General features: G+C 42.4%; 3 protein-coding genes across 5 annotated transcripts; 2 read left to right on the plus strand and 1 right to left on the minus strand.

Moving 5' to 3' along the window:
- The first annotated feature begins 5,440 nt into the window (after nucleotides 1–5,440).
- On the plus strand, nucleotides 5,441–35,109 carry rc3h1a (ring finger and CCCH-type domains 1a). Of its 2 annotated transcripts, XM_021603435.2 has the most exons (18): nucleotides 5,442–5,740; nucleotides 11,019–11,460; nucleotides 19,207–19,327; nucleotides 20,842–21,078; nucleotides 21,257–21,432; nucleotides 21,639–21,839; nucleotides 21,950–22,082; nucleotides 22,398–22,516; nucleotides 22,867–22,979; nucleotides 23,192–23,458; nucleotides 23,529–23,713; nucleotides 23,871–24,271; nucleotides 24,795–24,956; nucleotides 25,091–25,231; nucleotides 25,593–25,800; nucleotides 25,890–26,161; nucleotides 26,488–26,579; nucleotides 27,673–35,109. In XM_021603435.2, the coding sequence occupies exons 2-18, from the start codon at nucleotides 11,230–11,232 to the stop codon at nucleotides 27,836–27,838; spliced, it is 3,225 nt and encodes a 1,074-aa protein (XP_021459110.2). In that variant the 5' UTR covers nucleotides 5,442–5,740; nucleotides 11,019–11,229; the 3' UTR covers nucleotides 27,839–35,109. The 2 variants fall into 2 exon arrangements, with proteins under 2 accessions (XP_036833810.1, XP_021459110.2); XM_036977915.1 differs by lacking the exon at nucleotides 26,488–26,579 and having other exon boundaries at nucleotides 5,441–5,740; nucleotides 27,673–27,808.
- Nucleotides 35,110–43,137: 8,028 nt separating this feature from the next.
- Nucleotides 43,138–48,676, plus strand: serpinc1 (serpin peptidase inhibitor, clade C (antithrombin), member 1). Of its 2 annotated transcripts, XM_021603437.2 has the most exons (8): nucleotides 43,138–43,280; nucleotides 44,221–44,273; nucleotides 44,862–45,231; nucleotides 46,569–46,784; nucleotides 47,276–47,413; nucleotides 47,557–47,775; nucleotides 47,942–48,181; nucleotides 48,399–48,676. In XM_021603437.2, exons 1-8 carry the CDS (start codon nucleotides 43,212–43,214, stop codon nucleotides 48,573–48,575), a joined length of 1,482 nt encoding a protein of 493 aa, XP_021459112.1. In that variant the 5' UTR covers nucleotides 43,138–43,211; the 3' UTR covers nucleotides 48,576–48,676. The 2 variants fall into 2 exon arrangements, with proteins under 2 accessions (XP_021459112.1, XP_021459113.1); XM_021603438.2 differs by lacking the exon at nucleotides 44,221–44,273 and having other exon boundaries at nucleotides 43,157–43,280.
- A 1,739-nt stretch (nucleotides 48,677–50,415) lies between these two features.
- Nucleotides 50,416–58,019, minus strand: LOC110522975 (zinc finger and BTB domain-containing protein 37). The gene is made up of 4 exons (XM_036977916.1): nucleotides 57,396–58,019; nucleotides 56,248–57,307; nucleotides 55,875–55,974; nucleotides 50,416–55,774 (listed from the first exon to the last, which is right to left on the minus strand). The coding sequence occupies exons 2-4, from the start codon at nucleotides 57,276–57,278 to the stop codon at nucleotides 55,259–55,261; spliced, it is 1,647 nt and encodes a 548-aa protein (XP_036833811.1). The 5' UTR covers nucleotides 57,279–57,307; nucleotides 57,396–58,019; the 3' UTR covers nucleotides 50,416–55,258.
- Between the last annotated feature and the right edge of the window lie 2,929 nt (nucleotides 58,020–60,948).

The following is a 60,948-nucleotide window of genomic DNA, read 5'->3' on the forward strand; positions in this document are numbered from 1 at the left end:
TTTTTACGCTTTCAAGGAATATCATTTTATGTCACATGCGACGAATACAACAGGTGTTGACCTTACAGTGAAATGCTTACTTACAAGCCCTTAACCAACAATGCAGTTTTAAGAAAATACCCCCAAAAAGTATGTGATGAAAGTACCGGGTGTACCGGTGAAGAGTCAATGTGCACAGTTTTAACTAAACTCTAAGTGCAATTGTCACAACTGTTTTATGGGACATCACAACAACCATCCCCTGCAATGATTGCCTGTGATGTCCTCACAAGCAGCATTCATGACATCTAACAGAGACATCTGATCTTGTGGACCATGCCATATACTTTCCACCTCCATGCTGAAAAAAACGATTCTTTCCGATTCAGGAATGGGGAGGATGGTGGAAGGAAGTCCATTGTTATCCTTTCAAGCGCAGCAAACCATTCCCCAACAATGTTGGTTCGGTGGAAGCTTACATTATCCCACACAGTTACATAATTTGGCAAATCTGATCTAACTAAACCTCTTTCGTGTTCTGGTGTTAGGTCTCTGTAAAGTGTATTTAGGAAGACCAGGAGAAATTGGGTGTTATAGGGCCCAATGTGTGGAATATGAATGCTCACAGCATTCTCAGAAATGGCAGCTTACCTGGACATCCTGGTAAAGCAGCCCCTTCACTCTGTCACTATTCCTTTCAAATGGCACCTTCACTCTGTCTACAGTGGAAATGCTGACAGAATTGATATTTGTGAAAATATTGTTGTCACTTATGATTGCACTTTGTATCTCTCTTAGCCTGATGGAATTGTTGGCTATGACCATGTTGCAAATGTCTTGATCTTGCTGATGGCTGAATACTGCTGCTCTGCCCCCAGCATGAGGTCGTTGTGCAGTCCTATATATGACATGTAGAATTCACAAATAGACCATGTTGCAGATAGTACATTGTATTCAAATTGTGCTGTATTACTGTATTACTCTATTACTGTATATTTCGCATACATATCTTCCGGGACATTGTCATTTTCAGACTTGCATTTACCTTTACAATAGTTGACGTATTGTTGTGAATGAAATGCTGTAACAAAATTAAAGGACGAGTACATGTTTACCTGTTTTCCCTGCGGACTGTTTGCACAATTGATGACGCTGTGGACCTGTTTACATTAGGCTGTACTCTCCAACCATCCCTCTTCCATCGTAAGACCGTGGTTTATGACACTGTGGACCTGTTTACATTAGGCTATACTCTCCGACCATCCCTCTTCCATCGTAAGACCGTGGTTTATGACACTGTGGACCTGTTTACATTAGGCTGTACTCTCCGACCATCCCTCTTCCATCCTAAGACCGTGGTTTACGACACTGTGGACCTGTTTACATTAGGCTGTACTCTCCGACCATCCCTCTTCCATCGTAAGACTGTGGTTTATGACATGGTCCACAATTGTGGCTCTGATTTCATCAGGGACTCTTATTCTTTGCCTTCTGCCTCTTCCTCTATTGTGTCTTCCCCTAATACCACCACCACGCATCCTTACACATCTTCTAATTTCTATTCCACAAGCATGTAGCTGCTGTTCAGGGTTGTGATGTTCCTCCATGTTGAAAAAATTGTAGTGACTGTGCTGTGGGCAAGCTCCGTATGTATGCTTCCAAACTTGATTGGTTGATTGGTAAGATTGTGATTCCTATTTCATTACTATGTCACCTGGCAGGTCATGATTACACACAGGTGGATTGTATTTATCATCATTAGTCATTTAGGTCAACATTGGATCATTCAGAGATCCTCACTGAACTTCTGGAGAGAGTTTGCTGCAACGAAAGTAAAGGGGCTGAATAATTTTGCACGCCCAATTTTTCAGTTTTTGATTTGTTACAAAAGTTTGAAATATCCAATAAATGTCGTTCCACTTCATGATTGTGTCCCACTTGTTGTTGATTCTTCACGAAAAAATACAGTTTTATATCTTTATGTTTGAAGCCTGAAATGTGGCAAAAGGTCGCAAAGTTCAAGGGGGCCGAATACTTTCGCAAGGCACTGTACATGTATGTCTGACTGATTTTGATAATTGAATGGATCATTTTGCATGTGACGGCTCACATGATGAAAGGAATGGTTATGCTCTTGTTATTTCAGTAGCTCCACAGACCAGTTATTCACAAATACGTGACCTCATGCACCGGGTGGATGCGGAGCCCCGAGAAGCCTCAAGTCTTGGGAGCTGTATTTAATTCAAGCTGCCAAAACTTAGCAGACAATTTCCCTAATCACTATTCACATTTATTTTTCTAATCATTTTGTAAATCTAGTCATTCATTCAACATAGAACTGGACCTACTGTCAAGCCGTATTGCCAATCACACCTCTTTCAGTAAAATTGAAAGGGAAGTGTTGTTGAGGATATCAGAATCACCTTTATTCACCAAGTACATTTACACATACTCAGAATTCTACTTCACGCAGTCTCCCATGAACAGTTGATGTTGAGATGTGTCTGTCACTTGAACTCTGTGAAGCATTTATTTGGGCTGCGATTTCTGAGGCTGGTAACTCTCATGAACTTGTCCTCTGCAGCAGTGGTAACTCTGGGTCTTCCTTTCCTGTGGCGATCCTCATGAGAGCAGGTTTCATCATGGTGCTTGATGGTTTTTGCGCCTGCACTTGAAGAAACGTTCAAAGTTCTTGAAATGTTCTGGATTGACTGACCTTCATGTCTTAAAGTAATGATGGACTGTCCTTTCTCTTTGCTTATTTGAGCTGTTCCTGACATAACATGGACTTGGTATTTTACCAAATAGGGCTATCTTCTGTATACTACCCCTACCATTTCACAACACAACAGATTGGCTCAAACGCATTAAAAAGGAAAGAAATTCCACAAATCAAATCAAATCAAATGTATTTATATAGCCCTTCGTACATCAGCTGATATCTCAAAGTGCTGTACAGAAACCCAGCCTAAAACCCCAAACAGCAAGCAATGCAGGTGTAGAAGCAAATTAACTTTTAACAAGGCACATCTGTTAATTGAAATGCATTCCAGGTGACTACCTCAAGAAGCTGGTTGAGAGAATGCCAAGAGTGTGCAAAGCTGTCATCAAGGCAAAGGGTGGCTACTTTGAAGAATCTCAAATATAAATTATATTTTGATTTGTTTAACACTTTTTTGTTTACTACATGATTCCATATGTGTTATTTCCTAGTTTTGATGTCTTCACTATTATTCTACAATGTAGAATGAGTAGGTGTGTCCAATCCTTTGACTGGTACTGTATATATATATACATAGTGCATTCGAAATGTTTCAGACCCCTTGACTTTTTCCACATTTTGTTACGTTACAGCCTTATTCTAAAATGAATTGAAAACACATTTTCCTCATCAAACTACACACAACACCCCATAATGACAAAGTGAGAAAAAAAACAGAAATACCTTATTTACAGAAGTATTCAGACCCTTTGCTATGAGAATTGAAATTGAGCTCAGGTGCATGATTGATCATCCTTGAGATGTTTCTACAACTTGATTGGAGTCCACCTGTGGTAAATTCAATTGATTGGACATGATTTGGAAAGGCACACACATGTCTACATCAGGTCCCACAGGATTGTGTCGAGGCACAGATCTGGGGAAGGGTAACAAAACATTTCTGCAGCATTGAAGGTACCCAAGAACACAGTGGCCTCCATTCTTACATTGAAGAAGTATGGAACCACCAAAACTCTTCCTAGAGCTGCCGTACATCCAAACTGAGCAATCGTGGGACTAGGGCCTAGGTCGGGGAGGTGACCAAGAACCCGATGGTCCCTCTCACAGAGCTCCAGACTTCCTCTGTGGAGATGGGAGAACCTTCCAGAAGGACAACCATCTCTGCAGCATTCCACCAATCAGGCCTTTATGGGTAGACTGGCCAGACGGAAGCCACCCATCAGTAAAAGGCACATGACAGCCCGCTTGGCATTAGCCAACAGGCACCTAAAGGACTCTCATACCATGAGTAACAAGATTCTCTGGTCTGATGAAACCAAGATTGAGCTCTTTGGCCTGAATGCCAAGCGTCACGTCTGGACGAAACCTGGCACCATCCCTACAGTGAGGCATGGTCAAATCAATGTTTTTCAGTGGCAGGGGCTGGGAGAGTTCACCTCCAAACAGGACAACGACCCTAAGCACACAGCCAAGACCACACAGAAGTGGCTTCGGGACAAGTCTCTGAATGTCCCTTGAGTGGCCCAGCCAGAGCCCGGACTTGAACCCGATCTAACATCTCTGGAGAAAATAGCTGTGCAGCGATGCTCCCCATCCAACCTGACAGAGATTGACAGGATCTGCAGAGAAGAATGGGAGAAACTCCCAAAAATATGGGTGTGCCAACACTGTAGCGTCATACCCAAGAAAGACTTGAGTCTGTAATGACTCGCAAAAAGGTGCTTCAAAAAAGTACTGAGAAAATCGTCTAAATACTCATGCAAATGTGTTAATTTGTTCTTGTTTTTTTGTTGTGAAAATAAATGAAAAAACTGTTTTTGCTTTGTCGTTATGGGGTATTGTGTGTAGATTGAGGGAAAATATTTTTTTCATCCATTGAAGAATAAGGTTAAAGTAACAATGTGTAAAAAGTCAAGGGGTCTGAATACGTTCCGAATGCACGGTGTATATTGAAAAAAAATATTTTGACTGGGCAAGTCAGTAATTTAGGAACAAATTCTTATTTACAACGACAGCCTACCCTTGCCAAACCATCCCTAACCCGGATTTTAAAGTATTCAATGTAGTCCACTAAGTTGGGGCTCCTATGGGTTGTAGCCTCAATGGTGCTGCCCATGCTGTCACAGATGCTATATGGCACAGATATAAAGATGAGTCCTCTATCTATCTTTATGGTCAACACTGCAATAGTCTTGAGGCAGTTGTTTGATGTCTTGAATGACATTCCTCCCAGTTGTCAAATCAGATAAAATTGTAATTGTCACGTGCCCGAAAACAACAGACCTTACAGTGAAACGCTTACTTATAAGCCCTTAACCAACAATGCAGTTTTAAGAAAAAAAGTGTTAAGAAAGTATTTACTAAAATAAAATAAATAAAAAATAGAAAAATAACTAGTAATTAAGGAGCAACAATAAAATAACAGTAGCTGTTGTGTGTGCTGCAGATGGTCAACATAAACAGGGTAGGCCTATGCACAAAGCAAGTTCTCTCCAATTGGTTAAACAGTAAAATCATTGTATTTGATACATTTTAATAACTTTGAGCATGTAACAGTGCAGTCTAACAGTCATATGACTATGCTTTGTGGAGGCTGGGATGGACTATACATGGCTCGTTCAATAACCAATCAGTGCACCTTCCAGCAAAATATTCTGTTCAACAAGTGATATGCTTTGTGGAGGCTGGGATGGACTATACATGGCTCTTTCAATAACCAATCAGTGCAACTTCCAGCAAAATATTCTGTACAACAAAAGTGATTTGCATGTGCAAATTTTTTTATTATGTAAATTACAGTAAAGCATATTTGCAACCTTTTCCTTTTAGAAATTGTGTTATAGTAACCTGCCTATGTGTTACAATTTTTTTTCTCAGGTCTTGCACCTTTCCTTACTGTTTTGGGTGCTGTCTGACACACACCCTACCTAAAAGATAGTAACTCGTTTGCTCGTTACTGCCAGGCTCCAGCTACACCGAGGAAATACAACAATATTATCATAGAAACAGCTGAAGATTGATGGCATTTTATTGGAAATTGTAAGTATATTCTGCCGGCGGGACTACATTAGCTATAAACAGCTAACGTTGGCTAGCTAAGATTTATGTTCGACATGTTTTATTTTTGCGGCAAATTTACGTCTAGCTATGCTAGCAGCTAAGCTAACGTTAGCTAATTAACCGGGCTAGCCGTCCAATCTAGCTGTCGAGCTAGATATTGTTCATGGTTTATTGAGGACCTTAGGTGCATGAAGTAGATTAAAAAAGATTCATTTGTATTTGTGATTACTAGCTAGCTACTTAACTGGTTGGCCGTGTCAATACGTTAACGTTAGCTTGCTCGTAACTTAGCTACGTTAGTTAGCTATCCTAGCTAACGTTTACATGTGTCCACTGAATTTGCATTACTACTTTACCCTTATAGCAAGTTCTCTGTAGCTAGTATTTCTGCTAAAGCTAACTAGATCGAAAGGGCTTGATAGACACAGCGTTATAACTAGTCAAATAGTTAGGTTATATGGGCTTTTGCCAAATGTTGCGATGGGTACCTTTTTTAGCTAGCTAGTAACGTTAACTAGCCTAATTTGAAGTAACTCAGTAGCTAGCTAGCTACTCTTGCATTGTTTCCATTGCACCGTAGTGATATATATTGCTTGCTATGTTTAAATGCTTTTAACTAATACATTTTCAGAGGCCTAACAACTTAAAAACATTTGATCTTACTGCTGTGAAAGTGGAAAACAGAGGAAGTGCCCATGCTATTCAAACTGAGTTCCCAGGTTGTAGTATTCATATATCCAACAGCATAACCAGAGTGAACAGTGAAACAAAACAAAAATGCAACTACTTGTTACTTATAGTGCTTTTTTACATATTCAGGAAAAATGGTGGCTTTGATGATAAAATTGTAAAAACGTATCACAGATACTGGTCTGGATTGAATTGATTTAGTGTAGGGTAATTAATAGGCCTGTGAGTAGTGGTTGTGTAAGACTATATGCAGTTCCTTATTGTTAGCAATTATGAGTCATGGTAAAAAAAAAATGGTTTGGTAGCTGTGAGTGTTTGCATCTGCATCCTCATCATGACTGTATGTCTGCAGTGGCCACAGTTTCCACTATGATTTAGGCCGAGGCCTTACTTGACTTTGTTTGGGACTGATAGAATACAGTCAGCCGGATAGCAAATCACAGAGTTCTACACCGGTAGCCTGTCTAGTTGAAATTGGCTATAAAGGGAACGTTATAAAGGGACCAGCAATTAGGATAGCTAGTGAACATTAATTTGTCAGTGTCACATCATGATTTATATGGCATTTGTAACATGCACAATTGCGTAAGTTAGATGTGAGTAAAAGGGTCTGGCCTAAATACTGTGTGAAATGTAACCACACAGTATGTAGGCCAGGCTATAACAGCCAGACGGTCAGGGGGAGTTGGGTGTAAATTTAGTCATGTAATTGTAACCTCACTTTGGTGAAGGAGTCATAGCTAAGACAGAGGCTGTATTTTATCTAGGCTAGAAGTCACTGCAGGATGTGTCGCATCAGTCTGCGATGAGGGTGAAAGATGAAAACGTAGACCTCAAATCTCTGATTTGAGTTCCACGTAATTCAAACTATTGTGCCTTGTCTTACAGTAACCATATTTCCAATGTCCAGTTATTATGTGAGTAAAGTCATACCAACAACAACAAAATCACACTCATGGTGATGGAATCAGGAAGTGCCGATGCAATTTTATAAATGTTGACAGACAATTTGTTCGTTCGACATGGTGGGATCTTTTTGTGTCGGTAAACTGAATTATGTGACAAATTGCGGTGGAAGCGATTTTCTGCGCAATTGTTGATAGAATAACCATGTTGAGGTAAATTTGCAGTCACGCAGTGCTATGTTGTGTGGCCCTCCCACTACGACTTGAAAAAGCATGTCCAGTTTATTAGGCTACAGATGCTACAAATAATAATGAACTTCACAGGGTGGTGAAAGTGCACGGTGATGAGCTTGATGCTCTTTTCCAATAAATATCCAGGGTGTTAATTTGTATGCTAGTAACATGATGATCAGTGCTTAGCTGCCAATTAACAAATACACATGATCTTTCTCTTTTCCAACTCACCATATAACCTAACCTATCCATTGTCCACTTTATCAGCAAACTGTTGTCTAGAGGGCATACGTGAAAACCAGATTGGACAAGTTTGCCATTTATTGCAACAGTTTGTGTGACAAAACCATCAATATAGTGAAAAATGCTATAGAAACGCATTGAATTTGTTTTTTTAATGTGTACTAACTTTACGTCATCACACACAGCCTTGTATCCGCAGCAAGTCAGCTTGGTGGAAACAAACTTATTGTGGGAAAACGTGCATATTAAAAAAACAAAGTGGACTTTTATAATATTTGCATGATAATCTGTTGCATATAGGATGGAAACCTAACTATTGATGTCAATGGAAGATTTGTGTGGAAGTTGACCTCGGAAGGGCGGCAGGTAGCCGAGCGGTTAAGAGCGTTGGGCCAGTAACCGAAAGGTCACTGTTTTGAATCCCTAAACCGGAAAGGTGGACAAATCTGCCGTTCTGCACTTGAGCATGGCAGTTGACCCCCAACAACAACTGCTCCCTGTGCGCCGAGGATGTCGATTTAAGCGAGCCCCCCCACACCTCTGATTCAGGTTGGGTTAAATGCAGAAGACACATTTTGGTTGATTGGATTCAGTTGTGCAACTGACTAGGTATCCCCTCTCCCTCAATTGCCCTATTTCAAGTAGTTGTAGTTTATGGACAAGGCTGCACTGCATTCACTTATCTATTTGGTCTTGTGTTGTTAGATCACATGCAGACATAGCCTACCTATTACACCATTTTGTTTTGTCCAGAAGTATTAAAGGAAATGACAGATGGCCTTCTGCTACTGCATTTTGAGTGGAACCAGAGCAGTCCCAGGCAGTGACTGCAATGTCTATCAGCCTTCCCAGAAACACATAGGAATATTTCTCTTCTTGGTGTAGATTAGTATATAGTTGAATTTATAAGAGGGTACTTTCCCACTGACTGAGGAAAAGCCCCTGTTGTTCCATTGTCACCTGTTACAGCCAATTCCAAGGCTTAACACACACACATAGCCTGGGACATTCAAATCAAATGTATTTATATAGCCCTTCGTACATCAGCTGATATCTCAAAGTGCTGTACAGAAACCCAGCCTAAAACCCCAAACAGCAAGCAATGCAGGTGTAGAAGCATGGTGGAAAGGAAAAACTCCTTAGAAAGGCCGAAACCTAGAGAGGAACCAGGCTATGTGGGGTGGCCAGTCTTCTGGCTGTGCCGGGTGGAGATTATAACAGAACATGGCCAAGATATTCAAATGTTCATAATTGACCAGCATGGTCAAATAATAATAATCACAGGCAGAACAGTTGAAACTGGAGCAGCAGCACGACCAGGTGGACTAGGGACAGCAAGGAGTCATCATGCCCGGTAGTCCTGAGGCATGGTCCTAGGGCTCAGGTCCTCCGAGAGAGAGAAAGAATTAGAGAGAGCATACTTAAATTCACACAGGACACCGGATAGGACAGGAGAAGTACTCCAGATATAACAAACTGACCCTAGCCCCCCAACACATAAACTACTGCTAGCATAAATACTGGAGGCTGAGACAGGAGGGGTCAGGAGACACTGTGGCCCCATCCGATGACACCTCCCGGACAGGAAGGTGATAACCCCACCCGCTTTGCCAAAGCACAGCCCCCACACCACTAGAGGGATATCTTCAACCACCAACTTACCATCCTGAGACAAGGCCCACAAAGATCTCCGCCACGGCACAACCCAAGGGGGGGCACCAACCCAGAGATTGCAACACTGTGAGGGTGTTTCCTGCTCCTATTTCTTGTGGTGTATGTTGCTACATTCGCCACAGCCCTACTCTGATTGGTAACTCACCCACTGAGTACACCCCTCTGGCTATTTTCATCCTGTGAAATCCTTGTTCAGGTCGAAGACATCGGTTGTGACTTTTTTGACACTGGCCACAAGACCAAATGATGCCTTAGTGACGGGCCGGTGGTGGCACGGGCATGTATGTGAACAAAATATATAATTTGAATGTTACACATGTCCATCTTGAATCAGATACAAGGATACGTGCAGATTTTAGGCAAATTCGAATTACTGTTTTGTTAGGTTTGTTTTTGCTTCCGGGAGCATAAATCAACTGAGAACCTCTTCCTCATTGTTTTCACATGTCAGGTGAGAAAGTGGCAACACTAGGCGCACTAGGCGTTTCTATCTCTGCAGACTAGCTAACCAGTACCAGCATCATGGTGTAGACTATCTTATACTCTGGAAATCCGCAACAAACTAAGAAGTGATTAGCCTCTCTGTCTGTCCACTCATGTTGCAACAGATGCATTTCCATCATATCATCCATACTTCTTGTGGTGAGTCTTTTTATTGTTGGTTGGGTTGTCTTGTTTCGGTGCGTTTGAGAGCACTGCTTGTACAAGAGAGGTTTACACAGCAGACTTTTGTATTGGCATCTATCTTGATATTCAAATCATTTCTAATGGAAAAGAGGAGTTGATACGCACTAATGGGTCACAGCAACATAGCAGCAGAAGTGTTTTTTTTGTCTACAGGCTCAGACATGCTTGTGAAGTGAATCATAGTTCGCCACGTGATTACATAAAGACAATGATTTATTGGAGTGAACCATTTGGTTGTTTCCTGATAGTCATGCTCACGTTGCATAAGGTTTGCCTAATATTAATCATGTGAAACTCCCTTTGGTATGTGATGAGACAGTCGAAATTATGTTTCTTTCCACTCGTTACGCATCAATAATGGAATAACATCTAGCCCAGGGTTTCACTTTTGCAGCTGAAATGTGGCTATTCACTTACGGTAACCTGTTCGTACACAGCAACAAGAAGCAGTCTCTCCCCATTGAAGCCCCAAACTTCCTGTTTTCAGATGAGCGCTTTTTATTGGACAGAGGAAGGGTCTTAAAATAGCCACTAAGTAACTCATCAGCCTGCTGGCATTTAGTGAACACGACTGCTGCTGGGGGATATCCCAACGCTCCCAGACCTCAGTGAAGACAACAGGGGAGTCTCATTGACGTCCTGCTGGTTTTGTCCTTTACTGAAAGGGCAGACAGGTGAATCTGCTGCACCCTTGCTGCTTTTAGCTGGCCATAGCATAGTTAGGTAGTTAAAGCAAATTTGGATGTTTTTTCTTCCCACGGGATTAATCTGTTTGCTCTTTGGGTTTGGTGTATGCAGTTGACTGTTCTCTTTTGTCTTTTCAGGTCATACCACGTACTGAATGTTCATGATGTCTGAACATTTAGAAGAAAATTGATGGTCAGAAGAGTTTTTGATTCCAGTGGAATTTGTCACATCTTTTGCGTCACTTTGTTTTCGAAAAGAAAACGCACTGAAGGATCTACCTTTTTATTTGAAAGGGAAGGCGTTTTGTCGAAGCCATTGTGCTTCCCCTAGTGACCTCTGTGGGTTACAATGCCTGTACAAGCGCCGCAATGGACGGAATTCCTGCTGTGTCCCATCTGCACCCAGCTGTTCGAGGAGAGCGTCCGCAAGCCCATCAGCCTGGGCTGTGGACACACCGTCTGCAAGATGTGCCTGAACAAGCTGCACCGCAAGGCCTGCCCCTTCGACCAGACGGCCATCGCTTCCGACATCGAGCTGCTGCCTGTCAACACTGCCCTACTGCAGCTGGTGGGAGGACAGGTGAGACATAATCTAGGCTGGGTATGTGCTACTTAGATGAGATGCTAGGCAGGTACAACTCGGGTACTAATCAGGTGAGACAGGCTAGGTAGGTGCTACTCGTGTGAGAGGCTAGGTAGGTACTACTCAGATGAGATGCTAGGCTAGGTACTCACTCAATGTCACGTTCACATTCATAAGATTATGAATATTGTTACTGTTGGGACAGGTCCAATGCAAATGTGCGGACAATTGCCCCCCTTATTCTCTCCCCTATTCTCCTAATGACAGTTTGTATCACTTGATGAGGTGAATGTAGGTTATGTTAATGTAGCGTGGGAACGGTACTCAATTGTTTATGCTCATACATGGACTGGTGATGACTGACAAACAAAATATCTGGTTTGGAAAATTGGTATTCTTTCATTTGTCTTGTTGTGTAGTAGCAGTTTACCCGATTCTGGATTGGGACAGATTTATTCTGCTAGTCAATGCAATTTTCCCATTACATTTAGAGACAAAATAACTTTCACTTGTCTTTATATTATTCTGGCTGTTGTACCTAAGTCTTAAAGGGTTCATATTTTGAGTCTTGTGGGAGAGCTACAGTGCATTCGGAAAGTATTCAGACCTTAGACTTTTTCCACATTTTGTTACATTACAGCCTTATTCTAAAATGTATTAAATTGTTTTTTCCCCTCATCAATCTACACACAATACCCCATAATGACAAAGCAAAAACAGGTTTTCAGATTTTTTTGCAAAAACTGAACTGATATAACATTTACTTAAGTATTCAGACCCTTTACTCAGTACATTGAAGCAGCTTTGGCAGCCATTACAGACTTGAGTCTTGAGTATGATGCTACAAGGTTGGCACACCTGTATTTGGGGAGTTTCTCACATTCTTCCCTGCAGATCCTCTAAAGCTCTGTCAGGTTGGATGGGGAGAATCGCTGCACAGCTATTTTCAGGTCTCTCCAGAGATATTAGATTGGGTTCAAGTCCGGCCTCTAGCTGGGGAAACTTAAGGACATTTAGAGACTTGTCCCAAAGCCACTCCTGCGTCGTCTTTGCTGTGTGCTTAGGGTTGTTGTCCTGTTGGAAGGTGAACCTTCGCCCCAGTCAGGTCCTGAGCGCTCTGGAGCAGATTTTCATCAAGGATCTCTCTATACTTTGCTCCTTTCATCTTTGCATCGATCCTGACTAGTTTCCAGTCCCTGCCGCTGAAAAACATCCCCACAGCATGATGCTGCCACCACCATGCTTCCCCGTAGGGATGGTGCCAGGTTTCCTCCAGACGTGACGCTTGCCATTCAGGCCAAAGAGTTCAATCTTGGTTTCATCAGACCAGAGAATATTGTTTCTCATGGTCTGAGTGTCCTTTAGGTGCCTTTTGGCAAACTCCTAGCGGGCTGTCATGTGCCTTTTACTGAGGAGTAGCTTCCGTCTGCCCATTCTACCATAAAGGCCTGATTGATGGAGTGCTGCAGAGATGGTTGTCCTTCTGGAAGGTCCTCCCATCCCCACAGATAACTCTGGAGCTCTGTCAGTGACCATCTGGTTTTTGGTAACCTCCCTGACCAAGGCCCTTCTCCTTCGATTGCTCAGTTTGGCCGGGCCGCCAGCTCTAGGAAGAGTCTTGGTGGTTCCAGACGTGTGTGCCTTTCCAAATCATGTCCAGTCAATTGTATTTACCACAGGTGGACTCCAATCAACTTGTCAAAAAAGCTCAAGAATGATCAATGGTACCAGGATGCACCTGAGCTCAATTTCGAGTCTCATAGCAAAGGATTTGAATACTTATGTAAATTAGGTATTTCTGGGGGGTTTTGGCCAAAGTTTCTAAAAACCTGTTTTGGCTTTTTCCATTATGGGTTATTGTGTGTAGATTTGAGAATTAAAAAAAAAACACAAAAAAGAGAAAAAATATAAATTTCAGAATAAGGCTATAATGTAACAAAATGTGGAAAAAGTCAAGGGGTTTGAATACCTTCCGAATGCACTGTCAGTTTTTTTTCCTTTACAAATTGAAGCCGAACATTGTCAAAACCATTTATCAGTTTGCCTTTCAGGGCCACAAAAAGGTGGTATGCTATCAGTTTCTGCATGATGATCTGTTCTGTTTGTTTCTGTTTGATGTATCAATATCTGTCACGCACAAACAGTCAGTGAATCCCCACTGCTCATTACAATACCACTGTGTCATATTTGTGAGATTTGATCAGAAATATGATACTAGCTTGCTGCTGGTTAGGCTGGTTAGGTGTTTTCATAACTCAACCAATGTTGCACAATAGCTGTTTTTTTTATTTTACCTTTATTTAACTTAACTAAGTCAGTTAAGAACAAATTCTTATTTTCAATGACTGCCTAGGAACAGCCTGTTCAGGGGCAGAATGACAAATTTGTACCTTGTCAGCTCGGGGATTTGAACTTGAAACCTTCCGGTTACTAGTCCAACGCTCTAACCACTAGGCTACCCTACCGCCCCAACTGTCATGAGATGTTTACTGTCCCCAGCGGTTGTTTTATTTAGCTACTGTGACGCATTCGAAGGGATACAGGAAGGACTACTGTTAGTCACAATGTCACAAAGATGAACCTCTGAGAAGGTGAGATGGCCAGAGAGACCACAACTGAGAAGGAAGGGCAAGGAGAGAGTGCACACATGAAAGGTGGGAGGCTAACATGGATCCTGAAGCAGGATTCTGTAGCGCGTGGTCTGGGACTCAGCACACTGTGTGACAGCCATTCTGATTTTTATATATCACCCTGTTGAAGGAATTCTAAATTCCTCTGTATTATTTCCCAATCAGAATTTAATACTCTGTCAATGCATTCGAAGGGTTTGTAAGACCCTTCATTTATAAGAATGGACAGAGCCCCGGTCTTAAAATTCAGGTAACAGCGTTTAATTCAAGAGAGTACTGGTTACATACACATTTTTCCACAGGTTATAAACTGAAAATGACGTCAGCGTTTTCTAAATGTTCTATCTCTTCATGACACGGGTAGAGAGGCCCTATAGTTCTCGAGCCTTCCCTCCTCACCTGAAGCCAAGGTCAGTCAGTATAAATCAGCATTCTAGACAGTCTGGAGATAGTCCGTCCCTGCCATCTGGAGATAGTTCATTCATTTGTACAAAGGAACAGACCGTCATTGTTACTAAACTCCTGACTATATTATATACAATTGGGAATGGGAGCAGGAGACAAAATTCATTATGTACAGTACATAATAGCATTTGGACTAGTCAGTCCTGATTGAAATGTATACATTATTAGTCATCATTGATAAAAATTCCCTTAACACAGCCCACCGATGTTGTGGTCAGAGTTTCCTCTAGTTTTCAGTTGTCGTGCTTATGGCTGTAGCTGTCATGACAATTGATCATCCGGGAATTGTCATGCAAAAAAAACTGCCGGTCTCATGGTAATTGACCGTTAAATGCTAAACGTGTTTATTTTAATGAAGAGCTTCCGAGCACAGCCTACAAGCAACTGATGCAGACCTTTTGGAACATTTTACATTATAAAAAGTATAATGAATCCATTTAATATAGCCTACACCATCACAATAAAGCCATTATTTATGTTAGGCAGGTCTAAAGAAACATTATGATGTAAAGAAAATGTAGCCTATTTCAGAAGAACCGAATAGCAAATTCTGAGTCGTCCTTAAGTTAGGCCCTGATCTGGCTATGCCATATGGCTTTGGGCTGCACTAGTTCATTTAACAGACCAATATTTGCTTATAATTCCTGTGGCATTATTTTATCTGTTTTTATAGTAAGAAGAATATAATTGAACATAGCTGAATAAAATTGAAAGTTTTTTTCCCCCCAAACGATTTCCAAAGTAATGCGCACATTAATAATGTGCGCATTCTGTGTTGAGCAGTTAACAAAGTGATCATTTGAAACATGTCCTCCCATATGCTTAATTTAGAGTTATTCATGCAACTTTAGTTGTGATACAAACCTTAGGCTCTATGTTTCTATCTCTAATACATTTTAAGGCTACATGATGCGACTAATGATTTTTAAAAAGTTCCATGAAAGGCATGCACTCTGCTCTGTTTCTTGTGCATGCTGCACACAGTTCATCACTCTCATTCACAATTTGACAAGCACTTGGTAATATATTCTTAATTTAATCTTGTCTTTTACACACGGCCTACTAATATACAGTTGAAGTCGGGTTGCGTGAGCATTGCGGATGCTATATAGATATGCGGTGTTCATGCCTACAAAGTTCTGATTGGCCTATTAGGAGTGGTTGAATAAGGTTTCTGCAAATATAGGACACAATAGTATCCAATAGTGAGATGTCGACTGAAAGGGAACACTTTTGTACGTGTCGTGCGCACACACACACACACTGACCCAAACACACGCTAAAAAGTATTACCCTTCAACTAAAACAAATACACAGGAAGTCTTACACCCTCAGCAGTTTACTGGAAAAAGTTTTACCCCTTCCCCTTTTAATGCAAATTTTGCCTTTTAGAATGGGAGTGTGTGTGTGCATGAAACTGCACTCGTTTGCAGAGAAACTGAAAGCAAACCTTTGAGCTCCAGTTCGAAGGCTGTTTGTTTGGGGTCCAGTTACTTTTCAAAAAGAGATGTAAGCTAAAAAAAAATACGTAACCTCTGGTAAAAGGGTGTGCCACCATGTTTCATAAATCAACCACCATGCTAGTTGACCTCACTTCCTCATCGGTTGATAAGTTCCCATAGGGTGTTTAAATGAAGTGCTGGTTTGCCCTGTGTTGAAGGCACTCAGCATACTATCTCCATGTGACAAGGAAAAATACTGTTTTATTATGGCCCAAGTAGCTTTGGCAGAGGTAGTATGTGACAGATGTTATGTAACACAGAAAACACTGCCTTACTGCCAACTCCTTGCCTTTGCTACTCTCCACAGTCCTCAGTCCAGATCCTGCTCTTTGTACTCATGGGATATGAATGAATTCACTAAAAGTAGGCCTACACAATGTGTACACATTAATAGATATCTATAAATAGAAGGGGGGCTTTTGGATTTCAAAATGGGAGCAGGCACAGCCAGCAACTGCGGCTGGTTAAGGGTTTGCTGAAATTATGATCTAGAACTTTCCTGCAGCTGGGAGTGCTTGGTGGAGACCTGCATGTCATGTTGGGAGGGATGACGCACGTGTGTGTGTGTCAGAGTTCCTCTTCCTTGGCAAACCCAATGACTCAGCAAACACTGATACTCATTTGCTCCCTCCTCTTACAGCTGCCAAACATCAGAGGTTTGATGGATTGAGGGGAGGGAGAAAGGGAGCGGGAGAGAGGGAAAGGGTGGGTGGGTGCCACACTGGCAAGTCCCGAATCATGACCATCATTAGTAGCTGACCAAACTTGCTAATGGACGGTCACTAATGGCCTGGTACTCAGCACTTTATTGTCCCTCTTATCACTCTGACAGCAATGCAAATGCGATCAAATCAAATCCTATAAGCCCATGTTGCACAACATTTCTATAGGTAATGTGATGCAATTGTGTGATAAAACAAATTTGATGGCCTCTATTAAAAAGAAGATTCCATCAGCTTTCTATTGGCTACCCCTACTATATTTATTTGAAAACTTTCCTAATACTAAGCACATTGCTTACAACTGGAGTAGCCTACCTGGCTGGCATGAAAACGACCCGCGGGAAAAGCGTTCTCCAAGTGCATACAGATTACATGTCTTTTTCCCCCCTGCCCCTGTTCTGACAGGTGCATGATAATGGCCCGTTCTAAATCAAGACAAATTTCACACATAATATTTAGTATATTTTATAGACTAGATTAAATTGAGAATGGTCTGATGGGTGAGAATATTATAATTGATGCCCAATGTGTGGTAAGAAACAGCATGTGCTGTTTAAATAGTTGAATGCATCACGTAGCCTAGCCCATACGCCTAGATGTTTTGATAAGGTTCGTATCCCAACTAAAGTGTCCAAATAACTCTAAGCATAGCCTATAGGCCTAGAACTCCTGGGACAGAGTTGGAGAGCCCAACGCCTACAGAGCCTAGTGAAACGTGTTCTTACAAGCCCAGTCATTGCACAATCGCGTTAGAAACCAGTTTGACTGGCCACAGTTTAAAAGAGGTCTCGTGCAGCTATTGATTGCTCAATTCTTAAATTTAAGCACATTAATCCGCTTTACAACCGGTGTAGCCTACCAGGCTAATTCGTAAATTTCACCGCACGTACCCTCTATTTGCTATTCGAGAGCAAGCTACGGATGTTGTTTTTTTGGCAGGGCCATTCTGAATCAATAAATAATTCCACACATAGAGTTGAAGTCAGAAGTTTACATTCACCTTAGCCAAATACATTTAAACACCGTTTTTCACAATTCCTGACATTTTTAATCCTAGTAGATATTCCCTATCTTAGGTCAGTTAGGATGACCACTTTATTTTAAGAATGTGAAATGTTTCATTCAGCTTTTATTTCTTTCATCACATTCCCAGTGGGTCAGAAATTTACATGAACTCAATTAGTATTTGGTAGCATAGCCTTTAAATTATTTAACTTGGGTCAAATGTTTCGGGTAGCCTTCCCCAAGCTTCCCACAATACGTTGGGTGAATTTTGGCTCATTCCTTCTGACAGAGCTGGTGTAACTGAGTCAGGTTTGTAGGCCTCCTTGCTCGCACACGCTTTTTCAGTTCTGCCCACAAATTTTCTATAGGACTGAGGTCAGGGCTTTGTGATGGCCGCTCCAATACCTTGACTTTATTGTCCTTTATCTTCTTATGGCTGCATCCCTTGTTCTCAATTTCTGCCTGGAGACACCCTAATCTAACTGCCTGTAGCTCAGCCCCAGAGGCAAGGAAATGCATATTCTTGGTATCATTTGAATGGAAACATTCTGAAGTTTGTGGAAATGTTAATTGAATGTAAGAGAATATAACAATAGATCTGATAGAAAGAAAGAGCATACGTTTTCTGTCTTGTTGTTGTAGCATCTTTCTAGAATAGGATGCTGGGGATAATTTTGATGGATAACACGAGGGCAAGTGTAGTTGTGCAAAGTTTCAGACTGACAACTTCAGGAATGGGTGAGCTACATGACATTTAGCATGAAGTCACAGAGGTGTCCCACACAAGTTGCCCAAATGTACCCAAGTGGCCGAATTGGTGAAATGATATAACTATATACAACAGTGCAAATAACTATATACAACATATCAAAAAGCAATTCTAACACACAAATGTTTTTATAAAAATGTTTTTAAAAATGTTTAAAAAAAACGGGGGTAGACCCTCAGTCCTCTACACAATATTTTGCTGCTGGTGCCATGTCCCATAGCAGTCTCTTTCTGCTGTAAAGCAGAGGCAAACTGAACAAGTGGTGCAGGTGATGGGGAACATCATGCGACACAGAACACAACGACTCCTCCATGCTGTGCCCTTTTGGCCCTGAGGCACATTCATGCCTGCAGTTATGAACTTTGGCATATGAACACCCCTGGAGGCAGAGGTAGAGGGGGCAGAGGTAGAGGGGGCAGAATGTGATGTAGTGGACTTCGTGCTATAGCCAGCAAGCTCCTGGGTGAGCAGCTCCCTGAAAGGCTAGCTGTGATATGGGGAGCTGTACATTAATATAGTGTATCATTTTTTTTGTCCCTTAAATTCAGTCCGTTTATATGCAGTGTCTCTCTCACACACACACAATGGAAATGGAAACTATATTTAAACGTGTGTGTTGTGACCATGGTGTGTCTGTTTTGTCTCCCCAGGTGCCCAAACGGCAGACTACCACCTTGCTGACGGGGCCAGAGGACATAGCCCACTATGAGGAAGCCAGTGATTGTGTGGAGGAGCTGGCTCTGTACCTGAAACCACTGAGCAACAGCAGAGGTCAGTCAGACACCACCTCATCCTGCTCACCGTCACAACCATGGCTCATTAATTATGGGAAAAGCTTCTATTCACCCTGCATTAATTTCTCAACATATCATATTTAATAGCATCAGATTCACACACTCTCCCTTTGTATCATGACAATCCACATTCTATTCTAGTGCACTAGTTTTCAGTGCCTGTGAAGAAGTATTTGCCTCCTTTCTGATTCTCTATTTTTGCTTGCTTTTGATACTATCAGATCTTCAACCAAAACCTAACATTTGATAAAGGGAACCTGAGTTTACAAATAACAGAAAAATGGATACTTCAAAGTTATGCAACACCCAATCCCCCTGTGTGGAAAAAGTCATTTCCCCCGTTACACTCTAACTGGTTATGCCACATGTATCTACAATGACTGCAACCAAATATTTCCGGTAGTTGTTGATCAGTCTGCACCTGTACATAGCCCATCTATAATTTAGCCCAAACAACTACCTCTTTCCCTACTTTATTTATTTATTTAGCTCCTTTGCACCCCATTATTTATATCTCTACTTTGCACATTCATCCACTGCAAATCAACCATTCCAGTGTTTTACTTGCTATATTGTATTTACTTCGCCACCATGGCCTTTTTTTTGCCTTTACCTCCCTTATCTCACCTCATTTGCTCACATTGTATATAGACTTGTTTTTCTACTGTATTATTGACTGTATGTTTGTTTTACTCCATGTGTAACTCTGTGTTGTTGTATGTGTCAAACTGCTTTGTTTTATCTTGGCCAGGTCGCAATTGTAAATGAGAACTTGTTCTCAACTTGCCTACCTGGTTAAATAAATAAATAGATAAATAAAGTCTCTCACATCGCTGTGGAGAAATTAAGGCCCACTCTTGCATGCAGAACCGCCTCGTCAAAGTCCAGACCTAATCCCAATTGAGATGTTGTGGCAGGACTTGAAACCAGCAGTTCATGCTTGAAAACCCACAAATGTCGCTGAGTTAAAGCAGTTCTGCATGGAAGAGACGTGAGAGCCTGATTAACAACTACAGGAAGCGTTTGGTTGGGGTCATTGCAGCTAAAGGCGGCACAGCCAGTTATTGAGTGTAAGGGGGCAGTTACTTGTTCACACAGGGGAATTGGGTGTTGCATTGCTTCTGTTTATGAAATAAATCAAATAAGTATATAATTGTTATTTGTTCCCTTTATCTAATATTAGGTTTTGGTTGAAGATCTGATTGCATTCAGTATAGAAAATATGCAAAACTAGAGAATTCTTTTTCACAACACTGTATTTCGGGAATAGCTTGGCATATGGTATAAACAGTGTATTGAATGGTGCTTCTTCTCTCTCCCCCTCCTCACAGCCTCACACTTTCCTCTCATCCTTATCCATTTGCTTTGATCCTTGTGTATTTACTTGTTTCGCAATTCCTCCCTTACTGTTGCACTGCTTGTAAGTTGCTATGGATACAACCCCAGCCTCTCTCTCACACTCTACCCCCCTTCTTCTCTCTCCGGGTGTAGGGTTGAGCACCAGCGGTGCACAAAGCTCTCTGAGCCGGCCCATGCAGAGGAAGCTGGTGACCCTGGTGCACTGTCAGCTGGTGGAGGAGGAGGGCCGGGTGAGGGCCACGCGGGCGGCCAGGTCCCTAGGGGAGCGCACTGTCACTGAGCTCATTCTGCAGCACCAGAACCCACAGCAGCTCTCCTCCAACCTGTGGGCTGCAGTCAGGGCAAGGGGCTGCCAATTCCTCGGCCCAGGTAACATACAAACAGACAGAAGCGCAAGCGCAGGCGGGCAAAATGGCGAGCAAGCCACTCATACACATACACACACGGCCCAAATGACAAATGTTTCAATTACATCCGCCCTGAACGACTGAGAAAATGAATGCTATCGGAAGCATGTGAAAATATTATGCATGTGTTGTTGTTGTAGCGATGCAGGAGGAGGCTCTGAAGCTGGTGCTGTTGGCTCTAGAGGACGGCTCCGCTCTGTCCAGGAAGGTCTTGGTGCTGTTTGTGGTCCAAAGGTTAGAGCCACGCTTCCCTCAGGCCTCTAAGACCAGCATAGGCCACGTGGTGCAGCTCCTCTACAGGGCCTCCTGCTTTAAGGTAGGTCTGACTACCTACAAACATACACCTAAACACGGTTCTAAGACCAACATGTGCCATGTGGTGCAGCTCCTCTACAGGGCCTACTGCTTTAGGGCATACAACTGAAACCGTAAAAAAAAAAAAGTCCCTTTCAGTGCATTTCCTTCATATTGGTGCCTAATGAACACAACCCTGATGTCCTGTCTGTCACCCTGTGTCTTCAGGTGACCAAGCGAGACGAGGACTCGTCCCTGATGCAGCTGAAGGAGGAGTTCCGGACATACGAGGCACTGCGGCGCGAACATGACTCCCAGATTGTCCAGATCGCCATGGAGGGTGGCCTCCGCATCGCCCCTGACCAGTGGTCCTCTCTGCTCTATGGGGACCAGTCGCACAAGTCCCACATGCAGTCCATCATCGACAAGGTATGTAGGTGTGTGTGTGTGTGTGTGTGTGTATTTTGATGTAACTTAAATGTGATCCCTAGTGGTGTTGCTGTGTATTTGAACAGAGATTTTGTGTGTGTGTGTGTCAGTTGCAGACGCCAGCGTCGTTTGCTCAGAGCGTTCAGGAGCTGACCATCGCCCTGCAGAGGACAGGCGACCCGGCCAACCTGAACCGTCTGCGACCACACCTGGAGCTGCTTGCCAACATTGACCCCAGCCCAGGTTGGTCCATTCACAGTACATCAATACCCTTTTCAAACTATCGTTCCGACCCGTACTAAACTGTGGTGGCCCGGATGTTTTCTGTACACACTGTCCACTCTTGGCTCGGCAGTGCGAAAAGCCCTCAACGCGCTCACTTTAAAAGTTATGTATCAGTAAAAGGAATCCAAATTGTATGCGTTTTTTAAAATTTAAGCGACACTGCCGTGCAAGTCGCCATCACTTTCACAGGGCCTATTAGACCGGGTCCCCAGTGCTCTTCCAAGTATAATGCATTTGAACCCAAAAAATACCCCGTCTTGTCCTCCATCTTAGACTCCCCTCCCCCCACGTGGGAGCTGCTGGACACGGGCTTGGTGGCGGTGAAAACGGTGGTGCACGGCCTGGTGGACTTCATCCAGAACCACAGCAAGAAGGGGAGCGACACGCAACAGGTCTGATTCTAGATACTCAATCCCCCAAAGCATATCAGTGGAATAGGGCTGAAATTATTGATAATCCCAGGGTCGTGTTCATTAGAGCAACGCAACTGAAAATGTTTTGCAACATAAAATGTAAGGAGTGTTTTTCTTATTAGACAAGTCCAGGTAGTCCCTTCCTGTTTGTCAGTTTATTTTTCTTCTGTTTGGTGCCTAATGCATATGACCAATGTTTGAATCTTGATTGATACTTGTTAAAGCTAATAATATCAGTCAATGACTGTCTGCTGGTTCGTGATCTTAACAGTAATAACACCTTTTGAATTTTCCATTATTAACATGCCCTTGTGGTGGCTCCTCCCCAGCCTCCCCAGCACAGTAAATACAAGACGTACATGTGTCGGGACATGAAGCAGAAGGGGGGCTGTCCTCGAGGAGCCAGCTGCACCTTCGCCCACTCTCAGGACGAGCTAGAGAAGTGAGTATTCCACCGTGAGCCACTCCCAATGGGGATCGTTGGGCATATTCCCAACTTTACTTAACAGTGAATGTTTTGTGTTATGTTTTGATGTCAATGAGACGTTGACTGTTCATTGCACAGATCCGCTCTGATAGTGTGACAACAATCATTAGGCCAGACAGAGGTGTCAACCTCTTTCACTAACCATGTATTTCTCCTCCTTTCTGAAGGTATCGTAAGATGAACAAGCGTCTGGCTGCCCGACGGCCCCTCAGCCTATCCTTGACGCAGCTCAACGAGGTGGGCCTATTGCCCGAGGAGGTGGGGATGATGGAGGGGCTGGCCCACAAGGGCCTGACCAATGGCATGGTGGCATCAGTCACAGGCTCCGCCCTGCCCCAGCTCATCTCCCGCGGTGCCGACCCCTCTTATGAGCCCATTATGCGGAAGCCCCAGTCCCAGGGAAGCCACAGTGCCCCCGGCTCTCCCCCTGACTTGTAAGTAGATGGACACACACAGCGTCTGTTACACGTACTCACACACACACTGAAATTCTGTCTTTTCCAGACTGGATCCCATGCCCAATCGGTCCATGGCCCACCCCAGGATGGCAGTGGACCACCTGGCCATGCATAAGCCAGTGCCCAGGGGGCCCCCCATGTACCCCTCACAGCAGGGTGAACATTTCTACCCCCCTGAGCCCAGGGCACCACCATCAGCCATGCAGTACGAGTCCACCCAGTACCCCCCAGGTAAGGCAGAACAGACCACTCTTTTTCCCGTGATCTCCTATGTATTGTCTGCTGACGAAAGGAAGTGTTTCTCTCTAGTCTTGTAAATCTCCCAGTGTGGTTCTATTGTGCTTATCTAATACCAATCCTGTTGCCACGCTCTTCTATGTCCTCTCAGGTAACCCCCCCTACCCCTACCAGTCCTCCCAGTACCTTCCCCAGCCCCGCTACGTTCGGAACCTCCCTCCCCCTAACGACCTGGCCACGCCTGCCTACCCGGAGTCCCCCTACCCCGGCACCTACCCACAGGAGCATGAGTGTCCCCCTCCCCCACAGCCCTCGGGTCCCCACTTCTCCAACGCCAACCCCCATGGGTACCCACCTCCCCCTCATTATGACGGCCGTCGACACCCCTCCTACCCGCCGCCACCACCACAAACCTATCCCCACCGGGAGGAACTCTCCTCCATGCCTGCGGACGAGGCCTCCAGAGAAAGATACCCTCCCGAGGGTTACCAGCCCGCTGGCCCCCACCCCGCTGGCCCCCACCCCGGCCACATGAGGCCCTACTCCACACGGGTAAGCACACGTCTGCAGTACTAGGCTCTTTATAAATCACAATATCCATAGCTCTAAACACCGATGCAATTACTTTTTAGGAGTTTAGTCATCAGCATTATCCAGATTGAGTAGTGACATTACTCAGCCGATTGGCCGTGCATACAGTCTTGCGTGCATAATAAAAACACATATTTATATATTTTACATATCGGGAAGTGTCAAGAATGTATCATTTTTTAAATTTTATTTAACCAGGAAAGGGCTCATTGAGATTAAAATCTCTTTTTCAAGAGCGCCATGGCCAAGCACCAAGTCATTACAAAAAATGACAGACAGACAACATGAACAACAACAAGTAGTCTAGTAAAAACCATTGAATTCACAAGAGTATAAAACAGCTAATAAAAAACATTGACCGGTCAGGGAATCAGCCTCAAAATCCTCATAAGACTTTCCAGGATAAATCCACTGCAAAAAAATGTATTTCCAACGCTGCAAGAAGTGCACTACAGTAAAGGTGTCCACATGTCCTGTTGTACAGGAGGATTACAGTCGGCCCCAGCCCCCTCCCACTCTGGACTACCTGCACCGCCGACGCCAGGAGATCATGGCCCAGTTGGAGGACAGGAAGCAGGTGACTCCCCCACCCTTTGCCCCCTCGCCCACGTTGCCACACACCTACGAGTCCAACTACACACAGGAGGTAAGAGGCTACACTCGTCTAGTGTTTCTATGGTAGTACGCAGTGGCATCTCGCCCCACGTACTACCGCAGCAGTTAGTCACTTAAAGGAAGAGTTAGCTAATAATAATGTGTGTTTGTGTGTGTCAACAACAGCAGTACATGGAGAACTCCCAAGTGTTTGCAAAGTACCGTGAGCCAGACTACGCAAGCCAGTACTCTCCTTGGTCATGTGACACCATTGGCTCCTACATTGGCAGCAAGGAGGGGAAGTCTAAAGACACCATGGAGAGGATGGTGAGTCATCAATCAATCATTCTATGTTCTGTTGGTGTAAAGCTTGACCACTTAATAAAGTTCCAAATCTGAATATCTAAAGCTCGGCCAAGCTCAAAACAGTTTTCAAAAGCTCATCTCTTGTAATAAGGCCAAAATGTCATGTTTAATTTTTGTTGATGGACAAGATGGTTATCTTGCATTTACTATTCTATTGGTTGTCCTCGTTGACTGATCAAAGGTCAGTTATAGAAGAAGTGCTGTGACTTATTCAGAACACGGTTAAGCTCACAAAAGTCTTTCAACTACAGTTTTCCTAGTTTCAGTTGAGTGGCTCTGTACGTCTTATAATGGTACCATAATAACTCTCTGGGTGTTGTAGAACACTGAGGGGAAAGGTGCGGAGGGCCAGCGCAGGTCGGCCGAGGCCAGAGACGACGACCCTATCATCCCCTTCGGCTCCCTGCCCACTGTGTCGCGCTTCGGGGTGATCTCCCGCACCCCCAAGACGGGCTACCAGATGGCCGGGCCAGGGCAGGCGGTGACCCCCCCACAGGGGACCAACAGCCCCAAACACACCGCTGCAACAGGTACAGGGAGAACACATACACACCTTTTAGGGTTTTTGCTCTGTTTACTCCATTTCGTCAGTCTGACCTGCTCTTGTTGTCCACCACAGCGGACTACCCCTATGGGAACGGTGCAGGGTGGGGTGTTGCCCCGTACACCCAGCCCCCTCAGGCCCACCTCAGTGAAAGGCCAGTCCAGGAGAGGGAGCAGCTGACGATGGAGCTCCAGCAGGTCAATCGGCAGATCAACAAGCAGACTGCCCAGGCGGCCCAACCCAGCCCGGGGGAGTGGTCGTCGGGGAGCGTCTCCAGCCAACAGCTGAGCCTGGAGCTCCACCATGTGGAGAGGGAGATTGGCAAGAGGACCCGCCAGATAGCCCTGGTGAGAGAGAGAGAGAAGGGGGCACAGAAATGGCCAAATGTAGATAGAAAGAGCGACAGACTGAAGCAGGAGAGGGAGACACACAGCTTGCTTTGATATCTAAAAAGGCTTTGCGAACAGGAGCAGGGCAGAAGGAGCCCTGGGCTAATGTCACCTACTGCTATCCCACTTATAAGACAAAGAGTGAAACACAAGCGAGCCGAACAGGTGCAGCCTGAAAGCTTTTCTACCAAGACAATATTGTTGTAGACTCCAAAACATACAAGCTTTCAGTCTCCCAGTCACTATTGTGGTGAACTGACAGTGGTGCCATTGTCCCCTTGCAGGAGAACCATGTGTCTCATGATGGGAGCGGGGCATACAAGCTGAAGCCCACTGAGAACAAAATGCAGAGAGAGGAGCACTCGTTGGTTCTCAGGTAAACCGCACATTTGGGAGACTAGTAGTCATTTATTTCAACTGCTGTGCCATAAGGAACCGTTTAGTGTGCCCCATAAATCTCCCTTAACCCCCTAGAGTTGATTTCCGGGGCCCAACTGAAATCTACTTAGCATAATAAATAAAAAAATCCCTATCAAAATCCGTCAGTTTCAGCTAGAACCAGTTTTTTGCATTGGATGTGTCTCAATCCATCGCATCCGCCAATGTCGCACTTCCGCATCTGCAGTGAAAGGTGGCAGAGCTAGAGCGGTGTCTGTCGGATCATGAGACATCCCAAAAGTCTGTCTTCTCACAACGACGTCTGTAGCATCTGAACGGTTTGGCCTAGAAACTATTATGACCAATCTGTGGAAAGGTGAGACTCTCTCACAAACACAATGCTGTTCTCTGCCGGTCTGCCAACTTCTGTCTGTAGCGTTGGAAACAATTTGGGCTACACACGAATATATGACAGGTACAGCACATGTCGGTTGTTTTGCTCTAGGACTCCCACAAGACTCGTCTGAAGGTCCCTGTTGTCAAAAATGAATGGAAGTATACAGTGCATTCAGAAAGTATTCAGACCCCTTGATTTTTTTTCCCTGCTCATTTTGTTAGGTTACAGCCTTATTCTAAAATGGATTAAATTGTTTTTTCCCCCTCATCAATCTACACACAATACCCCATAATGACAAGGCAAAAACTGTTTTTATTTTGGGTATGACAAGTTTGGCACACCTGTATTTGGGGAGTTTCTCCCATTCTTCTCTGCAGATCCACTCAAGCTCTGCCAGGTTGGGGAGCTTTGCTGCACAGACACTACCAGTCAAGTTTTAGCCTACTCATTCAAGGGTTTTTCTTTATATATATTTAGATTTGTTTAACACACTTTTTGGTTACTACATGATTCCATATGTGTTATTTCATGATTTTGATGTCTTCGCTATTATTCTACAATGTAGAAAATAGTAACAAATACATGAAAACCTTTTGAATGAGTAGGTGTGTCCAAACGTTTGACTGATACTTTACAATAATACAAAATGTTTTGTTCATAATGTTGTCTCTCTCTGACCTTTTATTCCCTGCAGTGAGGGCTATAACGGTTCCAGTTGTGTTCTGCTGGATGGCAGTGCGGCCGGCAGCATTTTGTCCTGCCTGACCAGCAAGACCTCGTCCCTCAGCCTGTCCTCAGACCTCCCCACCACCGGGGGAACTGACCGACAGGAGAACATCGCAGTCCACCCGTGTTCCTAGCCACACAACTGGAGTCTGGTACTACAACCACTGCTACAACCAACCAGTCAGTTAACCACACAGAGCCTTGGGGAACCCCTCATCCTCTGAACGCTTAAACCTTTCCACCATTTAGAGTGGAACACACAACCAGGTCCTCCAAACTGTCTGGTATGCCCTACCTAAATCCACATTTGCAAGATCTGGTTGAAGCCACTAAGAGCATTTTAACTCCCATCACAAAACATGTGGAGAGAGGCGCAGTCTCTCCTCGCTTACAATGGTGAGAGACCGTTCTAGGTTTCTTACAGGGATTTGGGATATAAGGGCTATTAATATCTTAAGTAACTGAAAAAGCCACTGATATACAAATGTGGACGTAGTGCCTGCATAGACAACGGCGCTTCATTTGATACAACACAAATTGCACACTCGCAACTTTAGTTTGTCTACAACTAAGCAGTATCTGCCGTGAATTTTATATTTTTTTCATTTGTTCATTTTTGTTATTCTGTGGATGAATGTTTTGTCATATACAATCTCTCACTGCCTTGGAAACCAAGGGTTTTGAGATTTATGCTCCGTGAACCCAATACTGATTAGAAGAAGAATATAAAGACGAGGCCAGTTCCTTGGTTTCAAATAGACAAGGCCCCCATAATCGCATTGACATAACATCTGTCGTTAGCTTCACAATGTGCTACATTTTTAGTAGCATCCCTAACAACAATCTTCGTGCTTAGCGTATATACAAGTTCTAAAATGCAGACTTTCTATTTGGAATTAATTGTAAGTTCTTGTAGCTGAGTTGCAATGTTATTCGCAGACAAAACATGTAGAGCGTTTCGTTAAGTTTCACTCTTTTGCCACTTGAGGATTTCATACTTGGTGCTCTGTTGAAGGAGCACTTTCACATCTGGTCAAAAGCTCTCCATTTCATAGAAACAATACTTGTTGACAACTGGCTGTGAATACGTTTTATAAAGCCAAGACGCTACAAATTGAAGATATTGAGTTATCACTTTTCAACTGGGAAGTATTGAGATTTTGTTGAAGCTGTAACAAACTAGACGAGGCAAAGGCGTCCCTGCGTCCAGTTGTTAGTTCAGTGGCCTGGACCTCTTTTGGTATCCCCCCCCTCACCACCACCACAACCGCCTTCAGACTCTGGAAAAGGAGATTTACTACAGCCTCTGCCATCCATGCTTTGGGATGAGGCTGATGTGAAACAGGGAAAAGGATATGCGCTGAGTACACAAACATTAAGAACACCTGCTCTTTCCATGACAGATCATGACAAGCCATGATCCCTTATTGATGTCACTTCTTAAATCCACTTCAATCAATTTAGCTGAAGGGGAGGAGACAGGTTAAATAAGGGTTTTCAAACCTTGAGACAATTGAGACATGGATTGTGTATGTGTGGCATTGAGGGTGAATGGGCAAAACAAATTATGTGCCTTTAAACAGGGTATGGTAGTAGGTGCCAGGCACACCGGTTTGTGTCAAAAAACTGCACCTCTGCTGGGTTTTTCACGCTCAACATTTTCCTGTGTGTATCAAGAATGGTCCAACACCCAAAGGACATCCAGCCAACTTGACACAACTGTGGGAAGCGTTGGAGTCGACATGGGTCAGCATCCCTGTGGAACGCTTTCGACATCTTGTAGAGTCCGTCCCCGGACAAATTGAAGGTGTTCTGAGGGCTTAACCGGTTGCAACTCAATATCAGGAAGCTGTTCCTAATGTTTGGTATACTCGGGGTACATTTAGGCTTGGCATTCAAGCGGTTTTCCTTTTCTTTTTGGGGGGGTAATTTAAATGCAGCGAGGGATTGGGTGGGAGGGAGTCACGTGTCAAGCATTCGTCTGCTGTTGATTGGGTGGCCAGAGATGGGAAGATGGAGTAAAAAGAAAGAGGAATGAAGCCAGACATTAACCATGGCTAGAATTTGAGACATTGATCTACAAAGCGTATTTTTTGCACTTTCATAGCTTTAAGGATTGTTTGTACTGAGGATATGTATTTATTCATATGGATTTTCATCCTGAGGATGGATATAACATATTGAAAGGTAAAACTTACAACCCGCATTCTGTTTTAAGAATGTGTAGTCGAAGATAGGGAGCAGCCATGGCTAAGGCGATAAGAGTTGATCATGTACAGAGCAGGGTTAAAACAGCCACTGTTTTTATTCATCAATCTACTGTATACTTCCTAGTTAAAAAACTATATAATTGGGTGGAGGTTCACCTCCACCAATGTGTCACGGTATGCTATATCACATACCCATAACACGGTGAATGACAGGAAAGGCAAATTCCTATTTCAGTTCCTCAACTCCACTCCTCTGATCACCTTTTTCACCAACCGCAGCGGACATTTGTGTCGTTTTTATTTTAACTTCCAAGAAGTTGCTCTAGTGAAAGGGTTTCTGTTATTTTCCTGTAGGGGTTAATCATTTCTGGATGGGGGGTCAGTGCGTAGGTGGGGACAGGCCACTGAACTGGGCTATGGCAGAGCTAGAGTTAGCTAAGCAGTTCGTATCACTGGATCAACAACCTCAGAACCACCTCAGCAGGGTGGGAGGAGACAAAGTGGCATTTTGTCGCTGCCAAATAAGTGTTATTTTTTTCTAAATATGAACAAATTCAACGTGCAGCAAGTTTTGCAGTTGGATAATGTGCATTATGATGCACCCCTTGCATTGATGTTGCAATTTGAATTGATATTTCGAAATATTTAACTAGTTGGAATAGTGCAGTCACGTTTGACACTAGCGTCACCTTTTTGTGTTGTCGGTTACACCGCTCTTACAATCCTATTTCGCCAGTAGAAATATTAAATAGTACTAACCAGTTATTGCATTTATTTCAAGTAAGTCAACATCTTTAGTTAACTACCTGGTACTGAATGGTATTCACCGCTTATGTATCCCTAAAAAATGAAACTTAACAATAAATAAGAGTCATGCGGATAATGTTACTGTCAGATACACGCAGACTATGAAATTAAGAACAACGAGTTTGCTTGCCTTCTAGGTAAAAATTAATTCACAGAATGTATTTAAGTTTCATTATGAAATGATGGCTGGGCTATTCCATTTGAATTCACAAGATATCCAACGACTGGTATAGTCACACTTGTTTTAATCAAGTCTTTGTCTTCATGGAAATATTTAAGTATGTTATACATGTTTTTAGTTACATCTCACTTTTTGAGGTTTTTATTTGAGATGTGAAACAGCTTACACTGTATGTGCACAACCTATACTGTGTTGGCTTTTTGCAAAGCCAGACAATGACATTGACTTCAGTCCATTTTTCTCCTATAGACGTTCTGTGCACATGACATTGAAATATTAATTGGACCTCAATGATTGCTATCTTTTTGAGCATTCACTCGTTTAACCGTTTTCTGTACTAATTTCAGAGCATTAGATTTGTTTGTTAGCATTCTAGCTAGCAATATTACGGAAAATGACTGTTAATCAGACCATAATGTAGATTACTCAATGCGGTTTGCGTTACTCTTCATGCTAACCATAACCAATGGTCCCTTCATACCTCATCGTATTTTTTATCAATTAAAACTGATTTTCAAGGATATGATGACACAATCCCTTTGGCATCATGCATGTTTGTTATCAATGACTACGTTATCTCGCTTTAGTCACCTCTGTATCATTGGGTTTTTGGCACGAATGTGACTTCAAACTATTGTCATAGTGGGAAATGAATTGCGTTGTAGTGTAGAGCCATTGTGGTGGTGGTGGTTGTAGTAGTTATAGAAGTTCATAGGAAAAGAGAAAGTATGTATCATTGTGGAAAATAGTGCACCTGTAGTTTGGGGGCTGAACAGAACTGCAGTCAACTATGCTGTGTACATACAAAGACACAAATATTTAAATGTCTGGGGAAATTGTGGTCAGTGACAACCATTGGCGTAATCACAAGACTATTATATATGTATCATGCGGTGTTTCCCCTATGTTAATTTAATACGGCATAAGCCATGGCAAAATGTGTAGAATTGCAGGAAATTTGCGTTAAAAAAATAATTAAAAGGTATGTTTTATCTCTGTGACCAAGAGGACGGCTTCAACATTTGGTCGGAGACCGTCCCATACCATCGCCTCCCCCTCCCAACTTTGGCACAACTGCGCAAAAAAAATCACAGGGGGGAAACACTGATCATGTATGTGCTTAGTTGGGTCTAAATCACACTGACCTGTTTGACCTCTGTGGCTTTGACAGCCCTGAGACGTACCAAGAATACACTGGGTACCACCAAGCCTGCATTAATGCCAGGAGCGTCACTTCTGTTATCTGAAGAGCAGTGCTTACAAATATCTGTCAAACCATTCAGTAAAATTAAACTCCAACAATCCTTCCAATTGCATTTGGACGTACGGTTGTATCAGACGGCTTGATGTATTTGGACATGCTGTATGTTCCTCCCATCAGCGTCATCATCAAGGCAACATGTCTCCTCATAAAAGGCTGAGTCATTGCTCTCTGAATGTGGATTAATAATGCACACTTTTTTGTCTTGAAGGTGTGCAGACACCTTTTTACAGAGAACGTCAAAGTCCTCTGAGGACCTGGTTGAGAGTTGTCGGTGTGTTAGCCGCTAGGTTGTGCTAATTTACCAACTTGTGGGATCACTCTGAACGTGGGTCAACGTACATCTTTACCATGACTTGACTCCCTATTGAGGAATTGGACTAATAATGTACGTTCTTTGTACATTTATTCAGTTATTCACCTCTTATTTGATGTGTTTGTTACTATTTTGTAGACCAATATAAACTGGTCTCTCGAGACATCTTAAAAACACCAATTTTGGTGGGACCTTTTTTTTTTATGTGTAATCGCTATGTAACATTATACTATTGTTGATTTTTGGTGTTACTATTTCTTGGGAAAGCGCTATTGACATTTTGAACAATCGTAAAGATTGGATACAAAACCCTTGCTGTAATGCATTGTAGAGACAGAATTTGTGGAAGGTTCAAAAGAATGTAATGGTTTGTTATATTGCCATGCTTCATGGGTTAGGCTACTTCAGGGCAATTCCGCCACTTTTTTTGGTTTTTTTTTTACCTCATTGATCATTACCAAACCAGTGTCTACATATGTGTAAACAGCACGTTTCTATGACCTGTGGTTAAAATGACAAAGGTCCTTTAAAAAAATGCTTCTCTGGGACATCAGAGTAGGATTAAAAGTTTTTTTTTTTCCTTTTTTTTACAACAACAAAATAAACAGATTTTTAAAACCGGCAATGAGTTTATAGCCCAAGGGAGGATATTTTCATGGTCCCTGTGTCACCACGACTCGCATAGTGTTTGAAAATCACTTTTTAAAATGTAGCTTTTGATGTCATTCGGGTAGAATGTAACTTTAAAAAAAAAATTTAAAATGTAGAAATGCACCATTTACACATATGTTGACAATGGTATTGTGCTGGAGATAATGAAAATGAGGTAGAAAAGTGGTGGAGGTTGTCCATTTAACATGCCGTGGTTTCTAAGAACTGCTTTCGATCCGAGGTATTAACCAGAAGGAACTGCCATTGCCCGCACTGGGAAAGTGAATTACCTCTTAAGTTAACTACTGTGGTTCAAAGCCCTGTCTGTTGCTCAATGATTTTTTCATATTTAAGTGTTTAAAAAAAGTGAACATTTTGCACCAGTGCAAATTAATATAATATTAAAACTTAAACATGTATGTTTAAATATGTCCTTATAAATGTATGTTTTTTTTTTGAAGTATTCGCTTCTTTCAAAAAACAAATTGGTGGGAAAATGTATCCTTTTAATGTGTCTGAATGGGAATTCTCTTCACTCCATACCTTCACTGCTATCTTTTGAATACTGTCTGTTCTCAGTCGTTCTATTGTTGAGCGCACTGATTGAGGCTTAAGAAATGTGACGAGCTTTCCAGCAGGTTGACTATTTCAACGTTTAAGATGCAAACCTACAGGCTTGTCTATACAGTACATCAACTTCCCGCTGTTAATTAAACTCCTTCAAGAGTCAGCATTTATATTAAATGGTCTCTACATATCAGCTGTGCAAAGAGGAGTCAATCAGCTGATTGCCAATGCAGAGCCGAGGAACCGCTTATCCTTTGAGACAAAGGAGTTCAGTGCCAGAATCTACACTTGTAAAACTGCAACGCATGTTAATATTTAAGATCCATTGATACCGGGAAACTCACCTGTTTGTTTACATAGCCATTTTGTGTCTTTCATACAAACCAAGAAAATAGTTTGGGCTGTCGTAGCATTGTCTGGTCTGTGTTTGATTAGAGGAAAGACATCTGCCGTTTCCAAGGGGCTTTTATTTTTCCAACCCTTCTAGAAGGTTGTCTGTTTTTTGAAGTTGTGGAGAGAAGATCCCGGTAGTCTTTTTATTTTATGCTTCCTAATTTAAATTAAGTGTGTGTGATGATTGACTCGTATTGGGTAAACGCAGTAACATTTTGATAGTAGGATAGCCATACACCAAGACAACGCGAGTAACTTAATTATTTTCCAAGAATGTTACTTTCTTGTCCAGGAAATGTCTTCAGTTATTCATTGAGTTTTTACTAAATACTGCAGAATGAATTACTTCTTTGGATTTAGTTGTCCTAAATCCTATCAGTGTTCCCCCTATATTCATTACAAAGCGGTGGCCCACCTCTGCTTAATTGTTGCCACCTCTGCAAACAAGTAGCACAGGATCACTTCACTTTTTAAGTGGATATGAAATGTAACATTAACCCACATTGTAACACCTCACACACTGACAGGCAATGGGTATTATTGGGAGTTGATTTCCATGTGAGCGGCCATGTCCCAATGGGAGAGACCGCTTTTCTTTTTTTCTTTTTCTCTTGTTCACGCTGAACACACTCATTGGTTTGGGAACTGTAATTGGGACATGTAATTGCTTTGGGAAATGTAATTGCTTTTGATTACTACGACCCAAGTTGTCTTGTAAGAATTTGCTTAATTAAGTGAAGGTACATGTTTAACTTCAACATGATGAAGACAATGTTTGTTTTTATATTCTACTCCCTTAAGGAATGTTTAGAATATTTTTCCAATGTGGATGTAGCTGTTATACCATTTCTCTTTTGTTAAAGAATTCACTGTGTGAAAATTGGATTGCATTTTTGTATAATACAATTGCTTTTGGGGGGGGGGGGTAAACTAACTGGAAGTTTGAAGTAAATGTAACTTATGTGCAACAGTGATTCTTTACTGGCAGGGACTGTAATTAAATAATATTGTGAAACTGATGCTTTTTTTAGCTGTCATTTGTATTTCTACAAACACACAACTAATGGGCAGCATTACCGCTAAAATGGAAGAGGCAAGTGGGAGGGGGAAACCGTAAGGAACTTGTCTGTTGGCCCTGCATTAGTTTTTGCGATTGCTCACACACTTGTTGCGGAATTTGTCTCACTGTGTTAACTCTACACACAAGCCAAATAAGACGCAACACTTGGACATTAACATCTCACTTCTATGTCAAAATGAAACGGTTCCTCTCAAATGGAACCCTGTACAGCTGCTTCATCGTAAGTTGGTGTTGACCCAAGATGCGGCAGTGTCGACATACTGACACGGTTGATATTATGGAATGTTGTGGGATCGGTAATGATTTACCCTCGTAGTTGATGTAGGCGGATGGTGTTGACTGACAATGGCCAGTTCCTGTTCATGGGTGAACAGATGTTGCCGTTCACCCACAGGAGGTCGTCTGGCAGTTCTGTAGATAATACAAGAATATGTCGTCATTGGTTAGGTTATTTTTTTACATACTGTACTGTCATACTGTACACAGTAACATCAAAACTGTATTGCATGTACTTCACAGCACAATATATTTTTTTGTTCACTGAGGATCATAAACCTAATATTGTAGGACTACATTGTATTGTACTGTGATGCAGAATGATGTGCAACAATTACATATGTACAGTCTAGTGTAGAAAGTTGAAGACATACCTGTTCTCCAGTCTAAATGTCCGTATTCTGGATGCTACAGTGTAGCGACTCAGGTTGGGCTGGACTCTGCCCAGCCTCCCTCATCGTCAGGCTGTGATTTATGACATGGTCCACCAAAGTGGCCCTAATGTCGTCGGAAATAGGTCTCCGGCTATTGCTCTCTTCCTCTCGCTCTCACTGCCTCCATGTTTGCAAAGAGGTGGGCTTACCTGAGGTCTATTTGTAGTGCTAAGGCTCAGACTAATTGGTGTTCAATTACAGTATACGTGTTTTTGTGTGTGGGTGTTGCCAATTTCAGGTATGTTTTTCATGTTTTCCCAATGATTGCAAGAGATTTCATTCTTTAACGAAGTGTCGAATGTAAGAAAGTGTTTTGCTTAATTGCAAACAAAGTGCAAAGCAGAAAATGTGTTTGTACTTTAGGTGCCTTTTTGTTTAAGGCATGGTTTCAAAAGTTAAGGTTTTGATGCTTTTGTCAAAGCATTCACTTCCCGTGTGTAAGCAATCGGCAAAAACTGTAAAGACCAAAATTGGTTAAAGACAATTGTAACGATTCCATGGCAGATGGTTTATGAACTGATACACAAAACGACACCGTGTTCAAAACTTAGAATTTTTCAATTAAAATGATTATACAAAATTCTTGCAACCAATATGTCCCATACATACAGTGGGGAGAACAAGTATTTGATACACTGCCTATTTTGTAGGTTTCCCTACTTACAAAGCATGTAGAGGTCTGTAATTTTTATCATAGGTACACTTCAACTGTGAGAGGCGGAATCTAAAACAAAAATCCAGAAAATCACATTGTATGATTTAAGTAATTAGCATTTTATTGCATGACATAAGTATTTGATCACCTACCAACCAGTAAGAATTCCAGCTCTCACAGACCTGTTAGATTTTCTTTAAGAAGCCCTCCTGTTCTCCACTCATTACCTGTATTAACTGCGCCTGTTTGAACTCATTACCTGTATAAAAGACACCTGTCCGCACACTCAATCAAACAGACTCCAACCTCTCCACAATGGTCAAGACCAGAGAGCTGTGTAAGGACATCAGGGATAAAATTGTAGACCTGCACAAGGATGGGATGGGCTACAGGACAATAGGCAAGCAGCTTGGTGAGAAGGCAACAACTGTTGGTGCAATTATTCGAAAATGGAAGAAGTTCAAGATGATGGTCAATCATCCTCGGTCTGGGGCTCCATGCAAGATCTCACCTTGTGGGGCATCAATTATCATGAGGAAGGTGAGGGATCACCCCAGAACTACACGGCAGGACCTGGTCAATGACCTGAAGAGAGGTGGGACCACAGTCTCAAAGAAAACCATTAGTGTAACACTACGCCGTCATGGATTAAAATCCTGCAGCGCACGCAAGGTCCCCTTACTCAAGCCAGCGCATGTCCAGGCCCGTCTGAAGTTTGCCAATGACCATCTGGATGATCCAGAGGAGGAATGGGAGAAGGTCATGTGGTCTGATGAGACAAAAATAGAGCTTTTTGGTCTAAACTCCACTTGCCGTGTTTGGAGGAAGAAGAAGGATGAGTACAACCCCAAGAACACTATCCCAACCGTGAAGCATGGAGGTGGAAACATCCTTCTTTGGGGATGCTTTTCTGCAAAGGGGACAGGATGACTGCACCGTATTGAGGGGAGGATGGATGGGGCCATGTATTGCGAGATCTTGACCAACAACCTCCTTCCCTCAGTAAGAGCATTGAACATGGGTTGTGGCTGAGTCTTCCAGCATGACAACGACCCGAAACACACAGCCAGGGCAACTAAGGAGTGGCTCCGTAAGAAGCATCTCAAGGTCCTGGAGTTGCCTAGCCAGTCTCCAGACCTGAACCCAATAGAAAATCTTTGGAAGGAGCTGAAAGTCTGTATTGCCCAGTGACAGCCCCGAAACCTGAAGGATCTGGAGAAGGTCTGTATGGAGGAGTGGGCCAAAATCCCTGCTGCAGTGTGTGCAAACCTGGTCAAGAACTACAGGAAACGTATGATCTCTGTAATTGCAAACAAAGGTTTCTGTACCAAATATTAATGATGTATCAAATACTTATGTCATGCAATAAAATGCTAATTAATTACTTCAATCGTACAATGTGATTTTTCTGGATTTTTGTTTTAGATTCAGTCTCTCACAGTTGAAGTGTACCTATGATAAAAAATTACAGACCTCTACATGCTTTGTATGTAGGAAACACTGCCGATTTTGTAGGTTATCAAATACTTGTTCTCCCCACTGTATATCAGCAAAAAAAGAAACGTCCCTTTTTCACGACCCTGTCTTTCAAAGATAATTTGTAAAAATCCATATAACTTCACAGATCTTCATTGTAAAGGGTTTAAAACACTGTTTCCCATGCTTGTTCAATGAACCATAAACAATTGATGAACATGCACCTGTGGAACGTTCGTTAACAGCTTACAGATTGTAGGCAATTAAGTTCACAGTTATGAAAACTTAGGACACTAAAGAGGCCTTTCTTCTGACCCAGGGTCCCTGCTCATCTGCGTGAACGTGCCTTAGGCTTGCTTCAAGGAGGCATGAGGACTGCAGATGTGGCCAGAGCAATAAATTGCAATTTCCGTACTGGGAGATGCCTAAGACAGGGAGACAGGACGGACAGCTGATCGTCCTCGCAGTGGCAGACAATGTGTAACAACACCTGCACAGGATCGGTACATCCGAACATCACACCTGTGGGACAGGTACAGGATGGCAACAACTGCCCGAGTTACACCAGGAACACACTCCCTCCATCAGTGCTCAGACTGTCCACAATAGGCTGAGAGAGGCTGGACTGAGGGCTTGTAGGTCTGTTGTAAGGCAGGTTCTCACCAGACATCACCGGCAACGTCGCCTATGGGCACAGACCCACCGTTGCTGGACCAGACATGCCTGGCAAAATGTGCTCCTCACTGATGAGTCACGGTTTTATCTCACCAGGGGTGATGGTCAGATTCGCATTTATCGTCAAAGGAATGAGCGTTACACCGAGGCCTGTACTCTGGAGCGGGATTGATTTGGAGGTGGAGGGTCTGGGGCGGTGTGTCACAACATCATCGGACTGAGCTTGTTGTCATTGCAAGCAATCTCAACGCTGTGCGTTACAGGGAAGACATCCTCCTCCCTCATGTGGTACCCTTCCTGCAGGCTCATCCTGACATGACCCTCCAGCATGACAATGCCACAAGCCATACTGCTCGTTCTGTGTGTGATTTCCTGCAAGATAGGAATGTCAGTGTTCTGCCATGGCCAGCGAAGAGCCCGGATCTCAATTCCAGTCCATGAGGAGATGCAGCTGGTGGCCACACCAGATACTGAGTGTTACTTTTGATTTTGACCCCCACCCCTTTGTTCAGGGACACATTCAATTTCTGTTAGTCACATGTCTGAGTTGTTGAATCTTATGTTCATACAAATATTTATACATGTTAAGTTTGAAAAGAAATGTAGTTGACAGCGAGAGGACATTTCTTTTTTTGCTGAGTTTATATAGGGATAGAACCATCTCAGCAGATTTTGCTACGAAGAGACAGAATCATTAGATCATTTGTTTTGGTACTGTCCATATGTAGCTGGTTTTTGGTTGCAGGTTCGGGAATGGCTGAAGAATGACAACATTCACATGGAGCTAACTCTGCCGATAGCAGTGCTGGGTGATTTGAAAAGTAATAGTCAATCGATCAATAATCTAATATTTTAGCAAAAAAAAATGTATCTTTAATTGACAATCTGTAGAAAGTATGAGAATAGAAAGGTTCAGAATTTTTGTGAAACATCACAGCTGAAAAATATGGCAAATGGAAATCAAAACTGGATGGTGCTAAGAGATAAGACGGGTTGAGTGGAGCTGAAGGGTGGGACTAAAAACAACAAGATAACTAATGGCAAATGTACTGTGTCTGTAAAATGTATATACAGTAGGTTCAGAACTTTTGTGAAACAGCACAGTTAAAAAAAATGTCAAATAGAAACTGTACAGTCTTCAGAGAATTACCTGGATTTCTGCATAAATTAGTAATAAAATGTGATCGGATCTTCATCTAAGTCACAGCAAAAGACAAACACAAGTCTGCTTGAACTAATAACACACATTATTGTATTTTTCTTGTCTATGTTGATTATGCATTTAAACATTCACAATGTAGGTTGGAAAAATGATGTGAACCCCGAGGCTAATCACTTCTCCAAAAGCTTATTGGAGTCAGCTAACCTGGAGTCCAATCAATGAGACGAGATTGGAGGTGTTGGTTAAAGCTGCCCAGTCAAGAGTCCTGGCCTCAATCCGATTGAGATGCTATGACATGACCTCGAGAGTGGTTCACACCAGACATTCCAAGAATATTGCTGAACTGAAACAGTTTTGTAAAGGGGAATGGTCCAAAATTCCTCCTGACCATTGTGCAGTTCTGATCCGCAACTACATAAAATGTTTGGTTGAGGTTATTGCTGCCAAAGGAGGGTCAACCAGTTATTACATCCAAGGGTTCACATACTTTCCCCACCCTGCACTGTGAATATTTACACAGTGTGTTCAATGAAGACATGAAAACGTATAATTGTGTGTGTTATTAGTTTAAGCAGACTGTCTATTGTTTTGACTTACATGAAGATCAGATCAAATTTTATGACCAATTTATGCAGAAATCCAGGTAATTCCAAAGGGTTCACATACTTTGTCTTGCAACTAGATGGGAGGGGTTGAGGGTAGTTGAAGGATGAAAAAAATAAAATAAGGAAAGACAACTATTGTAGAATACATTGTGTCCGTAAAATGTATATATAGTGCATTCGGGAAAGTATACAGACCCCTTTTTCCACATTTTGTTACGTTACAGCCTTACTCTAAAATTGATTAAATAAAACATCATCAGTCTACACACAATACCCCATAATGAAAGCGAAAACAGGTTTTTAGAAATTTTTGCAAATGTATTAAAATGTAAAAACATCTTGTTTACATACACTACCGGTCAACAGTTTAAGAACACCTACTTATTCCAGGGGTTTTCTTTATTTTTACTATTTTCTACATTGCAGAATAATGAAGACATCAAAATAACACATATGGAATCATGTAGTAACCAAAAAAGTGTTAAAATCAAAATATAATTTATATTTGAGATTCCTTGTGCAAAGCGGTCATCAAGGCAATCTTGGCATTCTCTCAACCAGCTTCAAGAGGTAGTCACTTGGAATGCATTTCAATTAACAGGTGTGCCTTCTTAAAAGTTAATTTGTGGAATGTATTTCCTTCTTGATGCGTTTGGGCCAATCAGTTGAGTTGTGACAAGTTAGAGGTAAGCCCTATTTGGTGAAAGACCAAGTCCATATTATGGCAAGAACAGCTCAAATAAGCAAAGAGAAATGACAGGCCATCAATACTTTAAGACATGTAGGTCAGTCAATATGGAACATTTCAAGAACTTTGAAAGGTTCTTCAATTGCAGTCACAAAAAACATCAAGCGCTATGATGAAACTGACTCTCATGAGGACCGCTACTGGAATGGAAGACCCAGAGTTACCTCTGCTGCAGAAGATAAGTTCAGTAGAGTTACCAGCCTCAGAAATTGCAGCCCAAATAAATGCTACACAGATTTTAACAGACACATCTCAACATCAACTGTTCAGAGGAGACTGTGTGAATCAGGCCTTCATGGTCAATTTGCTGCAAAGAAGCCACTACTAAAATACACCAATAATAAGAAGAGACTTGCTTGGGCCAAGAAACACGAGCAATGGACATTAGACCGCTGAAAATTTGTCATTTGGTCTGGTGTCCAAATTTGAGATTTTTGGATCCAACCGCCGTGTCTTTGTGAGACGCGGTGTGGGTGAATGGATTATCTCCGCCTGTGTATTTCCCATCGTAAAGCATGGAGGAGGTGTTATGGTGTGGGGGTGCTTTGCTAGTGACACACTCAGTGATTTATTTAGAATTCAAGGTACACTTAACCAGCATGGCTACAACAGAATTCTACAGCGATACACCAAGCCATCTTGTTTGGGCTTAGTGGGACTATCATTTGTTTTTCAACGGGACAATGACCCAACACATCTCCAGGCTGTGTAAGGGCTATTTTACCAAGAAGGAGAGTGATGGAGTGCTGCATCAGATGACCTGGCCTCCACAATCCCCCGACCTCAACCAAATTAAGATGGTTTGGGATGAGTCAGACCGCAGAGTGAAGGAAAAGCAGCCAACAAGTGCTCAGCATATGTGGAAAATCCTTCAAGACTGTTGGAAAAGCATTCCAGGTGAAGCTGGTTGAGAGAATGCCAAGAGTGTGCAAAGCTGTCATCGAGGCAAAGGGTGGCTACTTTGAAGAATCTAAAATATATTTTCATTTGTTTAACACTTTTTGGTTACTACATGATTCCATATGTGTTATTTCATAGTTTTGATATGTTTGCTATTATTCTGCAATGTAGAAAATAGTAAAAATAAAGAAAAACCCTTGAATGAGTAGGTGTCCAAACTTTTGACTGGTACTGTATATTTACAATGCTTTTAATGGGAGATTGGAAATGATGCAGACAATTACATCGATGGAAGCTACAATCTGCAATATTAAAGCTGATCTAAAAATGACAACACAGACAGCTGTTAATGTGATGTAGAGCAACATCTTTCTCTTAGATGTACAAACTTTAAGCATCAGCTATCTGAGCAGCTTACCGATCGCTGCAGCTGTACACAGCCCATCTGTAAATAGCCCATCCAACTACCTACCTCATCCCCATATTGTTTTATTAACTTTTTTTGCACACCAGTATTTCTTCTTGCACATCATCATCTGCACATCTTATCACCCCGGTGTTAATTTGCTAAATTGTAATTACTTCGCTACTATTGGCCTATTTATTGCCTTACCTCCTTACTCCATTTGCACACGCTGTATATAGATTTTTCTATTGTGTTATTGACTGTACTTTTGTTTATTCCATGTGTAACTGTGTTGTTTTTTATCGCACTGCTTTGCTTTTTCTTGGCCAGGTCGCAGTTGTAAATGAGAACTCGTTCTCAACTGGCCTACCTGGTTAAATGAAGGTGAAATAAATAAATAAAAATCCTTCTCATTATCAATATTGCACCATGTATGTTGTATTTCTGTACAATTGTACAAATGAGGCTGTACTTATTTATTCTTCACTGTGACCATTCTCTGTGTATTGGCATGATGCATTATTTCATCTAAACACATCTTTAATGGTATTTGTTTATAACATTGGATCAATCAACATGTGGGACCAACTCAACTGAATCGATCAATACTTCAAAGTCAAAACTTCAAAGTTTGAGCTGAGTAAATCTTCCTTTCTCCAGCCCCCCACTTGCGCTACAGGACACTGACCCCTATGAGGGACTCATGAGTTCAACTCGCAGCCGATACTTAGGTTCCACACACACAGTCATTTACAAGGAAAATATACCTCAGGTAAGGCATTGTCAATTCATAATATTGTTACATAGGGTTTAGTTTGGTTGAAAGAGGCGATGCTATGTTCAAAGAAGGCACGTATTTAGCAACAGGTATTTGTCAATGGCTCGCTGAATAAACAGACGGGTAAATTCAAAGCTTCTGTAAGTCTTCGAACTTAAAACATAATATTTTCTTTTAGCATTATGTTGTTCCTAGTTGCTATTTTAATCCCTTTCATATCCAATGGGATTCAAAGTTCTTGACACCCTTGATAAAGATGATCAATAATGGCTGTATTACATCATTCAAATATTGAGCTATGTTCTATCCTAAAATAATTGGCAAATTATTTTATACTGATACAATTGCGCCGGGAAAGATTGTGTGTCACAAGTAATACTTTTCTTTCTATAAAAGCTAGGGGTCAAAATTGACACCCCTAAAGGTTCATATTAAGTAGTCAAAGGTTTTGTATTTGGTCCCATATTCCTAGCACGCAATGACTACATCAAGCTTGTGACTCTACAAACTTGTTGGATGCATTTGCAGTTCATTTTGGTTGTGTTTCTGATTATTTTGTGCCCAAAAGAAATGAATGGTAAATAATGTATTTTCATTTTGCAGTCACTTTAATTGTGAATAAGAATAGAATATGTTTATAAAAATGTGGATGCTACCATGATTAAGTATCATCCTGAATGAATCATGAATAATGAGTGAGAAAGATACAGATTACCAATAACAAGAACTTAGCATGTACAGTATTAGTATAAAATAATACCATTTCAAAACTGTTAGCATACAATATAGCTAAGTATTTTATTGCTTATATTAATCAAGGGTGTCAATCATTTTGGACCCCACTGTACATAGATGGCCACTCTTGAGTTATGAATTCCATTAAAGTAGAGGTTTTACTTGCATCCAATGTTTTTTTTGTTGTTGTTTTTTTCAGCTGCTGAATAAAACGACTAACTACTTTAAAGAAAAAAAGGTGCTTCTAATAAGGTGATAACATACCCTAAGCTTTATTCAAATATCATGATTAATTTCCCCATTGAGATAGCCCCGGTGTGTGCTTTGTTATTTTTTGTGTTTCCCTACATTACAATGGCCTCCCACTAGGCAAAGAGACAGTTGAACTTTGGAAGTTACTTTGAGTGGTGTTATGTTGGTTAGAATGTGTGCTGTAGTGGCATCTGGTGACTTAAAAAAGTAAGGGAGATAGGTTGAAAGTTATTTTGAATATGTTCTAGTTAAGCCAATGGTTTGGCTTAATGTAGGACATCCTAAAAAAAGGAGGACATCCCTCTCCTCCCTGAAGGAGCCTCCTCTGGTTTGTACCAGTATTTCAAGGTAGCTTAAAACAATAGATGTGTGTGTATACAGTACCATACTGCAGCCTATACCAACGCTAGTCCTTGTGAGCTGCAGTGTCTGCTAGTTTCCCCTTCCCCCGGTGCTTCATTGATCCTTACATGCCATCAGTTGGCCAGAGACAGCTGGTTTCCCAAATCTAAATTAGCCTGTGACCAATGACCAAAGGGATTGAATAAACCTCATATAACCTGACCCAGACCCCTCTCTCCCCCTCAGGATGAGGTTGTCCGAGTTTGTGTGGATTCTGGGACTGCTCCTCGCCTTGCTATCAACCTCCCAGGCGTTCAAAGACTTCTGCCATGTCAAGCCCAAAGACGTGCCCCTGGAGCCCAAGTGTGTCTACCGCAGCCCCGAGGATGAAGCCTTGACAGCGGATGCTAAACCAGAGAAAGTCCCTGAGAACACCAATCCCCGGGTGTGGGAGCTGTCCAAGGCGAACAGTCGCTTCGCCTTGTCCCTGTTCAAGCAGCTATCCCAGGGTAAACCCAGCGAGGCCAACATCTTCATGTCCCCTATCAGCATATCCACAGCCTTCGCCATGACCAAACTAGGCGCCTGCAACAACACGCTCAAACAGATTATGAACGTAAGAGGTCTGAAGCGAAATGTTGGTGTCTCGTGTGTTCTCACGTGGCAAGCTTTTGTACATTCACTTCTGCCAAAACACTACACTCACTCACCCTTTTAGATAACTTGAAATAGTCGAACCAGGTCTAGTGTCTTGACGTTGCCTAGGCTAGGTAGTGCTAGCCAATTAGCTTCAGCCGGCTGGTGTGAGACCGTGGAAAAATAGGCTATCCGATGTCAAACCCATCTCTGGGGCTAGTTAGGGACCATCAATAAATTACACAATGTAAATGGGACAATATTTTCATGTTGCACATCTTTTATTTGTCTCATTAAATACTTTCAATATTTGTATATGAATTTTGACAATATATATAGTTGATTTGAGGTTTGTAAGTCATTGAAATTTGGAGCTATTGACCTTTTAAAATATTGTGTACAAATTTACCATGGGCATTACGATCGGGTCGTGTGCAGCTGCACTCCAAATGGATGATTATTTGGGTGCTTCCAGCTGTGGGCGGGATTGAAATAAACCCAACCCAAGGAAAACTGTTAAGGTACCCTTCATTCCATGACAACGATTTTTCCTATCATCTCGCAACTCTGTGTTGGACTAGACCGACTTTATGACAAAATTCTACTTTGTGGACACTAGAATAAATGTGAATAAATGTGTTGGTTTTTAGGGGCAGTCGCTCTTTAAATGGTCTTGGTAACCCGCATTAAAAGGCCAAAATATAGTGTACGAAACATTAAGAACACCTTCCTAATATTTTGTTGCACCCCCTTTTGGCTGGATGTGCTTTGAGTGGTCGACCATTCATAATACAAACGGGAAACTGTTGTGTGAAAAACCCAGCAGTGTTGCAGTTCTTGACACACTCAAACCTGTGTGCCCAGCACCTACTGCCATACCCCGTTCAAAGGCACTTAAATATTTTGTCTTGCCCATTCAGCCTCTGAATGGCACACATACAATCCATGTCTCAGGGCTTAAAAAGTCTCCTCCCTTCACTGATTGAAGTGGATTTAACAAGTGACCTCAATAAGGGATCATAGCTTTCACCTGGTCAGTCTATGTCATGGAAAGAGCAAGTGTTTCTACACTCTGTGTATAAAACCATCAAGATTGAGACTGTTACTATACATTTACAACTACATGCATGACCCACTCAGCATTTGTTTCATACACATTAGGCAGGAGGAACTTAGAAATGTGGGTTTGATGTCAGTTAATATGTTGACTCAGTCTGTCTTGCTCTTCTTCAGTGATTTTTATTTATTTATTTATAGCCACAACCAATAACAGCTCAGGCCTCCCAATGTCTGACCTCTGTCTCAATCTCAATTCAGGTGTTTGAGTTTGACACGATCAAAGAGAAGACGTCGGACCAAGTGCATTTCTTCTTCGCCAAGCTAAACTGTCGCCTGTACCGCAAGAAAGACAAGACGACAGAGCTGATCTCAGCCAACCGTCTTTTCGGAGAAAAGTCTCTGGCATTCAGTGAGAATTACCAGAATATCAGTGAGCTGGTGTATGGCGCCAAACTCATGCCACTCAATTTCAAGGTCATTCCCTCTTGCATTTTTCATAGCCTACTGCTTAATTTGGCCTTTTCACACATCACAAATTGCATGTGTTATTATGCACTCTTTAATAACAATTACTGTGTGTACAAGAGTTAATTAAGTCACTTGTTACTATTATGGACCAGAGTTAAGTAATCAATTAGAGAAGTTGTTCCTAACTCCAGTCCTCGAGCACCCCCAACAACACACATTGTTGTTGTTGTCTCAGACAAATCTGATTCAACTCATTGAGGGCCTGATGATTAGTTGACAAGTTGAATCAGGTGTGCATGTCCAGAGGTACAATAAAAATGTGTACTGTTGGGGGTAGTCAAGGACCAGAGGTGGGAACAACTGAATTAGATGTACTGAGGTATGTTATTTATCTGAAGTTACTGCAAAGTGTTGAGTAATTCAATTCCAGAGTTACCAAAGTAGTTCAAGGCATGTGACATGGTAGAAGTGCAATTCTGTGAACATGGGTCTTTTAGGAAAAGCCAGAGCTGTCCCGGGTGACCATCAACGATTGGATCTCAAACAAGACGGAAAAAAGGATTCAGAACACTTTGCCGGAGGGATCACTGAACTCCAACACTGTGCTGGTCCTGGTCAACACCATCTATTTCAAGGTGTGTTGAGTATATTTTTCTCACACATTTTGTGTCCTGCACTGCCTATGGATGGACAGGCCAAAACAAGTCTAATTTTGGCCACCACCCAGGAACCCATTGCCTTTCATTCAACTGTCGCCTTATTTTTTGCTGTCTCCCAGGGTCAGTGGAAAAGCCAATTCGACAAAGACAAAGTCTTCAAGGCCGACTTCTACGTGAGTAAGTCCAAGACATGCCCAGTGTCCATGATGTACCAGGAGACCAAGTTTCGCTACGGCAGGTTCACTGAAGATAAGGTGCAGCTGCTGGAGCTGCCGTACCGTGGAGAGGGCATCACCATGGTGCTGATCCTACCACTGAAAGGAACACCCTTGTCTGAGGTGGGTCCTGGGTGCCTACTGTCGTCAGTTACACGGTTCACTGACAATTATATTGTACTCCCAAGGTTATTCATGTTTTAGTAATTTGCTATTCATGACACATTTAGATAATTTCAACTCATCCTCCATACCACCAATCACACTGAACATCTGCTGTTGTTGTAAGGTGGAGGAGAACCTGGACTTGAAGAAGCTGACTGGCTGGCTGGATAACATGAGGGAGACCGCGGTGTCGGTGCATCTGCCACGCTTCCGCATCGAAGACAGCTTCAGTCTGAAGGAGCAACTTCAGGCCATGGGGCTCGAGGACCTCTTCAGCCCCAGGGACGCCAGCCTCTCAGGCATCCTGGAAGACGAGGCAAATAATCTGTACATTTCAGATGCATTCCATAAAGCATTCATAGAGGTATGTACAGGATCCATAAGAATAATATGAAATCCATTAGGATCATCACTTAAAGTAGCTGGGGAAAAAATGACTTGCTAACAGATCAAATGTGCATCAGGTGGGGCACTAGGCCTAATTGAACAATTAACAAGCATAAAATATAGTTGTTTAACTTCATTAAATCAATGATCATAAACTTTCAAAACTATTTTTAACAAATAAACAAATGTTGCAGGTGAATGAGGAAGGCAGTGAGGTGGTTGCTGCCACAGCTGTGGTGGCCATCGGCCGCTCCATCAACTTAAACCAGGAGGTGTTTATGGCCAACCGGCCCTTCCTCCTGCTCATCCGAGAGTCCACCATCAACACCATGGTGTTCACCGGCCGGGTGGCTGACCCCTGTGACCCCTGATCACACACACACCAACCTCGGATTTGTCATTCATGTCATGTAACAGCCCATTTCTGATCTCTGTATCAATGTAAAATAAACCAAATCGGATGGACAGTGGACCACTTTTTTTTTAAGAGTGAGTACTTTTTTATGTAAATCTGTTAAATTAGTAATTGATTAAGTATCTGTAGATTGGTGAAAGGACCATCCTTAAAATGACACTTTTAAACAAACACTCAAAAGGTATACATACAGGTAGAGGTCGACCGATTAATCGGAATGGCCGATTAATTAGGGACGATTTCAAGTTTTCATAACAATCGGAAATCGGTCATTTTGGACGCAAATTTCTTTCTTTACACCTTTATTTAACTAGGCAAGTCAGTTAAGAACACATTCTTATTTTCAATGATGGCCTAGGAACGGTGGGTTAACTGCCTTGTTTAGGGACAGAACGACAGATTTTTACCTTGTCAGCACAGGGATTCAATCTTGCAACCTTACGGTTAACTAGTCTAAAGCTCTAACCACCTGCCTCACGAGGAGCCCGCCTGTTACGCGAATGTAGTAAGAAGCCAAGGTAAGTTGCTAGCTAGCATTAAACTTAATCATTCATAATCACTAGTTATAACTACACATGGTTAATGATATTACTAGTTTTTCTAGCGTGTCCTGCGTTGCATATAATCGATGCAGTGCGCATTCGCGAAAAAGGACTGTCGTTCCTCTAACGTGTACCTAACCATAAACACCAATGCCTTTCTTAAAATCAATACACAGAAGTATATATTTTTAACCTGCATATTTAGCTAAAAGAAATCTAGGTTAGCAGGCGATATTAACCAGGTGAAATTGTGTCACTTCACTTGCGTTCATTGCACGCAGTCAGGGTATATGCAAAAGTTTAGGCCGCCTGACTCATTACGAACTAATTTGCCAGAATCTTACGTAATCAGTCTGACTGAGCGATGGTGGGCACCAGGCTCATAAGCATTCATTCAAACAGCACTTTCGTGCATTTTGCCAGCAGCTCTGCTTTTTATGAATTCAAGCCTATCAACTCCCGAGATTAGGCTGGTGTAACAATGTGATGTGAAATGGCTAGCAAGTTAGCGGGGTGCGCGCTAATAGCGTTTCTAACGTCACTCGCTCTGAGACTTGGAGTAGTTGTTCCCCTTGCTCTGCATGGGTAACGCTGCTTCGAGGGTGGCTGTTGTCGATGTGTTCCTGGTTCGAGCCCAGGTAGGAGCGAGGAGAGGGACGGAAGCTATACTGTTACACTGGCAATACTAAAGTGCCTATAAGAACATCCAATAGTCAAAGGTATATGAAATACAAATGGTATAGAGAGAAATTGTCCTATAATTCCTATAATAACTGCAACCTGAAACTTCTTACCTGGGAATATTGAAGACTCATGTTAAAAGGAACCACCAGCTTTCATATGATCTCATGATCTGAGCAAGGAACTTAAACCTTAGCTTTCTTACATGGCACATATTGCACTTTTACTTTCTTCTCCAACACTTTGTTTTTGCATTATTTAAACCAAATTGAACATGTTTCATTATTTATTTGAGGCTTTAGCCTTTTTTTTTTTTATTTTATTGATGTATTATTTTAAGTTAAAATAAGTGTTCATTCAGTATTGTTGTAATTGTCATTATTACAAATACATTTTTAAAATCGTCCGATTAATCGGTATCGGCTTTTTTTGTCTTCCAATAATCGGTATCGGCATTGAAAAATCATATTCAGTCGACCTCTACATAGGTACACATCCATTCACACATGTACTCATCCTGTCACATGTACGCAAACGGCTAAATCTGACCTTACTAAAAATAAAACCAGCCAATCACAGTAACACTTAAAGTGCTTTATTTCCTTTGAAGAGAATGTACTTTAATAATGAAAATGATATAGTGGTTATTGTGAAGTAACCCTTTTTCACATTATCAAAAGCAATTAACAAATCAACCTTTGGCCTTGCAAATGACCCCAAGCGATAAACCAAACCCCCTTCATACCACCAACCCAAAGCATTGCCCTTTACAGTATAATCAAGACATTTTTCTTTTTCAGGAACAGGACCATGCAAAAAATAAAATAAAAAGGGAACTTCACATATAACCTGCAAGATCTTGCAAGACCACAGCTGGTTTTGTACATTTCTTGACAGTGAAAATGTAAAATATTGTAATTTAATATATTCCATTTCCTTTGAGATATTCTTTGTTTATGAATATATTTTTTACGTCAAATAATATTTTGCCTTAAGTATTAAATATTTTTGCCAATTAATTACATAGCCTAATAATTAGTTGGAGTAAGCATTTTGCAGTCAAAATCATATTGGATATACTGCATGTATGCATTTGTGTATAGACATTTCACACAAGACAATTGTAAAAAAAAAAAAAAAAAAAAACAATGAATCAAGACAATGGATCAGCAAGACCAAGACATAATAGCACAAAATGTAGAATATATTAAATGTCACCTAATAACATTATTTGGCATGTTTTGGAGCAAATATATTGATAAAGAAACTTTCCCAAGTTTGGCATTGAAAACCTATGACAAAGATGGCATGCATTGATGTAGGGCCTCAGCTTGACAATTCATTCAAGTAACTGAAATGTTTGGATTCCTGATTTTGACATCTTAACATTTTTAGCTAGATGTTGTTTTTCACAGTTGGATAGATGGGTCAAAACAGAACTTTCCAGAGCAGTACTTAAATCAACTATATATGCATTATTGACACCCTCGCACTAGCTTAGTAAGAATCTTCACACGACATACCGAGGTAAGTGGAGACGACATAGATCTGTTTGCTGAAACTGGAGAGGCTACACGAGATGGCTTGTTCCTGTCATTGATCCACATTCAGCAGTAACTATACATATACAAGGGTTCAATAATCATATTTACACTGCAAATACACATGTCCTCTGCACAGTTAAAGCTTATTAAAAAAGTAACAAAAGCCATTTGAATTATAAGCAATAGACAAAGAAAACAGCATGACAATCAATCTTGGTCGAATCCCCAAAAAGGCCTGGGAGTACTATTCAAACTAAATTGAAATCCGGCAAACCTGGTACCTGCTGGGGGAAAAATCTTGGAAAACCAAACATTGAGTTTTGTTATTTTTTCATATAGTAATTGTTTAAAAATCATATCGTTTTTTTTAACACATAATGCAGGAACACTTTCCTATCTGGATTCCAGGTTTTCCGGCATCAAGGTTTGTAAATGTAATGTAATCTCTAAGATGATTGAAATCTAATGCATCTGAAAATCAACTGTCAATTCAAATGATTCCGCTTTAGTTCTACTTTGGAATGCTATGTACGCACTGGAATGTTTTAATTCGAAGTCGGCACACCTTGTAGCTCTCCAGGACCAAGGTTGGTGACCGCTGGCTTAGAGGCATGATCTGTGAGCGTGACACATTTAAAAAAAAAATGTTAGCTGAAGCCATCTCATTGTTAAGAATCTTCATGCTGCAAGCATAATATTGAGTATTAAAATACTCATATCATGCATCCCTAATTGAAACATATCTGACTTCACATCAGTGTAGAACAAATATGGCTGAAAAAAACAATATTCTGTACCAATATTATATGGTGTTAAATCTGAGCTAAAATAAAATGACAGGGTGCACTGTTCACCTTGTACAACTCCCAACACCCGGGGATTGGTGTTCTCTAGGTGAAACTATATTGGACCTTTACAAAAAATGGTCTTTTATCAATTATGAAAAAGGCCTTTTGATAAATAGCTAGTTGTTGACACAATTTCTGTAATACCATTTTTCCCATGATAGCTGATACAGAAATTATATCAGTCATCATGGACAAAAAATATATTGGTTACTGACCAAGATTTCCCCCCTAGCCTTTTGGGGGCCTTAAGCAACATTTTGTTGGGAGGCCCCCCCCCCCCCACCTCACAGGAGAAAAATATTTTAGTGGACCCATCTTGATGGCGTAGAGAAAAAAATATATGTTTTGAGTGAATTTCCTGCAATACATTTTTGTTTTTGCCATTGGGCGCAGAGAAAATATTGCAGTTTTAAAGCAGGTTTGCTACAATTCTACACATTTTGCCATGGTGCAGAGAGAAGACTGCGATTTTATTTAATTTCAACGCTATTCCACTCATTTTGCCATCGGGTGGAGATTTCCTTCTTCCTTTTTACATCATATTTCCTGCAATTCTACAGACTTTGCCATGACTTAATATGATATCTGAGGGAGAGTGACTGGCAAAATCAATGGGAGGCCCCTGGGCATGTGCCCTTCGTGCATGCTCAATAATTGACTGACATAAGCGAAAAAACTGGTGATGCTCAACTAAATTTCAAAACTGTAAGTTGAGACCCCAACAGAGTTCCTAAAAACTCTAACAGCTTGGGCCCTAAGCAACCGGTTTAATTTCCACATTTGTGCATCCCTAGTTTCGACGTAAGATAATAGCTGCATTGCTACTGCCATAATGGCATTTTCATTTACACAATAAAATATTTTATTCATTTTATTAAAACATGTATATTTAAGCTTTGCACACTTGCTAAATAAAGCTTGCTGTAAGATATCACTGCAGTTAGCCCAAGCATGTTTTTTTTAAACTCCATAATATTAAACGTAACTTACAAAGAGAGTAAACTTAAAAACAGTAAACAAAAATACCTGATATTTGTTGTAACAAATGTTGACCTGTTTTTGTCTGACGAATCTAGACTGAGGTGTACTGTGGTGATGTGTAATGCATTCTCAATCCGGATAAGAAATAACCAGTGGACAAATCAGTAGCTGTTTTTCACTTGCATACACCCATTCATAAAAACTCCTGTCACAACCACAAATGATTCACAGCTCTGTAAAACAAAAAGGGGGGGGGGGGGGGGAGAACAGCCAATCCACTATGCTACCATTATATCTGCGTTCAAAATCATAGCAAGTTTAGGTTCTCTTTACTCTTATATAGCAACAAATGTGTTTAAATATGCATATGCGATATATACCTTTTACATAATTTTTAAATGCTATCCTTTCAAACCCCTCCTTTAAGTGCTTGGCATAGTAATGTTGGCCTCCATGCGAGGGGGGGGGGGGGGGGGGGGTAAGTTCCTTGGCTTATCCTCTCAATTCCATTGGTTGCCAGGATGCCTCTTACGGATTGCCAAAGGAGCACATTCTACTGTAGCAAGCACGCAGGCTGCGTGTCTATCCTCTGGTGACAGGCCATCCGTGGCAGTCAGTGACCTCCTGCTTTCTCTTGGGTGGTACTACAGTACAGCCGCAAGGTCTTATTAGTCTCCCATCCTGCTCCTCCTTAGGACTCCCCCGATAGGGATACGAGTGTCCCCCATTACAATCTCGTCTCGTCTCTACGTCCTCCAGATACATTGTCAGAGCTAGATACAAAAATGTTCCGAAAGACATGAGATCTATGCGGGGGAAAAAATCTTGTCACTTAAAAAAAAATCATTAAAAAAGTAGTTAACGTTAACCACAACATATAAAAATGAGAAAACAATTACATACGGTAAATTCTGCTGAGTGTATCGACCAATCTGCTTGGAGCAGACCTGTATTGCGTAGTGATGTGTGAGAGGTAACTGAGTTTTATTGTAGCTTATCGGAGGTTGAAGACCATTGAGTTTCCTGTGTTTTGCATTCCTGTATATAAGTATGCATTCAGCAGCTAGTTGAAGAATGTAGAGATATGAGGTTTTAACCGGCAAATTACCGATGGATCAAGAGTCCTCTTTCACAATACATCTGTAAAATTGTTGTACTGATTAAATAATGTTACACTTTCGAAAGCATTTAGCCATGTTGACCCTTCGGTCTTCTTGACATCTGTCAAGAAGGTTGTGTTATTTTCATCATTGCACTTATTACTACCAAATTAAGTTTTTTTGTTCACTGGGCCATGTCTACTATTCATGTGCAATTGCATTTTTTTAAAGCCATTCTGGCACTTAAAATGAGCATATATGAAGAGTCTGATTATCTATCATTGACCCCCAACTGCTCAAGATTGTCTCAAGGCAAAAGGAAAAAAATGGAGTATGTATGTATGTAGTTATTATACTGGCACAGTGTTTTGGCAATATTAATACAATATGACCAAACTGTGACCAGTTCAGCCTGTTATGTTTCTGCATTCTGAACCTGTAAACCGGTAATACAAAAGTATAAAACTGTAACATGGGAAAATAGACAGTCAAATAAAAACTACGGGCATTCAGTGTTGTATGAAGTTATTAGAGTGTGGCATTTCTTGTGTTCGATTTATCTGTTCAGTTTGTGTTATGAAGGTAGATGTGGTTTAAAGCGGACATTTCACTTATAAATAACTATATAATACAAAGTGCCCTATCAAACTACTCTTTTGCATCATTCTGGAACTCCCGTCCCTGCTGTTTAGTTGAAGGGATTTGAAAAATGCTTATAAAAATAACACCCTGGATGGACTTGAAACCCTCTGAAATCACCTACTCCCTTTTCATCCTTTCCTTTGAAGCAACTTCAAGATATATATTTTTTCCTTCGCCTGGCAGGAGAGCACAAAATGACAGCTTAATTGCCTGCCTGCCCCCCTGCCCCCCCCCCCCCAAAAAAAAAACCTAATACCCTGTTCTCCCATACCCCAACCATCTCCCTCCATGGTCCACTGAGTTAATCAGGCCCAGTGGTGGAGACTGAGGCCTGGGCACCCTCTCCAAAAGAGGCCCCTCCTCCATTGCTACCCCCCTCTGGCTCCTCCTGGCTGGGCGACTCCTCCTCGTTCTGGCCCCCCCGGGAGGAGACGGTGGTGGTCTCTGGGGAGGCACTGTGGGCCACCTCCTGAGGGGCGCAGCCCGGGTGGTTCTTGCGGAAGTGCTGGTTGAGGATGGCCTGGAAGGGGAAGCTTTTGCCGCAGACGTGGCAATGGAAGGGCTTGTTTCCTGTGTGCTTGCGAATGTGGTACTCCAGCTGGTCCTTGCGGGTGTACTTCTTGCCGCAGATGCGACAAACGAAAGGTGTGATGCCCATGTGCAGCCGCATGTGGCGGTCCAGGCTGCCCTTCTGGTTGAAGGACTTGCAGCAGTAGATGCAGGTGAGCCGAGGGTTGTAGCGGAACCAGCGGTCACCCACCTGCTCACGCAGGTACTCCTCGTAACCACCCATGTCGAACACGGCCTGCTCCTCCCCCTGGCAAACAAACCACAGGACTAGCGATGTATGGTGGACTTTGGGAATGCATAGTGCTGACCACCAGGGTAGAATACCAGTCGATGAGGGTGACACATACCTGTGAGCTGGTGTGGCGCTGGTTGTCCGCTCTGCTGGGTGACTCACTTTTGGCTCTCTGTCTCTCGGCCATCACCACCACACTGCCAGTAGGACTAAACCTAACAGGATAGAGATACTGGATCCATAAACCTCAGTTCGGTGAGTAGCTCCACCTTGCCATTTACCTTAGCACTCCATCTTCCATTAGTAATACATATAGTAGGCTACTTTGTATTGAATTTTCACTCAACTTTAAATATTACCCAAAGTGCTTTTCTGAGGTACTTTGTACTGAATTTGACTGCAGTTCAAAACTTGCATGCACACTCTCCCGTTATATAAAGGCATAGATGAAACCATGAAGGGCCTGCTTTCCTGGAACTTGTACCCACCTCTCTGTCTCACTGAAGCTGCTGGAGGGCTGAGAGCTTTTGGCCCCCGTGACAAAACCCTCCTGCACCAATGAGCTGCGCCCGGACGTGTCGATCATCATGGCTGCTCCCTCCTCCGCCCCGCTCCCTTCCTCCTGGGTATCGGCCCCCATCCACTCCTCCAACCTCTCAGTCTTTATCCTCAACCCGTCCACCACCCGCACTGACTCCCCCTCTTCACCACCACTCCCTCTCTCTGACTCGGCCTCCACGTACCACTGGCCAGCCCGATTGATGCGTAGTATGGGCTCCTTCCCCAGCCTGCTGCCCACTACCACCCCCCTAGCCAGCCCCTCTGGGCCCAGCCCGCTGTGCTCCACCATCTGGGGGCTCATGGACTCCCCCCCTGGGCTTCCCACCTCCCGGATATCCAAGGCCCCTCCAGCACTGCTTCCTCGAAGGCTCAGAACCCTGGGGCTGCTGTGGCGCGGGCTAAGGGAGCGCGAGCCCCCTGATGTTCCTAACCCCCCTCCTCCTCTTCTGGCCTCCAAGCTCCCAGCCCCCCTGTGCCTCACTCCGGCCCCTAGCTCCTCCTCTACATCCGCCAGGCTGATCTTCAGATGGATGCCCTCCAGGATCTGGGTGCAGCGGTCGATGATGTGCTGCATCTGCAGGAAGCTGGCAGCTGTCAGGTAGCTGATGATGTCTGCCAGCTGCATGCACAGCCTCCCGGTGTAGCAGAAGGAGAGGAGCTGCTCGAACACAGAGGGATTGCGGATGACTGACAGGGATACGGTGCTCATCTGGCTCAGCGACATGTGGTCTCGGAAGTAAGGGGAACTGGCAGCCAGCACCACCTTGTGAGCACGGAAGCTCTGGCCCTGCACGTTCACCACAATGTCGCACAGCCGCCCCTGCATACGCAGCTGGTTCAGGTGGGACAGCACAGAGTTGCTGAAGTCAGGGATGTCCAGTTGGATGCTGCCAGCTCGCTCCATGGTGTCTCCTCGCTCCATGGTGTCTCCTCGCTCCATGGTGTCTCCTCGCTCCATGCTGCCTTGTATGATCCCCAAGTTGGAAACTAGTGGACAGATATCTTGGAGATTAACTGTTTGATAACCTAACCAAGAAACTTTGCTTACTTAGCAAAAGAGGACAACTTTTCTTACCTTTTCGGGAATACAACGGCAGCACTGTACCACGGGCAGTGAAACGTTACTTGCAATTAATTTCTGTACTGCACCATCATATTAACTACTGACTAAGCTGGCTGGCTAACTTGCATAGAACATGGAATTAATTATAGCTTGCAAAGGGTTGTGCATTTTTGACCAATGGTTTGAACCGACGCTGTTTTTGCACAGCGGTAACGCTCAAATGCTATAACCGAGCCCTGGCCCTCTTTTTAGCCACTGTAACATACTGCAGTACGGTGATGAGCCGAAGCCTAAACGAAGATATCCACCCCGGCGTTGCTCGCGACAGGGAGGTGGCTAACGTTAGCCAGCTAGTTCAACGTCCATGTAGCTAACAACAAAAACGAAGAAAGACAGAACACCGTACAACTTCTATGTCATAACGAACCGTCGTAATACAACTGCGGTGCTGTTCCATATTTAATGTGTCTATGTGCACGTTAACTTATGTTCAATTTCATCTGCCTGGTTACTCGTTTCTCAGCTCTCATTTTCCCATTTCGTGATACGGCAGACGGGACAATTTCGAGGGAAAAAGTAAATTTGCATGATGGGAATTGGTGTTCTCTTCTCATTGACAAGCCCTCAGAGAACAGAGAAGACGCTCGATAAAATAACATCTGTTCCCAGAATGCATTACTTTGAAGTCAAACAGATGTTTATGGTGCTTGTAGTTCCTGATGTATTTATTTACTTATAGTAGCAAAAATGAGAAAAAAAAAGTGCAGTAGACTATCTCCTCTTGCTTGTTAGTTTGTAAGTTGATTGATTGAAAGTTGAGGATGTTGAAAAGATCACTTTCATAACTTGACTTTCTGATATAATAAAAATGTGGGGGGGGGGGCAAATAATCCTCTAAGGAAGAATTTATGGCATTTAGTTTATAGTTCAACTACTATAGTTCAACTACGGGCAGAAAAATGGGTTTCTTGGGTGTAAATGTAATTTAAAACACTGCTCTTTCTTTCCCCTCACCATCTGCTTCCCCATCCATGTATTTTATATTAATGTTGCCCTCGATTGCCTGTTCAGTCTGATGTGCTTTCTGGACTTCAGGAGTCAGCATAGAAGACTGAAACTCTCCACCACCTTCATTAAGTACACACTTTCAAACTACTCCACAGATCAAACAAAAAATCCAACATGTCCTTTGTTTGTTTGTCTTTTTAATTGGTATACTAAATATAATTTTCCACAGTATAACTTTTTATGCCACTTTACTTGACAAACAACCCAACAGTTAAGGTATGTACAAATCTGATTGGAAATACTGCTGCTGTTGATGGCCTCAGCAATCATTTTTCTTTCCTGTCCCAGACTGAGAGGCATTGGCTGTCTGCAGTAGTGGCATTAAAGTACTGCGCAGTAAATGGAACTGTTGAGTGGTCCTTTGCATGGGGTGATGTACGTTTCCCTTAACAATCAGTCTTCCAGATAGATGACACAGACACAGGAACCTTGGTATAAAACTCCTTAGTAATAAAATGCAATTGCAGACAGAGATTAGATACAAAGTATGTCAAATGAGAAAGACATGTCTAGACTGTGGTTTCTCACTCTACTATCTCCGCCTTGAGGCTGCGTGACTATCAGCAGGTGCAGACAATTCTCAGAACTAAAGCAGTACATCTCAATTTTCCATCATTGCGCATTGCAAGCATACAAAGGTTATCACATATATGCAGTAATCATGGCATTGGTGTAGCCCCACACCTGACTCCCAAGGTAACCCCCAAAATTCCCCCCTTTGAGACTACCTAGTCTCATATAACCATGTACAGAAATCAACGTTAGACATCTGGAACCATTCACATATAGGTAGTATAGTAATAATCCTCTGGGTCAGTTGGGCAAGCGAGAGGGTCATAGTTGGGGTCAACACCAGTGGATTCATAGTGTTCATCATATGAGGCAGGTAAAGCCAATACTGTTAAACCAGGCATGGTCTTCTTCACTGCCCATTTACCAAGACAACAAAAAATCAAAACACAGCAAAAGCCTATCAACACAGGAACTACAAATGATAAGATACCCATTCAAATCTGGAACATAACATTTCCAAATTTCCCAGTGAACCATTACGCTGGCTCTGCTTTTATTTTGCCCTCCTCATAAAATACAACATTCCACAGGCCTGATCTGTCTCTGCCATTGGTCTACTCATTGAACCAAACAACTCTCTCATGGATTTGGGTTTAGACAACATTAACACCACAGTCCCGTTTGGGGACACTTTTCTACCTAAGTCTCGAACAAACTTTACCCACGTGTTGACAGGTACGGCATCACCCACACAAACAAGTAGTGTGGATAGAGCCAACACAGTCAACCACCAACAACCACATGTTGTTGTCTTCCCTCTCTTATACCCCCCAAGGGTTTTCAACATAAACTTGCTGATCATGTAAAACAGTTGGTTCTTCATGGCTTTGGTCTTGCCCTTCATCTTTCTCAAGTCTTTGGTCTCGACTCACATCTGCTTCTGCCTCTTATTTTAGGCTGTGTCTGGCTCCATCATCTCCTGTGGGGTGAACACCTTCTGGCAGGTGGGCCAGTCAGACCTTTCCTGAACTCTGACTGTGGTTGGTGTTGCCATGGTTACCTTGAATGGGCCCCATCCATCTTGGTTGGTTCCATTTTCTCTTGTGGACCTGGATTTTGACCCCGTCTCCAACCTCCACAGGCAGATAGTCGGGGTCCTCACCTGGTACCTCCTCCTGAGCTTTCGTAGTGTGAGAGTGGAGAGATCTGACAATAGTACTTAGCTCTTTCATGTACTCCTTCAGCTAGAGTGAGGTCTATATGTCTGTCAGTCATGGGTCTGTGTGCGGAAACATTAATGGATATCCTGTCAAAATTGAATTTGGTGTACACCCCAGGTCTTTATTAACATAGCTGCACATTTTCATTAACACCATTGGTAAACAATCCAACCAAGATTTCTTGGTGGAGTAGCATGCCTTAGCTAACCCTTGTTTTAGCTCTCTCGGTAACCTCATTTCTCTGGGGGTGGTAGATGGACACAAATTTCTGGTCCACTCCCATCATTATGGCTACCAGCTTCCCTACATCACAAGTGAAGTGGGTACCATTGTCTGCAGATAAACCCCAGGAACACCAAATCTAGGTATAATCTCCCTCACTGGTAGCTTTGCTACTGTCTTAGCTTCACAGTGTGTTGTGGGAAAGGCCTCCACCCACCTTGGTGAACCTGTCAATAAGGACTAAACAGTACCTTTTCCTTTCTTTTCTTTCTGCAAGATCTATCAAATCCATGGCAAGATGGACAAATGGTCCTCTTGGCGTAGGGAAATGACCCCGCTGTTGCCATACCAAATGAGAACCAGCATCCAAAGCCTGTTAAGATGCCAAATCATCAGTGTCTTTCCCAACAGTAGCAGAGAAGAACATGGAGTGGCTATGACACTTGGAGGCAGCCAATTTAGCAGCCTCATCTGCCATGGCGTTACCCATACTCACAACATTTCCCCCCCCAGTGTGAGCAGCAACCTTCACAATAGCCAAA

The sequence above is a fragment of the Oncorhynchus mykiss genome, chromosome 5 (genome assembly GCF_013265735.2).
Source record: "Oncorhynchus mykiss isolate Arlee chromosome 5, USDA_OmykA_1.1, whole genome shotgun sequence".
Lineage (NCBI taxonomy): Eukaryota > Metazoa > Chordata > Actinopteri > Salmoniformes > Salmonidae > Oncorhynchus > Oncorhynchus mykiss.

Coding starts and splice junctions, on each gene's coding strand:
- serpinc1 (XM_021603437.2), top strand. CDS start 43,212: ATGAGTTCAACTCGCAGCCGATACTTAGGTTCCACACACACAGTCATT. Junction 45,232..46,568: donor CGCTCAAACAGATTATGAAC/GTAAGAGGTCTG, acceptor ATCTCAATTCAG/GTGTTTGAGTTTGACACGAT. Junction 47,776..47,941: donor AAGGAACACCCTTGTCTGAG/GTGGGTCCTGGG, acceptor TGTTGTTGTAAG/GTGGAGGAGAACCTGGACTT.
- rc3h1a (XM_021603435.2), top strand. CDS start 11,230: ATGCCTGTACAAGCGCCGCAATGGACGGAATTCCTGCTGTGTCCCATC. Junction 19,328..20,841: donor ACCACTGAGCAACAGCAGAG/GTCAGTCAGACA, acceptor CTCCGGGTGTAG/GGTTGAGCACCAGCGGTGCA. Junction 24,272..24,794: donor TGAGGCCCTACTCCACACGG/GTAAGCACACGT, acceptor CCTGTTGTACAG/GAGGATTACAGTCGGCCCCA.
- LOC110522975 (XM_036977916.1), bottom strand. CDS start 57,278: ATGGAGCGAGGAGACACCATGGAGCGAGGAGACACCATGGAGCGAGGA. Junction 55,975..56,247: donor AGCTTCAGTGAGACAGAGAG/GTGGGTACAAGT, acceptor CTATCCTGTTAG/GTTTAGTCCTACTGGCAGTG. Junction 55,775..55,874: donor AGCGCCACACCAGCTCACAG/GTATGTGTCACC, acceptor TTTGTTTGCCAG/GGGGAGGAGCAGGCCGTGTT.